This window comes from Bufo bufo, chromosome 3 (genome assembly GCF_905171765.1).
Source record: "Bufo bufo chromosome 3, aBufBuf1.1, whole genome shotgun sequence".
Taxonomy (NCBI): Eukaryota; Metazoa; Chordata; class Amphibia; order Anura; family Bufonidae; genus Bufo; species Bufo bufo.
The window spans coordinates 6,998,701-7,052,278 of record NC_053391.1 but is presented as its reverse complement, the minus strand read 5'-3'; the positions used below and the strand labels follow the sequence as shown (position 1 = coordinate 7,052,278).

Genomic DNA, 53,578 nt, shown 5'->3' with positions numbered 1-53,578 from the left:
GAGTAGACAAGACGTTCAAGGAGTTTAGAGATGAAGGGGAGGTTAGAAACAGGTCGGTAGTTAGCAGCACCGGTCGTGTCAAGAGATATTTGTTTTAGTAGTGTGGTTATAACAGTGTTTGAAAGAGGAGGGAAAGATACCAGAAGAGAGAGAGAGGTTAAAAATTGTAGTTAGGTGAGTGATGACAGCCGGGGAGAGGGACTGGAGGAGGTGTGAGGGAATAGGATCACTGCTACAGGTCGTGGTTCGAGAAGAGAGAAGCCTGGAGACTTCTTCATCTGTTATAGGGTCAAAAGAGGAGAGAGAGCATGTGGAGGTATAGGAGGGAGGAGGATTGAAATTATTTGTGGACTGGCATCCCTGTACAAATTTTACTTGGCCACGTTCTGTAAAAGTATGGCCCTGGAAGTTATTGGGATAGGCCGGCAATCATGGAAAACAAATGATGGGGCAGACAGACTTTAGTGTGTATACGCCACGACCCTCCTTGTATGGCACCTTCCTCCATCCACACCTTTTCCTTGTGAGGGGGATGTCTAGTTCAGGAGGGTCCATAGCAGTTGTAATGGGGCAGCCGCCATCAGGGGGAGTAATGCTGCCTTTCTGGCTCCCTGATCTGACACTATTCAGCAGAGCTTCGGGGGTCTGCTTCTTGGTGTGTGCTGCCACCTTCACCACAGCCGCCGTTTTATGTAATATCGGTCTGCAAGGTAATACAAAAGTCTTGGAGTCAGTGATGCCCAGTGCAAGGTGCAGTAATCGATGCACAATTCCTGTTCTAAAAGGTAACTATTGCCTCTGCAATTATGTTGGTCCAACTTGAGACATGCAAACAATGGGCCCTTGTACTAGAAGCACAAGATCCAGAGGCAACAATACTTATATTTTTTTCACCTCAAGAAAAGAACTGCAGTATCCCGAAGCCCCCCCTTCCCCAGGGAACAGGGAGGGTGAGGTTGGGTGCTCCCCCGCCTCTGTCATTCAAGTCCATCCCTTTTTGGTTGGGCTTTGGGACCTTCCTCTATTAGTCAGTTTTCTATTTGGCAAGAAAGGGATGCAGATGAGCTTATGAGAATCTCCACCTCTGATGCCACCAGATGTAAGGCAGCGATCAATGTTCGACCCTTTAACTAGGCCTTGAGACTCGGATATTAAATAGGCCAGCACCTTATCTGCAAACAGCTGTTTCGGGGGGGATTGCCCCTCACGCCGATTAAAGCGCTCTCCCCATGGAGAGATAGTACCCCTCAAATCTATTTGGTAACACACAAGGTCCACACAGACATAACAAGGAACAGACTCAACATTCAACGTAGAACAGACATGGAACATGCTCCGGGGACAGACACAAAGAACCCTCTCCAATACATTAACACACATCACATGTTCCTCGGACTCATAACAAACAAAAGGTTTTCCTGGAGCTCCATACTCATGATATAAAAACACATAAAACATACCTGATTATAGACTCTCTCCACATAGAGACTTGCTACCAACCATTCACATTCTGCTTTGGCTACAAACTTCACTCAGTCAGTCAATGAAAGATTTATGACGGCAACCCTTCAGCTACACATTCCATTATCCCATGTTGTCATATATCTTCTATATAAAAAGAATCTTGATATAAAAGAGAGGATAAAAAAAAAAACATAAAAATTATATTATCCTTCAGACAGACATAATCGCCTCTAAGTTCTTTTATCGAGTATCTTAATTTAATTTGTGCAAGCAGTGAAACAAAGGGACAATTGTATATGCAAAAATATATAATCGTTTATTATAAAAACAAAGGATATAAAATCAATACAATTGCAAAACAGATGATGGTTACAAAATAATACCCCAAATGTACCACACGGTGGTGCTAACACCCCTATCTGATCAGCACAGTGTGACTTATACCAAGAGAAACTTAGGATCTTCTGTTTATCAAACCGGCTATAACAATAAAACACGGATATACAGGAAAATAACGGTTATCCCTGTTTTATTGCTATAGCCTGTTTGATAAACAGAAGATCCTACGTTTCTCTTGGTATAAGTCACACTGTGCTGATCAGATAGGGGTGTGTTAGCGCCACCGTGTGGTACATTTGGGGTATTATTTTGTAACTTCATCATCTGTTTTGCAATTGTATTGATTTTATATCCTTTGTTTTTATAATAAACGATTATATATTTTTGCATACAATTGTCCCTTTGTTTCACTGCTTGCACAAATCAAATTAAGATACCCGTTAAAAGAACTTAGAGGCGATCATGTCCGCCTGAAGGATAATATAATTTTTTATTTTTTTTATCCTCTCTTTTATATGAAGATTCTTTCATATAGAAGATATGTGACATAAATGGAGGTCCGCACCGAGATCGAGTAATTCTTTAATTGATGGTGCAAATAGTGGAAGGTTCCACATTTCTTCTTGGCCAGTGTGGTGTTACATCTGTGTATTGATTATTGATCAGAAAGATGGGTGCTACAGGCAGCGACCCGGGTAGGGGCTATGCTACAGCAGGTAGTCCACCCAGCCCAACGCAGCTCATCTATAATGTTGTTGAATATATACACTCACAGAACAAAATTGATAAAGATATAAATGAATGGATTAATGAGCTACAGGAAAAAGCCAAGGAAGAACGTGGGGAGATCGGGCAGGTAGGTGGCATGGTTGAAAGATACCTGACATATATTGATGTGTTGCAAGATCAAAACAAAAAGGACCGACACCTTTTTTGCACATTGCCACCTGTATTATATGCATTACTGGCGGTCAGTACTCATTCACAGAAGAGACGTGAGTCTGTGCAGGGAATGGAGATCTATGTAGCCCAGCTAGAAGCAGATCTCAGAGTCGCACAGGACGAGATTAAGGACTTAAAATACAACCTTGATCTCAGCCATGATGGATATCAAAGGGCAAAAAGTGACTTAGAGGAGTTACATCTCCGGCATTCCAAAATTCAGCAGACAGGCAAATCAAGCCATACTATAATTGATATTGATCAACATCCGTCTGATACTGAGAGATTTCCAGACCCCCGAAATCTTACGCCCCAACATCTAGACATGTCGTCACATGCTCTTAAAGCAGACTCCATTCCAGACCACAAACCACCCAGAAGTGATGGCATGATGACACAGGAGGCATTGACCCAATTAAGTCGGGAATTCCAAACTTGTAACCACCTTACTAGGTGCCAGCAACACAGAAGCCCCTAGAAGTGTCTCTCCACACATTCCCCTGGAGAGAGATGCAAGGGTTAAATTCCCTGCGCCATATGTGTCTTATGGAAGTGATCAAAGTGCATGTGATACGGGAAAACGTGTGTCTTTTTCCCTACCACGCAGGCATGAGTTTGCCCATAAGAAAGATCAGGGTCCCAGGCGACCAACATATGCTGAAGTGGTCTCTAGGAGGAAAATCCTCAGTATTCAGAAAAGGATCAGAGTTCCTCAAGCATCATTACGTTTCTGAATGCCACTGTGCCCAAATTCTCTAAGAAAGGTTCTCCTCAAATAGCAAACCACTTAGAACTGTATGAGTCCACTATGGATTCTTTACAGTTGTACTCTGATGTTGACAGGATCAGATTCCTACCATGGGCATTTGATGATGGATACCGTCCCTATTTTATTTCTTTTAGGGATAGAGGAATTCAAAATTGGCAAGATGTTTTGCATGAAATTAAACTGGAATTCGTACCATACCGAACCCTTACTGCTGCAAAACGTGACATACAGTCAGGTCCATAAATATTGGGACATGGACACAATTGTAACATTTTTGGCTCTGTACACCACCACAATGGATTTGAAATGAAACGGACAAGATGTGCTTTACCTGCAGACTGTCAGCTTTAATTTGAGGGTATTTACACCCAAATCAGGTGAACGGTGCAGGAATTACAGCAGTTTCCATATGTGCCTCCCACTTGTTAAGGGACCAAAAGTAATGGGACAGAATAATAATCATAAATCAAACTTTCACTTTTTAATACTTGGTTGCAAATCCTTGGCAGTCAATTACAGCCTGAAGTCTGGAACGCATAGACATCACCAGACGCTGGGTCTCATCCCTGGTGATGCTCTGCCAGGCCTCTACTGCAACTGTCTTCAGTTCCTGCTTGTTCTTGGGGCATTTTCCCTTCAGTTTTGTCTTCAGCAAGTGAAATGCTCAATCGGATTCAGGTCCGGTGATTGACTTGGCCATTGCAGAACATTCCACTTCTTTCCCTTAAAAAACTCTTTGGTTGCTTTTGCAGTATGCTTTGGGTCATTGTCCATCTGCACTGTGAAGCGCCGTCCAATGGGTTCTGAAGCATTTGGCTGAATAGGAGCAGATAATATTGCCCGAAACACTTCAGAATCCATCCTGCTGCTTTTGTCAGCAGTCACATCATCAATAAATACAAGAGAAGCAGTTCCATTGGCAGCCATACATGCCCACGCCATGACACTACCACCACCATGCTTCACTGATGAGGTGGTATGCTTAGGATCATGAGCAGTTCCTTTCCTTCTCCATACTCTTCTCTTCCCATCGCTCTGGTGCAAGTTGATCTTGGTCTCACCTGTCCATAGGATGTTGTTCCAGAACTGTGAAGGCTTTTTTAGATGTCGTTGGGCAAACTCTAATCTGGCCTTCCTGTTTTTGAGGCTCACCAATGGTTTACATCTTGTGGTGAACCCTCTGTATTCACTCTGGTGAAGTCTTCTCCTGATTGTTGACTTTGACACACATACACCTACCTCCTGGAGAGTGTTCTTGATCTGGCCAACTGCTGTGAAGGGCGTTTTCTTCACCAGGGAAAGAATTCTTCGGTCATCCACCATAGTTGTTTTCCGTGGTCTTCCGGGTCTTTTGGTGTTGCTGAGCTCACCGGTGAGTTCCTTCTTTGTAAGAATGTTCCAAACAGTTGTTTTGGCCAGGCCTAATGTTTTTGCTATCTCTCTGATGGGTTTGTTGTGTTTTTTCAGCCTAATGATGGCTTGCTTCACTGATGGTGACAGCTCTTTGGATCTCATCTTGAGAGTTGACAGCAACAGATTCCAAATGCAAATAGCAGACTGGAAATGACCTCTGGACCTTTTATCTGCTCATTGTAATTGGGATAATGAGGGAATAACACACACCCGGCCATGGAACAGCTGAGAAGACAATTGTCCCATTACTTCTGGTCCCTTAACAAGTGGGAGGCACATATGCAAACTGCTGCAATTCCTGCACCGTTCACCTGATGTGGATGTAAATACCTCAAATTACAGCTGACAGTCTGCAGGTAAAGCACATCTTTCATCATTTCAAATCCATTGTGGTGGTGTATAGAGCCAAAAATGTTAGAATTGTGTCCATGTCCCAATATTTATGGACTTGACTGTATATAAACTTACATGTAGGCCCAATCAGAGCCCCCGTGAATTCCTCTCTGTCCTTAAAAATGCCTATGGGTTAGCATATAGATCCCCAAATTGGGAATCTGAAGAGTTTAAGCAGCTGTTCTATGATGCAATGCCAACCCAGAGCAAACTTAGCCAAGCTAGAGATCTGGATATTGAAGCTCCCCTGGACAGGTTGGTGACGGCTGCCACCACACTGTATAATATCAGTGAGTGCCATGCTACAGGTGAGAGGAGGTTCAAAAAGTCCCCAGAGCAAAATGTAGCTGAAACTAAGGTAAACCCTGGCTTGGGATTTGAAACGCAGCCACGTAAATACACTCAATCTACATATCCTGTCCAACAAGCCCAGCGACAACAGGTAGGACCCAAACAGATAAAACCTCAATGGGTCAGAGGGAGATAATTCTGGTGCTGAAAGGTCTAACTACCGTCCCTATTACAATAGGGGTCCCCAGGGATATAGGCCCTTTAACAATAGGGGTTCCCAGGGATACAGGAACTGGAATAACAGACCCAGACAACAAAGGGAAGATAGGCAGGAACCCCCAAATTCACCTAGGAGTAGGTCACCCACCAATAACCAGGCCGCCCCACAAAATCAAAATGTGCGCAAACCAAACAGGTTTGATGAACTGGCTGAACAAATGGTCCAGCTGTATGACATTGTATGTAAGTTGTCCCAGGGGTCCCAAGGAAAACAGCCTGAACCTTTTTAGGGGCAACTCCAGGCCCCAGCTCAGCCCCATAAAGCAAATAGGGCAGGGTCAGAGCCCAGGCCAACGCAAGGTTATCAAGGTGGTTGAGGAAGAATCTAAATTGATTTCTAATTATATTTTGCCTTGCAGCGCTCCTGACCCTAAAGTTGGGGCCAGGGAGGAGGTGTCTAATATGTTATCTATTTTGCAGACTAATCTTGTGTCTTCTCCAACAAGTGATCCTATCGTATCAGCGTCAGGCTGTGAACCGTCTATAAACTGTGACAGAGCCCGGCTTTCCCCTAAGGTGGGGGCTTCCACTCCTGTTCCCTGCAGCAGGAATGTGAAGGATTCATCAGAGGTTGCGATGCTGCAGAGAGGTCACGCTCTCAGAAAACAGGAAAAGAACACTCACCCTAACTTCCTATGTTATTTGTTTCAGGTCGAAGGCCGATATTTCGTGGATTCTTATCTTTAAGATGAGCATATCATGCTGATCAGGGGTTTAATTGATACAGGATCACAGGCAACTATCTTATCACATAGTTATTTCCAACAGGTTCTGGATTTAACAGCAAAGAGACTGAGATTGAAATCGTTCGATGGCTCTCTGATAAGTGTAGGTGCAGGTAAAAGGTACATCATGGTTGACATTCAAAATTGGCAAGAAGACAATTAAACACCCCACACTGATTGTGGACCTTCCATATGATCGGCTGATCATAGGAATTGACCTTCTGAAAAGGTTGAGTTCCATAATAGACTTCATTAATGAAGCAGTTTGGACTCAGGTAAAGGCACGCATTGCCATTGATTATTCTTGCAATGCACAAACCCAACGTAGTTGTCATGTGATTGAAGAAAGGCCTAACTCTGTTGAAGTTCATTTTAGGAACAGTCAAACGCCGGATGTCACGATCCTGAAAAATGGTAAGCTCGAGGAAGCTGTTAACGGTGCCGCTCATATCATTACCATCCAGAAGGACAGAATCGAGAAGATGACCTTGGATGAGGATGTATTGACTATTTCCCTTGAAGGGGGAAGTTACGAAGTCGCGGACCTGGCCAAATACACCCTGTACAGAATTATTAGGCAAATTAGTATTTTGACCACATCATCCTCTTTATGCATGTTGTCTTACTCCAAGCTGTATAGGATCGAAAGCCTACTACCAATTAAGCATATTAGGTGATGTGCATCTCTGTAATGAGAAGGGGTGTGGTCTAATGACATCAACACCCTATATCAGGTGTGCATAATTATTAGGCAACTTCCTTTCCTTTGGCAAAATGGGTCAAAAGAAGGACTTGACAGGCTCAGAAAAGTCAAAAATAGTGAGATATCTTGCAGAGGGATGCAGCACTCTTAAAATTGTAAAGCTTCTGAAGCGTGATCATCGAACAATCAAGCGTTTCATTCAAAATAGTCAACAGGGTCGCAAGAAGCGTGTGGAAAAACCAAGGCGCAAAATAACTGCCCATGAACTGAGAAAAGTCAAGCGTGCAGCTGCCAAGATACCACTTGCCACCAGTTTGGCCATATTTCAGAGCTGCAACATCACTGGAGTGCCCAAAAGCACAAGGTGTGCAATACTCAGAGACATGGCCAAGGTAAGAAAGGCTGAAAGACGACCACCACTGAACAAGACACACAAGCTGAAACGTCAAGACTGGGCCAAGAAATATCTCAAGACTGATTTTTCTAAGGTTTTATGGACTGATGAAATGAGAGTGAGTCTTGATGGGCCAGATGGATGGGCCCGTGGCTGGATTGGTAAAGGGCAGAGAGCTCCAGTCCGGCTCAGACGCCAGCAAGGTGGAGGTGGAGTACTGGTTTGGGCTGGTATCATCAAAGATGAGCTTGTGGGGCCTTTTCGGGTTGAGGATGGAGTCAAGCTCAACTCCCAGTCCTACTGCCAGTTTCTGGAAGACACCTTCTTCAAGCAGTGGTACAGGAAGAAGTCTGCATCCTTCAAGAAAAACATGATTTTCATGCAGGACAATGCTCCATCACACGCGTCCAAGTACTCCACAGCGTGGCTGGCAAAAAAAGGGTATAAAAGAAGAAAATCTAATGACATGGCCTCCTTGTTCACCTAATCTGAACCCCATTGAGAACCTGTGGTCCATCATCAAATGTGAGATTTACAAGGAGGGAAAACAGTACACCTCTCTGAACAGTGTCTGGGAGGCTGTGGTTGCTGCTGCACGCAATGTTGATGGTGAACAGATCAAAACACTGACAGAATCCATGGATGGCAGTGGCTATATTGGTCACTGATTTGTTTTTGTTTTGTTTTTGCATGTCAGAAATGTATATTTGTGAATGTTGAGATGTTATATTGGTTTCACTGGTAAAAATAAATAATTGAAATGGGTATATATTTGTTTTTTGTTAAGTTGCCTAATAATTATGCACAGTAATAGTCACCTGCACACACAGATATCCCCCTAAAATAGCTAAAACTAAAAACAAACTAAAAACTACTTCCAAAAATATTCAGCTTTGATATTAATGAGTTTTTTGGGTTCATTGAGAACATGGTTGTTGTTCAATAATAAAATTAATCCTCAAAAATACAACTTGCCTAATAATTCTGCACTCCCTGTATACTCAATCCATGGTACAGATTGAAAAGGTCAATGACAATTTATTGATTCCCATACAGGTGAACAATATAGCCCGGGTGAAATATGCCAAGTTGGATCTGAAATCCGAAGCCAGCTACATAAGCCTAGGACTATTAAAACAGGTCACCAATCCTAAAATGATAAAAAATTCCTCTCCACAGGAACAATGGGTTCATGATCTGGATGGAGATTCCCAGAGTCATAATGTGGTTGCAAAATGTCTTTTGTCTATCTCCATAGGAAGTAAGATTACAGAACACGTTTTCATCATGCTGAATGAACCACGGCATCAGATGTATATGGGTAATGACCTTCTACACCGAGTTGCCGTGCAGATTGATCTGGTAAATAATACCCTCTGGTCCAGATTACCGGGAGACCCAGAGGGATTCCAGGATGTGAAGCAAGCCTTGAGATGGGGACAACAGATGCCCTATGCCGTGAGTATCATGGTTGCTGAGGAGGTTAAAATCCCTGAAGGATGTAAACCATTTCTTCTTCCCATTCAAGTGAAGAAGGGACAAACTCTGAAGAACGCAGACGCCTCGATCTGTTTGTCCAACCGGATGCAGCAACTCGGCCTACAGGTAAAACCCACTCCTATAATTAACATCAATCAGGATCCATTGCACATGATAATCCATAACATGGCTCCCCATAGCATATCCCTGCAGAAGAACACTGTAATTGGTCTAGCTATGGATTCCGAATACTATACTTTTGGATTCCAGAATGATGTAATTGGACTTATTCCTGATGAATACCTAACAGAAGAGCAAGTAGTGGAACAATGTTTTTCCTCAACACCTGAGGGGTTATTCAATATCCATTCTGTTTATCCTTTCAGTCCTGAAGAAGGTACATACCACATCGAAGAGTCATCATTGGTTTTCAACCAGGAGATCGATGAAAAGGAATACGAGTCATGCCAAAAAGGAAAGGATAAGGTACGCTACACCCAAAATGATTTAACTAGTGAGCTTGAAGAAACTTACGAGTTAAGTCAGCCTAAGATCTTTCCAGAATTTCAGGAACGGGTGGAAGAGCAAATCTCTATAGCTAACGCGTGCTCCAATGAGTCAGAGCGTCAACAGCTAAAGGAGCTCTTCACAGAATTCCAGGACATGTTTGCCAAGGATTCTTATAATTATGGGGAAACAGACCTGCATGTCGTAAGAATCCAGACAGATCCTGATCCCCTGTCTTTGTCAAACAATACCGACTTCCGCTGGCGGCTTACGAGTCCCTATCGGAAATCGTCAAAAATCTGGAGAGAAGGGGCATCATCCGTCCGATACATAGCTCGTTCAACCATCCTATACTTGGAGTCCTCAAACCCAACGGTCAATTTCGTCTCTGCTCGGACCTAAGACAATTAAACAAACGTGTTTATATGTCCGGATGGGCAGTGCCATACATTGACCAGTGTTTGGCGCAAATTCAAGGATCCAAAATTTTCACCTCTCTTGACTGTGCACAAGGATATTGGACGATTAAAGTGGACGGAAGGGATCAGTACAAACTGACCTTTACATTTGGAAAGACACAATATGCATGGACCCGACTGCCCTTCGGGTACATAAATGCGGGCCATGAATTTGCTGTGTTCATGCATAAGGCAATGCCTGATGCCACTGAACGAGGTACCTTATCCTATGTGGATGACATTCTAATCAAAAGCACAACTTTTGAGGAACACATTGTAGAACTGAGGTATGTACTAACCCAACTGAGAAAAGCTGGTGTGAAACTTTCTTTGCAGAAGGCTCAATGGTGCCGTACCAAGGTTAATTTCTTAGGTCACGAAATCACTGCTGATGGAATCAACCCACAGAAGAAGAAGGTGGAAGCAGTGATCAACACCAAGTCACCTACAAATCTCAAGGAGTTGAGATCTTTCTTGGGCATGATGAACTATTCCCGTAAGTTTATAGATAATTATGCCAAAATTACAAAACCTCTTTTGCAGTTGCTGAAGAAAGGAGTGAAATGGGAATGGAGTGAGCGTCAGGAGCAAGCTGTGTATGAACTCAAGGCCAAGCTTGTCCAGGCCCCATGCCTTGCCTATCCAGGGGGTGGAAAACCTTTCTTCGTGGAAACAGGTTTCACCGACAAAAGCATGAGTGCAGTCCTTTTCCAGAAAAAGAAAAACCTGAACAAGATCATCGCCTATGCAAGCAAATCCTTATCACCGGTTGAGGTAAAATTCAACAGTTGGGAGAAAGCATTACGTTCAACAGTGTGGGCTTTTCAATATTTCAGGAGCTTTATTCAAGGTGAAAAGATCATTGTGGAAACTGCACATCAACCACTGCAATATTTGCAAAGTGACAGGATCAAGGATGGAAATCTGTCAAACAGCAGGATAACTGCCTGGACGATGTCCTTAATGGGATGGCCATTAGAGATCAGGTATAAACAAAATAATAAGAACCCAGTTGCTCAAGGATTAGCTGAACTGCATGATTGTTCCAATGCGGAACAGGAAGGTAAGTCACCAGAAAGTGATTTCTTGGAGGAACAATCATCATTCGCATATAAATCTTATGAAGAGGAGTACTGCAAATCATTACCATATGTATATGTGGACGGCTGTTCTTTCCATACGGATGTAGGAAATGAGCGTACACTGGTTGCAGGTGTCGGAATTGTATGGAATAATATATTCCCGGACATATCCGTCCGATACAAAATTGGCCCCAAAAGTAGCCAAGTCGCAGAACTCACTGCTGTGTACAAAGCTGTACAAATGGCTATCGAATATGATATTAAGGAGTTTTCCATAATCACAGATTCTGATTATATTCGTAATAGCTTTGTGGAGTATTTCCCTGGATGGAAAAGATCCAACATGATGAGAAGCAATAACAAGCCAGTCAAGCATGGCAAGATGTTTTGTAAAATCGATGAAATGGTTATTACCCACAGTCTTACGATTTACTGGAAGAAGGTAAAAGGTCATTCAAAGTATCCAGGTATGGACAAGGAAGGAAATGATCTAGCAGACTCCCTCGCTAAACAAGCAGCCATTGACGTAGAAGTTTTGGATGTGGATGATCTCATGGGAACTGTCCAAGTGGATGCAACAACAAGAAGTCAGGCCCAAAAGGGGACTGAAGCCAATGTGTTGCAATGGAGCCAAGATTCCCCTAGTGAGGATCTCATCGCGAGCCAAAAAGGAGATCCAATTATTGGTACTTGTTGTAAACACATTGAAGATCCACAGAATTGTCCCATAAATACAGAAGATTGCGATGGCAATGAGGAGTTACTGATTTTGATGAAGGGTAAGTCCCAAATTTCGTTACAGGATGGATTGTTGATTAGGACCTCGAAGAATGGTATCACGCAATGGCTAGTACCCCCAACATACCGAGGTTTGATGCTACAACACGCCCATGATGCCCCGACAGCTGGTCACCGAGGTGAGAAGTTGACGTACGAGTTGTTACGGGACTACGCTTATTGGCCACATATGTTGCAAGATGTTCGCACATATTGTCAAGGATGTCTGATCTGCCCTCAATTCCAGCCACAGACACCCACTCATCGAGCGCCGCTGATGAAAAGGGGGATGTCCATGCCATGGTCAGACATCCAAATTGACTTCATCGGACCAGTGACAACCTCATCAAAAGGCCACAGATACATGTTAACCGTGACTTGCTTGTTCACAAAATGGGTGGAATGTTTGCCTTGTAAAACATGCAGTTCAAGCGTATGTGCATCTCTTCTCATTAACCACATATTTTCCAGGTTTGGTCTTTCCCAACGCATTGAGTCTGATCGTGGAAGTCAATTAACTAGTGAGGGGATGACAAAGATGTGGGAAATACTGGGGGTAAAAAGGAAGCTACATATAGCTTATCGGCCGGCCACTAGTGGTGGAGTGGAACGCTACAACCAATCCATCATGAACATTCTAAAAAAGTTTGTCAATGAATCCGGTAAGGACTGGGATGTCAAATTGCCTTTGGTTCTCATGGCCATCAGAGCCACCCCAAGCGCAGCAACCAAATTTTCTCCCTTCGAAATGATCACAGACAGGAGGATGGTGTTACCCCAGCATTTACTCTACCGGATGACAGACCACAATTTAATAAATGCCACAACATCTCATCAATATGTGGAAAATCTACGCAAGCACCTTCAACATGCTTTTGCATTCGCCCAGAAGAATATAGAGAAAGCCGCAATAAGTGCTAAGACATACTACGATCTGAAGACTACACAGAAGGAGTATCAAATTTCCGATCAGGTTTATCTCTATAACTTTGCTCGGGATCAAGTGAAGGAGAGAAAGTTCTTACCTTCCTGGAAAGGACCTTATGTCATCACTGACAAGTTGTCACCTGTGGTCTACAGGATAAAAATCCCTAAGGGGGATGGGTGCACATTAACCAGTTACATATTTGTCATCCTAGCTCACGACTTTGCGAGATAGAAGGAGTTGGATGAAGAGAGGTGGAAAGATTTTACGGTTCCAGCTAAAGACGGAAACCAGGATTGGTATTGTATGAACTAACATGTGTACTAACCATCCTCATGTGTGTTTCCTTCGTAACTAAACATCTCTAAACATACCTCTAAAACTGAGAACTTGCTCTGTTCAAGAAAAGAACCTATGCCAATCAAAGATACATGATAGCATTAACTCTTTTCTTGCAGGATAAAAAGTGAAAGATGTATGTATTGATATGTGTCATACAATTTTATAGGTACAAGATGCCGACTAAGATGATTACCATCGTTTATGTCATCCTAATCTTGGGAAAGGATTTCCACGCCGAGCCGATTGCTGTGCCAGATCCTTCATCCAGAATCATGCTGCAGGACACCGCGGGATTCATACTAACGAACAAGAGGATTCTATCCCAAAAGATCTACATCAGCCTGGATCCACGCGTCTTCGTTGATAGACAATTCAACGTGTCCGAGATCATGTCGCCGGAAATCCAAGCCAATATGGATATCAGTGACACTTATACTGGCTTTCTCAATTTACACAGATAGATATTTATGTATTAATTGTATTTTAGTGAATGTATTTTATGCTATTCAGGTACCGTATATTATTTTATTGTAACTAATAAATAGTTCAAACGCATTTGCTGCAGTTCCATTTGATCATCATATGAGGTGTTCCCCTCTCTACCATATAGTTTATTTACCTACCTAGAAGATTGGGGATATCTCTCTTTTAGGGGGAGCACCCATTCCGTATAAATTGGAGGGTGAGCCAATCCAATCCTACTTCTATTAATTTATATATTCATAATTATATTATATATATCTCTGTATGGTATATTTAGTTTACAACATATTTTAACCAATAATTCATATAATGTGTTGTCTATGTGTAACAATGTAACGATTTATATATACAGTACAGACCAAAAGTTTGGACACTCCTTCTCATTCAAAGAGTTTTCTTTATTTTTATGACTATGAAGGCATCAAAACTATGAATTAACACATGTGGAAATATATACATAACAAACAAGTGTGAAACAACTGATAATATGTCATATTCTAGGTTCTTCAAAGTAGCCACCTTTTGCTTTGATTACTGCTTTGCTCACTCTTGGCATTCTCTTGATGAGCTTCAAGAGGTAGTCCCCTGAAATGGTCTTCCAACAGTCTTGAAGGAGTTCCCAGAGATGCTTAGCACTTGTTGGCCCTTTTGCCTTCACTCTGCGGTCCAGCTCACCCCAAACCATCTCGATTGGGTTCAGGTCCGGTGACTGCGGAGGCCAGGTCATCTGGCGCAGCACCCCATCACTCTTCTTCATGGTCAAATAGCCCTTACTTTCAAAGTTTTCCCAATTTTTCGGCTGACTGACTGACCTTCATTTATTAAAGTAATGATGGCCACTCATTTTTCTTTACTTAGCTGCTTTTTTCTTGCCATAATACAAATTCTAACAGTCTATTCAGTAGGACTATCAGCTGTGCATCCACCTGACTTCTCCTCAACGCCACTGATGGTCCCAACCCCATTTCTAAGGCAAGAAATCCCACTTATTAAACCTGACAGGGCACACCTGTGAAGTGAAAACCATTTCAGGGGACTACCTCTTGAAGCTCATCAAGAGAATGCCAAGAGTGTGCAAAGCAGTAATAAAAGCAAAAGGTGGCTACTTTGAAGAACCTAGAATATGACATTTTTTCAGTTGTTTCACACTTGTTTGTTATGTATATAATTCCACATGTGTTAATTCATAGTTTTGATGCCTTCAGTGTGAATCTACAATTTTCATAGTCATGAAAATAAAGAAAACTCTTTGAATGAGGTGTGTCCAAACTTTTGGTCTGTACTGTATATATATATATATTATACCATATATGTATCAATTAGGATGTATCCTGTAGAAGGTACAGAAACATTGAAGTAAGTTTCTATTAATTGGATTTCTGAGAAGAGTTAAAAGTTATTTCAAAACAATAGTTATTCATGGATGTAGATAAGTAAAATATACAAGTTCCAATGCTGAGTATCAAGGCCGTCATATAAAATTTTATCAAGTCAACATATATTTCAAAAAGATAGGAGAAGACAGTGACTCCAACAAGTCCAGGATATAGGTAATTAAAAGTGTCAGGAAAAGACCTTCCTCAATGATGTATATTAAAAAGGTTAAGAAGGTCATGTGAAGGTATTATTAGATATTTCGTTTTAAATGTTTAAGGTTGTAATGTTCATCTGCAGTACCACAGTGCCATCTGGAGGCAGATGGACAATATTATATTACTTTATCATTTGTTTTATGCCATATTAGGAGTTAATATGACATCATTGTTTTATTAGGATGCGAATACACCCACCTTGCCCGATTGGAAATCCCTAATCTAAAGGGGATGATTCTTAGATAAGGGGGGGAATAATTACTTGTGTGCGGAGCAGCAAGGGAGATCCATAGATCCATCCATTCATTCAATCAAGACTAAAAGAAAATTTTTTAAAAACTTTACCAGAAGAAACTTGGATTATTTTTTGGATTACTAGGAAAGTTCTTGAGAACTGGTCCCATCTGAACTCTGTCTACCTTTGACCCGGTAACGTATATTTGTGTTTACTGCTCGTGATATTAATAAGATATTTCTCTAGGTATATAGCCAAGAGTTCCCATATTGTGGGAATATATAGTGTTAGGCGCCTCCATAATGCTGATTATTCTCTTAGCAAAGATGCATATTGTTAATGGAAGATCTGACATTATTTGAAAAGAGGACTAAAACCCTTGGGAAGTTATTTTCCATAGTCTGATTGCCGAGCTGAATATTTTATCATATTAATATCATATATTTTTGATTGGTCATAGGAAAACAGAGTCAAGGGATAACAGTTATTTTCCTGTATATCCGTGTTTTATTGCTATAGCCTGTTTGGTAAACAGAAGATCTCACTAAGTCACACTGTGCTGGTGAGATAGGGGTGTGTTAGCACCACCGTGTGGTACATTTTGAGTATTATTTTGTGACTTCATCATTTGTTTTGCAATTGTATTGATTTTATATTCTTTGTTTCTATAATAAACGATATATATATTTTTGCATATACAATTGTCCCTTTGTTTCACTGCTTGCACAAATCAAATTAAGATACTCGATAAAAGAACTTAGAGGCAATTATGTCCGCCTGAAGGATAATATAATTTTTATGTTTTTATTTTTTATTTTATCCTCTCTTTTATATAAAGATTCTTTTTATATAAAAGATATATGACAATGTCCGGGTCATGAGGTCGCTCCACTCACAGCTACAACCCCCACTGTCTCCCTTCATATAAGTACCCAGCTTTCCTGTAACTCAACAATCCATTCAAACCATATATTTAGGAAGAAAGAGACATATTAGGGCTCATGCACACTGCCGTTGTGCGGCCGTTCCGTGCATTGGGGACCGCAATTTGCGCTCCCCAATGCACAGGCAACGTCCTTTGCGGCGGCCGGGACGGATCGAGACCCATTCAACTTGAATGGGTCCGTGATCCGTCCGCACCGCAAAGGTGCCAGAAACACGGCCAGAAACACCACTGAAGCACTTCCAATCCGTGCTTCCGTTCCGCATCTCTGGGTTTGCGGACCCATTCAGCAAACTTTGTGCGAAGTGGTCAATGAAAGGACTAACCTTGAACAGATGGTCAAATGTTGGTTCGTTTTGGGGTGGGCACTGTGCATTGTCATTGTAATGTAGGAATTTCCTAATTGACTCAAATCGCTTCCGGGTCATGGTCTTAATAATGTCCGAACTCCAATATTGCCTAAAGTTAGTTTTTTTTTTTACAACGCCCATATGCAGAACGAGTCCCCAAAACTTCATCATCTCTGCTGCACTTACTGGGGTCCAACCTAGGGGTCTAGTGTATGGCAGTGTAGGGTTCTGAGCAATGAATTGTTGGGCGTATAAATTGGTTTGGGCCACCATTAAATTTACAAAATCTTCAGAGAAGAAGATTAAAAAAATATATAGTTCAGTGAAGCCCGCACAGTCTATCTGAATTCCGGAGCTACCCTCAAAATCCGAAATTTAGGGCTGATAATAATTAGGGGGTGGGGTCACTCTGGGATCTGCCTCATCTGCTACCCTGGGGCACCTTCTAGAGGGTCCCTCATCAGTGGATGATGATGAGGGGGTAGAGGAGTAGAGGAAAGTGGCGTCCTCTTCTCCCTCACTGGCAGACTCAGTATCAGAGGCAAGGATGGCGTATGCCTCTTCAGCTGAGTATACTCGTTGGGACGGACGAGACATTTTTATTTTATTAGGGTGTGACGTGTGAAATGTGTAAAACTTTACTTAGTGTGAGGGGTGTGTATGTTGTTGTCACGGCCTATGGTGTACGCTGTGACACTGTTGCCACACTTGCGGTTGCCCGCGGCAACGTGTTGCTGTGAGAGCATGCGGTGGCAGTGTCTCGGCCTTCTGGGTGATTGCCGTGACATGGTTGCCACGCATGCTGTTGCTGGTGGTTAAGTGTTTGGTATGCTTGTGTGTGCACTTCCCCTTTAAGTTGTAGCCTCCCTCTGTCTGGTGCTGTAAGGGTTAACTCCCTGACTGGGTGTGGTCACTTGGCTTTTATCGTCTGTGGTTTCCTGGCTGGAGTCAGTTGTACTTCAGCTTTGGTTGGTGCTGGAGCTCTGCTCCAGTCCAGGGTGTTCCATCTTCCAGTGAGGGCCACCCTTGTGGTCATCAATGTTATCCCGGTGTCTCCTTCCCTTCCTGTCCCTTTTTGTTTGGAGTGGGTTATGTTCAGGGTGTTTGTATGTCTTGTGTGGTGTTACATGTCTGGTGGTGTTTGGTGTCATGTTTACTAGGCTTTCCCCTGTCTCATGTTTATTGCAGCTATGGTTGTCCTGGGTTCCTGTGTGGTTTGTGGTGTGTGCTGTGTCCTTTAATGTTGGTGTGGACGGCAGCACTAGTGCACGGGTTCCAGTCAATGTGTCTGTGGCAGGTAAGTGAGTTATGAGTGTCACTTACCTGCCATCACTATAGCTGTATGTGTTCCCCTCTCCTTGCAGCCTGGCCTCAGATAGAGACTCCTGTTCCTCCATTACTGGGATGAACAGGTCGTCTCTTCCCTGCTCCTTGGTGAAGGATTACCAGGGCGACTTAGGGTCTCTAGGAATCCAGAGTATGAGCCGTCCTACCATCGGGGTCCGCTCATACGGTGAGGAGTCAGGGAGAGGATTAGGGACGCTGTAGGAGGTGACCTGCTCCCTTATTACTCCTTTTGGCCAGGCTGATCCCCTTTTTACCCTTTGACACCGCACAGTGGGGGGTTTCCCCCACCCCCCACCGTGACAGTTGTTTTCACACGTGAAGGGACTTGTAATAAATGTAAATTTAGAAGAAAAAAGGAGAGAAAAAATTGTACAAAAAAAGTATTTTCAGCAAAAAAAATATTCTTTTCTGCACAAAACAAAACATTACAGTGCAAAGTGAGCAGAAGCAATAAGTAATGGACACTACTGATCGGTGCTCGGTGGTTGCAAAATGCACGTACGCAGATGGTGCGTTCGTGCAAAATTCTAAACTGACTGCAGCAATTCCAGATGTTTATTTTCTTCTTTCGTCAAGAAAAGTTTAAATCGCAGTGGTGGTGCACCACAAGTCTCAGCAAGCCAACAACAGCACAGAACCTCTCTGCATGCAGTCACCAGCTAGAATGGCTGCATGCTGGGAGGTTCTGCCCTTTCCAGTGCTGACTGGTTCAGCATCGGTCACCTCCTCCTGCCCCCCGACCCTCCCGGCAGCTTTTTTCAGGTTCCTGTGTTGCGATGTGTGATGGTCTTCATTGACCGGCCAATCGCAGCGCTAGGAGCTGCAGGGGGACCTTGTGCTGTACATGTACGTCACTGGTCCTTAAAGAGGACCTTTCACCGATTCTTACCCTATGAACTAAGTATACAGACATGTGGAGCGGCGCCCGGGGATCTCACTGCACTTACTATTATCCCCGGGCGCCGCTCCGTTCTCCTGCTATGCCCTCCGGTATCGACGTTCCCTAAGTTATGGTAGGCGGAGTCTGCCCTAGCGCTGGCCAATCGCATTGCAGAGCTCACAGCCTGGGAGAAAATAACCTCCCAGGCTGTGAGCTCTGCGCTGCGATTGGCCAGCGCTAGGGCAGACTCCGCCTACCATAACTTAGGGACTGGTATCTCCGCCTACTATAACTTAGTGGGTCATCCCATCCAATACAGTCCCATCCCGTGAATAGGAGATAAATACTTTTCATGGCACGACTGCTGTAATGGAATACAGAGACTACATTTTGGATGGCATACTCCTCAGGGGTGGAGTTTGTGTTCTACTGCACATGAACAATGAGTAGGAGGGCGTGGCTGAGCTCATATTTCTTTGTTTTAAGTTTTATTTGTTATATAAGCCAAATTATGTTCAAAGGAGATTATTAATGCAGGAAAGGCAGAGACTCCATCAGTCCTGTATTCATTACATTGACAGAATTAAATCATTTTTCAATAAAAACAGGGATCTCACTACATACAGGGAACTACTAGAAGCTCACGACATACAACATATACAGCCACCACTAGAGGGAGCTCACTACATACAGATTATACAGCCACCACTAGAGGGAGCTCACTACATACAGATTATACAGCCACCACTAGAGGGAGCTCACTACATACAGACTATACAGCCACCACTAGAGGGAGCTCACTACATACAGATTATACAGCCACCACTAGAGGGAGCTCACTACATACAGGTATATACAACCACCACTAGAGGGAGCTCACTACATACAGATTATACAGCCACCACTAGAGGGAGCTCACTACATACAGATTATACAGTCACCACTAGAGGGAGCTCACTACATACAGACTATACAGCCACCACTAGAGGGAGCTCACTACATACAGATTATACAGCCACCACTAGAGGGAGCTCAGTACATACAGATTATACAGCCACCACTAGAGGGAGCTCACTACATACAGATTATACAGCCACCACTAGAGGGACCTCACTACATACAGATTATACAGTCACCAATAGAGGGAGCTCACTACATACAGATTATACAGCCACCACTAGAGGGAGCTCACTACATACAGATTATACAGCCACCACTAGAGGCAGCTCACTACATACAGATTATACAGCCACCACTAGAGGGAGCTCACTACATGCAGATTATACAACCACCACTAGAGGGAGCTTACTATATACAGATTATACAGCCACTACTAGAGGGAGCTCACTACATACAGATTATACAGACACCACTAGAGGGAGCGCACTACATACAGATATATACAGCCACCACTAGAGGGAGCTCACTACATACAGATTATACAGCCACCACTAGGGGGAGCTCACTACATACAGATTATACAGCCACCACTAGAGGGAGCTCACTACATACAGATTATACAGTCACCACTAGAGGGAGCTCACTACATACAGATTATACAGCCACCACTAGAGGGAGCTCACTACATACAGATTATACAGCCACCACTAGAGGCAGCTCACTACATACAGATTATACAGCCACCACTAGAGGGAGCTCACTACATACAGATTTTATTACAAGACTCGGAGGCTCCTATTGCTATTCTCCTTCTTTACTCTGACCAATAGCAGCAAAGAAAAAATGAACATGTGACCAAACCCCTCCCCATAGTCCTAGTATAATAGGTAACTCCTCCTGTAAAACCTCCTCTTTCTTTGCTGCTGACCGCAGAGATAAGTACATTCAAAGCATTACTGTGACTATACTGTGTGACTATACTGTGTTGGGTTATATATATATACATATATAGTTATAGGCTTTTGTGGTTTCTTAACCTTTGTTTGGGGGAGCCTGCTGGCTCTATTTGTGGTGTGGATTTTTCCCCTACAGGTTGCCTATATCTTTATGGGTCTTATTTTAGCCCTTCTTAGGCATTATATATATCGCTGGCACCCCTGTACCCCTATACGGGTACTTACTGCTTCCTCCCCTTCATATTGGCTCTTCCCCCGCCTGTTTCTGTCTTCAGAGCGGGGGATTTCCAGTGCTGCGCTTGACGCGGCGTTTACTTTGATCTCTCTCCTGTCGGGGGATTTTCCCGCCTCCGGCCCTCTGCTTCAGAGCGCGCTTCCGGTTACTTGCGCTCAGGACATCATTGCCAGCGTTTCCTGCATGCAGACAGGTTGTACCTTTTCCCTCTCCCTCCAGCGCTGTCCTTTTTTCTCCGTTGGCTTGGGGCAAATCCCCCTGCCATTCACCAACTACAATCCATAGGGGCATCCCATCTTATATTACATCCTAAGATCAGGAAGTTGGGGCAATACAAGGGCCAGAAGATGCCTAGGTCCCACATTAGTGATCAGGGCTCAGCAGAGGAGGAACTTCCTTTGGCTGATTTAACCCCTTCTGTGCACACTGATCAGGGCAGAATGCAGGCAAATCAATCTCAGGCTTTTCAGATGTCTGTTTCAAAGGCCATTGCAGCAGCTATGGGATCCATGACATCTGTCATATCCCAGTCCATTGCACAGGCCCTAGCTGCCCATCCAGCTACCTCTAGTATGCCGCAGCCCGCTACGGTTTCCAAACCAGCCGGGCCTGGGCCGCATGCCTCCAGAACAACCTTGACTGGTGATGATGTTGCCACCAATGTTGGCGCGCTTGGTTCGCGCAAGAGAGCCTGTCCGCGTCAGGCAGAACGCACGCGAGAATGGAAATGTGCTAGAGCACAACAGGATTGGGCTACCGACTCTGAGGTCGGTTCTGAGGAGGAGGCTATTGATGACGCCTTTGAGGAGGCAGAGCAGGATCCCTCCGGGGTCATGGAATCTAACCCGCTACCCGGGTGTAGTACTCAAAGATCGTTTGCAGACGCACTTCCTGCAGATTTGGTGGACCCCTCTGGGGACCCGTTATTTAACCCTGACTCGCTCCATCACCCGCGTTCCGCGGAATGGCTACCTTTGGACCATGTGTCCAAATATTTGGAGGCGCGGGTGCGGTGCCCTCTATCCAGAGAGGCCCGCAATAAGCTCAGGGCGGAATGCCCCAGACCGATCATCCCCAACAAGGTCTGCGATACCCCGTCTGTGGATCCGAAAATGATCCAATTCCTTTCTAAAGCGGGTTGGAACCTGCGTAAGGGCCTGGAGTCAGCCCTGCGCTCCTGCCAGGACAAGCTCCTGGACGTGTTCGGCCCTCTAGCCAAGATTTTTGATCTGGCGGAGTCAGCTAAGGCTGAGGGCGGTCAGGTAGACCCAGTAGAGTTGCGCGAATGGGTGCAGCGCGCCATTTGCATTACGGGCAACGTGAATACGTCCCTATCCATGGAACGGCGCAAGGCCATCTTGTTCAAAATTGAACCAAAACTCGCAAACCTGGCACTGACAGAGACGGGAAAGGAGGCTCAAGGCCTACTATTTGGAGAGTCCTTCATCAAGGACCTAGGCCGCTATGTAGGCGCTTTCACCGCCCTAGATAAGGCCCAAAGTTCCATGAAAAGAGTTTTCCATGGTAGGGTCTCTACCAGGGCCGGCAGTTTCAGGGGCCGTCTGTCCGGCCGCGCCCAGTACCAGTCCCGTGGCTCGGGTCGAGGCTCCTCACAAAGACCGGCTTTCCAGGAGCACAGGCGGGATCCTGCGCCTTTCTTCCCATCCAGAGGAAATCCTTGGAGATCCAGGGGATATAGAGGACAACCCGGTTCCAGACGCCCCTACGGTAAGACCGTTGCCCCATTTCAATTCTTTAAATGCTTGTGTAGGGGGCAGACTACGTCTCTTTTCTCAGGCCTGGTCCCGCATCACCTCAGACCAATGGGTCCTATCCACGGTCAGGGGTTTTCACATAGAACTGACGTCTTTCCCTCTGTCCATTTCTCTCCCACACCCGGTGGTGGTGTCAGAACAGAACCGCGTTCTGGTGGACTCAGAGTTGTCGGACCTGGTCCGCAAGGGGGCAGTAGAACTAGCCCCGGGACCCCCTTACGGGGTAATCAGCAACATCTTTCTGGTTGCAAAGAAGGGGGGTCAGATGAGACCCGTCATCAATTTACGCGCTCTCAACGCGTTTGTCGTTTACCGCCATTTCAAAATGGAGGGGATCCACTTACTGCGAGATTTACTGCAGATGGGCGATTGGATGGTCAAATTGGACCTAAAAGACGCTTATCTTACGGTACCGGTAGAGGACGCGTCCAGAAATCTCCTCTGTTTCTCTTGGCAGGGCAGCGTTTGGCGGTTTACGTGCCTCCCATTCGGCCTCTCGTCGGCTCCATGGTGTTTCACCAAACTGATGCGCCCAGCCATGGCCTGGCTCCGCAGTCGGGGAGTTCGCCTCATCATTTATCTGGACGATATCCTGATCATGGCTCAGGACCGTTCGGTGTTACTAGACCACCTTCGCTGGACCATGGACCTGCTCTCAGAGCTGGGGTTCCTGCTCAATCGGGAGAAGTCCTGTCTCTCTCCATCCCGAGAGATGGAGTTCCTCGGGTTCATGGTGGATTCCACAGCGGGGACCCTCAGCTTACCATCGGCCAAGATTCGGTCGATTCGCAAAGAACTGCTCAGAGCCAGGTCGTCCCCCCGTATCCCGTTACGTCAGCTGGCGAGGATAATAGGCCTTCTTGCATCATCCATCCAGGCGGTCTTCCCAGCCCCGCTCCATTACCGGGCTCTCCAGCGCCTGAAAATCGCTCATCTACGGAATGGAGCTTCCTACGCAGACTGGATTCCCTTGGACGAGGAAACCAGGGAGGAGCTGTCCTGGTGGATCCACAACTTGCATGCCTGGAACGGCAAGGCGATTTTTGGTCAGCGCCCGGATTTCGTGGTGGACTCGGACGCCAGCCTATCGGGCTGGGGGGCTCACTGCGAGGGAATCACGACTGGCGGAGGCTGGTCAGAAATAGAGACGGGGTTCCACATCAATGCGTTGGAACTGTTGGCGGGCTCTTTTGCAATCAAGAGCTTCACGAGGGACACGGCCAGATCCTGCATTCAATTGCGTATGGACAACGTGTCAGCTGTACGTTACATCAACGGCATGGGAGGAACCCGGTCCACCATTTTATCACGGTTGGCGAAGGACTTCTGGGACTATTGCCTATCCAAGGAATTGGTGGTCTTGGCAGAATACCTTCCGGGCGTTCACAACATCCACGCGGACTGGAGCTCTCGTCATCTTTCGGATTCCAGCGACTGGCAGTTAGATCCAACGGTGTTCCGCTCCTTGATGTCGATTTGGGGACCTTGCTGTATCGACCTGTTTGCCTCGCGCCTGAACACGCAACTGGCACGATTTTACAGCTGGCGCCCGGATCCGGAAGCCGAGGCCGTTGATGCATTCCTCCAAGATTGGTCCAGAGGGATCCTCTATGCGTTCCCGCCGTTCCAACTGATTCCGTGGACCCTCATTCAAGTGCGCCGGTGTGTTGCGGAACTGACATTGCTGGTCCCGTTTTGGAGCTCCCAATCATGGTTCCCCCACCTTCTGGAGATGATGGTAGAGATCCCTCGCCTTCTCCCGACGTCGCCGACTCTCCTCCGCGACCCTCGCCGCCAGCCACATCCTCTTCTCCTGGACGGGACTCTGCGCCTGCTGGCGTGTCGGATTTCAGGGGACCCTGGGAGGTCCCGGGAGTTTCGGGTACAGCTAAAGTCCTTCTGGAGAACGCATGGGCCCCAGGAACCAGGAGATCTTATAGATCAGCCTGGGGGTTTTGGGCTGACTGGTGCTTGGCTAGGGACTTGGATCCCATTTCAGCACCTGTGACGGAGATTTTACATTTCCTGTCTTCCCTCTTCGACCAGGGCAAGGCGTATCGCACCATCAGCCTGTTCAGATCTGCCATCTCAGCGTCTCACCAAGGCTTTGACGGGATGCCTGCGGGTCAACACCCTTTGGTCTGCCGGCTGATGCGCGGCTCGCGTATGTCTCGACCTCCGAGACCAAGGTTCACCACCACTTGGGACGTGTCTCGTGTTCTCTCCTTTTTGTCTGCTTGGCCCCAGAATTCTGAACTCTCCCTTAGGCAGTTGTCTGCGAAACTGGTCACTCTTCTCTGTTTGATTTCTTGCAAACGGGTGTCCGATGTCAGGGCTCTGGATCATGATGCCCGCTCCTACACCCCGGAAGGGGTCACGTTTGACATTTCTAGGAGGACTAAGACCCACATACGCTCGGTCTCCTATCCGGCTTTTCCTGCTTCGCCTTTGCTTTGTCCTGTGGCGTGCCTTAAGGAATATGAAGTTCGCACTTCTCCTTATAGATCTCGAGAGCTTCCGCAGCTCTTCCTTTCCACGATTCGGCCTTTTGCTCCGGTGACTACTCCCACGTTGGCGAGGTGGATGAAGTGGATCATGGATTTGTCGGGCATGGACGTCTCTCTTTTTTCGGCACATTCCGCTAGGGGGGCATCTGCTACCTCGTTGGCGGTTTCTGGGGCCAGACTTGAAGACATTTTGAAGTTGGCGGATTGGTCCAGTGTCTCCACGTTCAGGGAGTTTTATTTTAGACCAAGTCCTCATGTGTTTTCTTCCATCATTGATAACGTGTCTTAGACTTTGAACTTGCAATAGGAGCCTCCGAGTCTTGTAATAAAATCAGATGATTTTCCTATTTCATGACGTAAAGTCATGATTTTATTAAAGACACGGAGGCGAGTATTGCCCTCCCTTATTTTTCCCTCCCTATGTAAGTATTTATGATTACATGTCTGATGGATTGCTTTGTCTTGAGCATTATGTTTTAACTCTGTGAGTTTTTCCTGAGTAGGTTTTGCGCAACCATGTAGATGGGATATCCTGTATCAATTCGTCTCCTATCACTCTCTATTTTTTCATCCTTTAGGTTGAGACTGAAATGTTGAGCAGTATTCGTTGTTCTGCATGAGGTTTTGGAGGGTCGGCAGTTTCGGTTCCAGCCGATCGTTGAAGTGGACGGGACGAGGACTATTCTGTCAAGACTTCGTTCCGGTTTGTTCCTGGTTTGCGCCCAGATGACTGGCGGTTCCTTCCCGTGATGTCCGGAATGTTTCGGTTTCCAGTTTCGTTGGGACTTTTGGGACTCTTGTTACAAAGAAAGAGGAGGTTTTACAGGAGGAGTTACCTATTATACTAGGACTATGGGGAGGGGTTTGGTCACATGTTCATTTTTTCTTTGCTGCTATTGGTCAGAGTAAAGAAGGAGAATAGCAATACTCGCCTCCGTGTCTTTAATAAAATCATGACTTTACGTCATGAAATAGGAAAATCATCTGATTATACAGCCACCACTAGAGGGAGCTCACTACATACAGATTATACAGCCACCACTAGAGGGAGCTCACTACATACAGATTATACAGCCACCACTAGAGGGAGCTCACTACATACAGATTATACAGCCACCACTAGAGGGAGCTCACTACATACAGATTATACAGCCACCACTAGGAGCTCACTGCATACAGATCATACAGCCACCACTAGAGGGAGCTCACTACATACAGATTATACAACCACCACTAGAGGGAGCTCACTACATACAGATTATACAGCCACCACTAGGGGGAGCTCACTACATACAGATTATACAGCCACCACTAGGGGGAGCTCACTACATACAGATTATACAGCCACCACTAGAGGGAGCTCACTACATATAGATTATACAGCCACCACTAGAGGGATCTAACTATATACAGATTATACAGTCACCACTAGAGGGAGCTCACTACATACATATTATACAGCCACCACTAGAGGGATCTCACTATATACAGCCATCACTAGAGGGAGCTCACTACATACAGATTATACAGCCACCACTAGAGGGATCTCACTACATACAGATTATACAGCCACCACTAGAGGGAGCTCACTACATACAGATTATACAGCTGCCACTAGGGGGAATTTACTACATACAGATTATACAGCCACCACTAGAGGGAGCTCACTACATACAGATTATACAGCCACCACTAGAGGGAGCTCACTACATACAGAGTATACAGCCCCCACTAGAGGGAGCTCACTACATACAGATTATACAGCCACCACTAGAGGGAGCTCACTATATACAGATTATACAGCCACCACTAGAGGGAGCTCACTACATACAGATTATACAGCCACCACTAGAGGGAGCTCACTACATACAGATTATACAGTCACCACTAGAGGAAGCTCACTACATATAGATTATACAGCCTCCACTAGAGGGAGCTCACTACATACAGATTATACAGCCACCACTAGAGGGAGCTCACTACATACAGAGTATACAGCCCCCACTAGAGGGAGCTCACTACATACAGATTATACAGCCACCACTAGAGGGAGCTCACTATATACAGATTATACAGCCACCACTAGAGGGAGATCACTACATACAGATTATACAGCCACCACTAGAGGGAGCTCACTACATACAGATTATACAGCCACCACTAGGGGGAGCTCACTACATACAGATTATACAGCCACCACTAGGGGGCATTTACTGTATACTGAATATATTATAAATACATATGTGGCAGTTTATATGATAGATGCAGTTACATACAGTCTTTATCTATAAAGATGTTAATAGCCCCTGTCCATTTGCCCTGAAGCTCCTTTATTTCCCCGCTTATGAAAAATACCCCAGTTTCAGCCCCTACAACTACCCCTGTGATGTCTGCTGGGGTTGCAGATCAGCTCGCTGCTGGGTCAAATTTATAGTAGGGAGAGGCATATGTTGATGATTGCTGGGACTTGTAGTTCCTCGACTTTGGTTATGTTTGCATTGTAGAGAGCAGCTGTCAGTGTGGCGCCCCCTGTTCACGCCCCTTGGGTGCAGTGCACTATACTCAGGTGCTGAGGTTAGCGACAGCAGGCGGTGACTCATGAGGCCGCCTGTCACCGCAGGTCCATGTCCTGTCAGTGTAAATCAGAGCGAGGAGGAGAACGGCCCCCGCCCTGATGTCTCCCCGAGCACTGCACACAGGTAATAAATGGGTTAATATCCAGTGGATTATGAAGGGTCCTGTACATGGCAGATATAGGGGTATGGCTAGGGCGGTTCAGGAGATGAGGGGTCAGTATCAGACGTGGCGGTGGAGGATCTATTATATTATATCTTCCCCCAATTTCTCCAGGACACACGGGACTTTCTTACAATTATTTCCATAACCTGTGTACAAATAATTTAGGGAAAATAGTCAAACTTTAAAAAAAATGCATTTTTTTCCAATTTTCCATGTTCAGTTCTTTCTATAAATAATGACCCCTCTGACGTCCCCTTGTACAGCGATGTCGTGTGCGCACGTGGTGTACGGTATGATGTCACTATACCGCAGAGTACTGGGGCTCTCTTTGTCTTTGCCCCTGGAAGTAGGTGGGGGGGGGGGGATTATTCAGGGGTAGAAACTGGTGGAACGGACAGGAAATGGTGGTCGGGGGCAGTTATCATACGTCCGGGGTAACTTTCATTCTACGCACTTGTGTCATGCAGGGTTTTCGTGATTGTCAGAGGGGTAGCTGCTCATCTATTACCCTGACAATGTACATGAGGCGGGTGGGAAGGGGTTAAGAACAGAAGCCTTGACACCAGTAGGGTCAATGACCTGTTAAGGGGCTTATGTGAATGAAGTGAACTTACCGAATATAAAGGTTTCTAATAGATTTTGTGTTTCAGTTCTTTACCATTGTCTATATCTCTGCTTGCTGTCAGTGAATGTGAACACACAGGGTTCTGCTCCCAGGTGAGGGGTTGTTACAGTTGTATCCATCCCAGACAATGCCCTGTGAGCTCAACCCATCAGCAGCCGCTGCACAGATCCCTCAGCTGTTTGTTACAATGTATCAGTCTGGAGTCCAGGATGTTTATATCACAGACTGATACAATTGTATCCACCCCTGTGATGAGAGCAGGACTGGCTGTGTGCGAGGTTACTGTCTCTATGGAAACAAGAGGGTTCTCATTCACTGACAGTAAACAGAGATCTTAAAAGTGGTTGTAACCTATAAATTATAAAGCAAAGTTATGGAACCCTGGTAGATCCAGACATTACGATGCTTAATGTCTGATACTGTAGCATTTGTGGATTTGGGGGGGTACGTGGGGTACACAGCGGCTCTGACATGTAGACTGAGGCAGGATGTGGAGGCTGTAGACGGCACCACATCCTGTCCACTGCGGAGCAGCGCTCAGAGGATCAGGAACTGTTATAAGGAGACCCAAGAGATGAAAAATGCACAGAAGTCATCCAGAAATAAATCACAATCTGGGAAATCCAGAAGTAGAGGCAGAGAGGGTCCAGGCCAGGCTTCAGCACCCGCTTCCACCACAGGGACCCCTGCCGTGTCCCAATCAGGGATGGTCGTGGGGCCCTGTATAATTTTGTATAACTGTATAATTTCTAGTATCTGTATTAAAGGGGTATTCCCATCTCAGACAATGGGGGCACATCACTAGGATATGCGCGGCCCTTGTTCCCATTCATTTCTATGGGGCAGCGCTCGGCTATTTTTGGCAGCCCCATAGAAATGAATGTAGGGCGGCTGCGCGTGCGCAGTGCGCCCTCCGTTCATTTCCCGGCTCCGTTCTCATTGTAGGTGCGGTTCCCAGCGGTGGGACCCGCACCTATCAGACATCGGGAGCATATCCTAGCTATATGACACCATTGTCTGAGATGGGAAAACCCCTTTAAGGTATTTCTTTGTGAACTGTAATTCCTTATAAAAGGCTGTTTTATTTGTGCATGTCATTACAACCATTCGCCCCTAGGTGGTGCTGGCACCACACACACACATATATATATATATATTTTAGGGTGTGTCAAGGCAGAGGGAGAAGGAAGGAAGTTAGCTGAGGAGTAAGGAGAGAGGTAGTGAGGAGCAGGAGAAGCAAAGTTCAGTATGTAGCTGCCATTTTAGCCCCTTGGCCCTGGCCAGGCTGAGGGAGTGTGGAGAACATCCTTACAGCTACCTAGCAAAGACCAGAGTAAACTGTGGAGATAGGCACCTTAAATCCAGATCACCAAGGGCACCTCAACCACCATCTGGCGGGAGTCCCTGGACAACAGAGTGCGCCCCAAAGGAACTGGTGCTAACCTTCCCTACACTGCACGCCGGCCCAGGGAGCGCTACAGAACTGTGAGTAAAACTACTACTACCCCCATCGGCCCACCGTAGCTCACATATAGCCCCTGCCACCCGGTTACTGCACCCTTTTTTTGTCATCACTGTCACTGTGAATAGATTTAATCGGTTTGGCTAAGGACATTATTATTATTTTTTGCCTGGAAACAGGTAAGATGGTGGAGATACTTGAGTGTCTTGAATTGGGTGTTTGCCCGGAGGACCTTCTAGGAACTCTGAAGAGATGCAATCTGACAAGTGAGAGGAGATGCACCTTAAAAGCACGTGTTGACATGTCTGTGAACATGGTACCAGAAGAACTGAAACGCGTTCCACCTTATGGACTTAAACACAACCGTCCTAGATCTGATCTGCTTATAAGACCGGAAGGGATCTCTGTGGAAGCGGATAATCTGTTAGGAAGCATTGATGTAAAGACTCTTTAGTCTTCAATTCCATATTAATGGGCAATAAAAATGGGAGAGGGTGCCCTGTACCATGCCCACTGCAGGTCTGTATTACCATTGCTTCGACACATTCCATCCTGGCATTATTTTACTTTTTGACGGCAGGATCTACCTCCAGCTCAGGGGCACCGCCATGGGTACTCTGCACATGCCTACCTGTGCTAATTGTCTCCTGAGCCGTTAGGAGGATACAATGGTCTTTACTGAAGATAGAGGCCGGTGGCTGATATGATCTCTCTGTAGGCACGGTACGTAGATGACAGTTTGGTCATCTGGAGAGTCACTGGGACAGAATTTGTGGAGTCATCGAATGATACCTGGATAGGGCTTAGATTTACATCTCGTATTGCTTTTCTAAATATCTCAGGCATTAAGACAGGCTCTGGGAATTTAGAGACCCCCATTTATAAGAATGCCCATCGCAAACAATACACTGTTTGGTTGGCAGAGGAATCGTCAGGATACCCAGGGGCCAGTGTCTGAGATGGTGGGGGAACTGCTCCAACACTATGAGTTTGTGGCAGGGGTCCAGGAGCTTTTCATGTAGGTCGGTCTGATCTGTTGGTTCCTGAACAGACACTGGAGCAGCAGAGCGCAACCATTGGTAATAAGCACCTATAAAGGGGTATTCTAAGGATGGATAAGGATGTAGTGTCTGAGCAGCCCCAAATACCATACAGAGGAGCGAGGGGTCTGAGGGATCGGTGTGACCACGACCATTTCTCCTCTTCTTAGGTATGGTGGAGGAGGGGCGAGCTGTCAGGATTGTGGTTTTGCTGAGAAGGAAAATTTTTTTACTCTCATGCGGTGGAGGAAGGCGATGATATATAATTTCCTGTTAACTATTAAAATACAAGACCAAGGGAAGTTACCTTCACATCCCCTCCAAATCAGTCATGAAAAGGAAGTGCAGAAAGGCCCCCAAATAATACTGCATACAATGCTGAGATAATAGCTTCATACATCACCATAAAGTATAGTATCACCAAATAAAAGCGCAGGTAATCCCCAAATGATACCCCTTAAAAATTCTTCATTAATAGCGCCTTGTACTGTCATGTAGCACGGCCATCCGGTCCCATAGTCATCATACATTACACCGCCATAAAATGCTCATATAGTAGTGCAGCTAGTGCAGTTATATCATATGGACTGAGAAGGGGACTGTTCTGCTCTTGTGTACACAGGTGTCCTCACCATCCTGACAGTACTATCACTCTCATCAGGAAAAGTCTATGTGCGGAGAGGTTCAGACATCAGTGACTGTGACATGAAATGTCATCAGAAAGATGGTGTCCTGAAGCTGTACAGAGAATGTGAAGACGAAAAACGGATTCTGGTCTCTCTGTATTGTCATCGCCTTATTCTCGAGAATCAGTTTGAGTCCCGACTCCACCTGGACACAAACAGTGGGTGCTGGACCCTGAAGGACGCCGGGAAGGAGGACTCCTGTGTGTATGATGTCATATTGAAAAGGATTCAAGAAAAAGTCCTGCGCTCTACAGAAGTCACAGTCCTAGGTAAGAACTCGTTACACGGGCAGCAGAGCTAGCACTCTACACCCAGCACCTAGATACATGACTGATGGTGACTGATTCTCCTGATCCCTCCAGATCCCGTTCTCATCACCAGCATAACCAGTAACTCCAGCCAGCTGGGTCAGGACATTGCTGTGAGCGTCCACTTCTCTGGAGAGGAGACGGCTGTGACCTGGGAGGTGGACGGGGGGCGTCTCCTCGACGGATACCATCTGATAGACGACAACAGGACGCTGATCATCCCGAGAGCCCAGAAAGAAGATGCCGGGCGGAGACTCGGGGTCCAGATCACAAACCCTGTCAGTAATGAAACCCGGGAGTACGAGCTGCATATTACAGGTAAGAGGAGTATTACTGGGGTATTATACACTCCTCACACCTTCTATACCCCGTGTACTGGAGATAAAAGGTAAGAAGGGCATTACTGGGGTATTATACACTCATCACACCTTCCATACCAATTGTACCAGAGATTGCAGGTAAGAGCTGTATTACTGGGGTATTTTATCTCCACTCTGTTTCTCTTGAATTGCCTTGCATCTAACACAGCTTCAGCTGCGGTCTCACTCCTTCACTTCCCACTTCTCCTCTCAACTGACTTAACTCCCTAACTAGGCCTGAACTGCACTATTTATACTGTGGTGCTACCCCCATCTAGTGGTGGATGTATGTAGTGCACCTGACAGCCTGGTAAATAGGAATATCACAAGATAACACAATACAGCATGATATTACAGATGATAACAAAAAGCTTTTGCAGTTCCCACATAAGCTAGTGGGACGCTGCATACCCCCTTTGTTTAATATGTGTCGACCTCGACACATTCTGGATGAAGTCTCCTGAAAGATACAAAAGAGGCAAGCATGCAAACAAGCATACAGGTATAAATAACAAGTAGCATGAAAATTCACATTACAAAAATACACTTAAGTATAATCTTGGTGACAAGGGGCCGTCGTTCTCTTCCAAGACTGGTGAACTGAGGTGCTGACCTGGCACAGCGAACAATGAAAACCAGGATAGTCCATAATAAAATCCAACAATAAATCCTTACAGGAGGCTCACAGGGCATGAGTCCGTTTCCTGAGCAAAATGTCAATAGGGGAAAATCACGGAGGCTCAGGTACGTTAAAGTCTATCTCCGGGCACAAGGCTTAAACGTTGCAACAAACAAGTAGAAGCAGGTTTGTAGAGAGTCCTTTGGGTAAGGCAAAACAATCAAAGTAATAAGTCTCTCACCCGGCTCTGTAGCTGCAAATTGTAGGTAAGGGAATTACTGTTGAACAGGCAGGGCTGGAAGTCTTCTTCTCGGCCGCGGTTGCAGAAAGTCTCTGTAACGAGCAGGTGGTTGCCCCTTAGTAGTCCGGTCAGATATCTGAAGTGGTAGAGACTCCATAAACGTTGGTTCAAGAGAACTGGGTACATCAGGGTTTTCTGAGGATCCTCTGTGAGGTAGTTCATCTGGCTGAAGTGGAACTGTATTTACCTTTGCGGGTACAGGAATGTTAAGCCACGGCATAAGGAACCACTGTAGAGGATCTTATTCCAGTAATAATTTCTCCATGGTCTGCATTGGTCCTTCTGGTTCAGCTGGTTTTTCAGGCACTTGCACTGTGGATGGAATTTCCTCTTGAACAGCTCTTTTTAGACACAACTTAAGACAGTTGCGATGCACTATTTGTGGTGCTCTGTTTTCCTTAGTGATTTCATAGACATCATTCTCACCATTAGGAATAGCCGTGATGAGGTAGGGTTCTCTTTCCCATTTGCTATCCAGCTTGCTAGTGCGATGGTTGTTTCCCAGCCACACATGAGTACCAATTTCTAAAGGTTCTGCTTTAGCAGACTGGTTATAGTCATTCTGTTGTTTGTTGCGTGCATTTGCCATACGGACTTGGACAATCTCTTGGGCATCGGCTAGGCATTTCTGATGTTCACTCACCCAATCAGTTTGGGGTAGAGGATTAATTGAATCTGGAACTTGCACATCCAAGGTGTGATCTGCAGGCAACTCTCCTTGGCGGCCAAACATAAGATAATATGGGGTATATCCAGTAGAACAATGGATGGTATTGTTGTAAGTATATATCAATTGAGGTAGTAAAGTTGGCCACTCATTCCTCGTAGTAGGTGGTACAGCCCTCAACATTTCAATTAAGGTTTGATACATTTTTTTTACAAAGTCCGTTACCTTGAGGATGGTAAGCTGTTGTTCTGATCTTCTGAGAACTGTGAAGTGAACACAGTTCATGGAACAATTGGGACTCGAAGGCAGATCCTTGATCTGTAAGAATCTTTTCATGGCATCCATAGGGCAACAGGAAGTTTTTCCAGAAAACATTTGCGGTGGTTTTGGCTGTCAAGTCTTTAACAGGTACAGCTACTACAAATTTGGTGTAGTGATCAATTATTATCATGGCGTAGGTATACTCTGAGCGACTTGGTTCTAACTTTACATGGTCAATGGCCACTATCTCTAGAGGAGTTTTGCTCACGATGGGATGCAATGGTGCTCTTCGGTCATGTCTTTCACTTCTTCCAGTGGCACAAGTAGAACATTCTCGACACCAACTCTCTATCTCCCCTCATTCCAATCCAATAAAATCTGTGGCGGATAGTAGCCTCAGTTTTTTGTACCACAAAGTGTCCTGACTTATCATGGTACATCTCGAGAACGATTCTGGCATCTCAACAGGGTATTAGGATTTGGTACAGCCGATCAATGGTAATTGGATCTAGAGTTCTTCTTAACATCAAGCCCTTTTGCATGAAGAGCTGTTTTCGGTGTCTCCATAGCTTGAATAACTCTGGATATGTATTTCTCCGGCGGATTCGTTACAGGGTTCTTCCACTGGTGAAGAAGTCTTGAAGTTCACCTAAGACTCTGCTTTCTGATTGCAACTTGATCCAACCTTCTTTTTCAACTTAGGAATTTGGATCTGTCTGTTGTTGGAATTGGAAAACTTCTTTACCTTTGGTGGTGATGACATCTTCTTCCCATACATCTCCACTTCTTGGCATGTCCACTTCTTCCCATACATCTATCTGTTCAGTAGGATCTTCTTTGGTAGGCAGGTGAGATAAGGCATCCGCATTTTCATTTGACTTGCCTGTTCTGTACTTGACAGTGAAGTCATAATTGGCAAGACGTGAGGCCCATCTTTGTTCTAAGGCTCCCAACTTAGCTGTGTTGAGATGCGCCAGTGGGTTATCAGTATAGACCACAAATGGGGTTGCTGCGAGATAGTCTTTACATTTTTCAGTGACGGCCCAGACAAGTGCTAGGAACTCTAACTTGAAGGAGCTGTAATTCTGGTCATTTGTCTCAGCACCTCTAAGAGATATGCTAGCATAAGCAATTACTCTTTCTTTACCTTCTTGCACTTGAGACAGGACAGCTCCCAGGCCCCTCTGACTAGCACAGTGCTTCTCAATTATTTTCTGTCATGCCCCCCCTAGGAAGAAGAAAACATTTTGCGCCCCCCGCACGACTGTAAATAGTATCATTTGTCTATACAATTGTTAGAAGTACACCTCTGCATAACACTGTATCCTTATTAACGTATAAGAGAATAAAAAAAGAAAGAAATGTGGATCGGACACACACTTATGGGGGGATCTGTGCATGACGGACACTGTTATGGGGGGATCTGTGGATGACGGACACTTATGGGGGATCTGTGGATGACGGACACTTATGGGGGAATCTGTGGATGACGGACACTTATGGGTGGATCTGTGGATGACGGACACTTATGGGGGGGATCTGTGGATGACGGACACTTATGGGGGGATCTGTGGATGACGGACACTTATGGGGGATCTGTGGATGACGGACACTTATGGGGGAATCTGTGGATGACGGACACTTATGGGGGGGATCTGTGGATGACGGACACTTATGGGGGAATCTGTGGATGACGGACACTTATGGGGGGATCTGTGGATGACGGACACTTATGGGGGGATCTGTGGATGACGGACACTTATGGGGGGATCTGTGGATGACGGACACTTATGGGGGATCTGTGGATGACAGACACTTATGGGGGAATCTGTGGATGACGGACACTTATGGGGGGGATCTGTGGATGACGGACACTTATGGGGGAATCTGTGGATGACGGACACTTATGGGGGGATCTGTGGATGACGGACACTTATGGGGGGATCTGTGGATGACGGACACTTATGGGGGGATCTGTGGATGACGGACACTTATGGGGGGATCTGTGGATGACGGACACTTATGGGGTGATCTGTGGATGACGGACACTTATGGGGGGATCTGTGGCTGGCACTGTTAAAGGGGGATCTGTGGCTGGCACTGTTATATATGTTCCATCCACAGACCCCCCACCCCATAACAGTGCCACCCACAGTGCCCCCCCAGCCCATAACAGTGCCATCCACAGACCCCCACCCCTTAACTGTGCCATCCACAGATTCCGTGTGCCCGCCGCCGCCGTTTAAAGTTATTAAACATGCCCCCCTCACTCCTAATAGTACCGTATATCCAAATTTCTTCTGTATAATGCCGGCAGGCGGGCCGGGCGGCCGGCGCGTCCCTCAGTGACGTCACTTGTCTGCGCCGCCTGCTTCATTCATAAAGCAGGCGGCGCAGGCACGTGACATCACTGAGGGACACGCCGGCCGCCCGGCCTGCCTGCCCGCATTATACAGAAGAAATTCGCACACCCCAAAGGCCGGCCCTGAACGAGTCCCCCTTTACGGAGCCTGGCGCCCCCACTGGGGGGCGCACCCCACTATTTGAGAAGCACTGGACTAGCATCAGTGTAGAGATGGAATGGTTGTTGATAATCCGGATATCCCAAGATAGGTGGTTCTGTCAACTTCTTCTTCAGGAGTTGAAAAGCGATTTCCCTTTCTTTATTCCATTCAACCGATATTTGGGTTTTCTGGTACTTCTTAGGATGTCCTCTCAGGAGCTCTTGTATCGGTTCAACAATTTGAGCGAAGTGAGGGATGAAACGTCTGAAGTATCCTGCAAAACTAAGAAAACTTCTCACCTCTTTTACTGTGGTAGGAGTAGGCCAATTCCGGACTGCCGCTATCTTTTCTGGATCTGGCTTGACACCTTCCGCACCGACTACATGTCCCAGGTATTTGACTTCTGACTTTAATAGATAGCACTTAGATGGCTTGATCTTGAGTCCATGCTTGATGAGGACTTGGAAGACTTCTGCAAGATGTTTTAAGTAATCTTAATAGGATTTTGAATAGATGATTACATCATCCAGGTATAGCAGGACAGTTTCAAAGTTTTTGTGGCCTAAGCATCGTTCAATTAGTCTTTGGAAAGTTCCAGGGGCATTTCAAGGTCCAAAAGGCATGTAATTAAATTCAAATAGGCCCATAGGAGTAGTGAATGCTATTTTTTCACAGTCTTCTGGGGCTATAGGTACCTGCCAGTACCCACTGGTTAAGTCCAGGGTAGAGAAGTAAGCTGAGGAGCCTAATGCTGTCAGAGACTCCTCGATTCTTGGTAAAGGATAGGCATCCTTGTGGGTGATTTGATTAATTTTCCTATAGTCCATGCAGAATCGAATGTTACCATCTTTCTTTCGGACAAGGACTAGAGGTTCCAGCCCATGGACTATGGGTGTCTTGGATGATGTTTGAATCTTTCATTTCTTGGATCATCTGTTTCACAGATTGGTACATTGTCGGTGGTATAGGCCAGTACCTTTCCTTGATTGGAGGATGTGAACCGGTAGAGATGGTGTGCTTGATTACACTGACTTCACCATAATCCGTAGGGTGTTTACTGAAGGCCTAATGATGTTCTTGCACAACTTTTAAGACTCCTTCAATTTGGTCCTCAGATGTAGAGGTATCGCCCACATTGAGTTCTTTCCACCATAATGTATCTGAAATATGGTTTTGTGGATTTAGCTTCTGAGCAGACTGTTCAGTGGTAGCTGCAGGTACACTGATAACATCTTGGAAAGTGACTTGCAGTAGTTGAGCCACAGGGCAGGGGTTGGTCAAAGTTGTACTGTTATCACTTAAATTCAGAAGACGAATAGGCACTTTACTTTGAGATACAGTCACTAGGCTCCTTGCAGCTCGGACTAAAGGATGGTCTTCTAGGGTGATGGGTTCTACCAGGGCCTGGAAGTCTTGGCCTTGGATTCCAAGAGCAGCTCGGCACCACAGGAGTGTTTCGGTATTTGGTTTAAGGATTACTGGTTGGTTACCTCGGATACGGGCACAGCAAATCTCTCCTTTCTCATTGGCAAATTTCTGTTGCGCACTTAACACACGGACAGTCTGTTGTATCACCTTTTTGGAGGCAGGTGCGGCGGTAGGCATAGATTTGTGCAAAGCTTCAAGCATTTCAGTATAACAGTTCCTAAGGACGTTCATCCCTAGGACTACCGGAGGGTTGTTGTCTCCCCTGACCTGCACAACAATGATACCTTGCCGGGGTAGTGTAGTTCCTCCCACTAGGAAAGTTGGCTCCCAGTAACCATGCACTGGCATGGGTTTGCCGTTACTGGCTATAAGACTCAGCCAGGATTCTGGTGGTTGTGTTAACTGTTCCTGATCCCAGTATTTTTCAAATGCCGTCTGTTGAATGGTTGTGACTTGGGACACGGTATCTAATAAAGCAACAAAGGGAACACCATTTATTTGAGGAACCACTTCTGGACGAGATCGTACATATCTGGGCATCCAGCGGGGATCCTACTGGTTCATCTCTCGAGGGACGGTCCTTGACCTCGAGGGTTGCCCTTTTTAACTGCCAGCACATCATCTCTGTATGGCCTGGCTTGTGACAGTATGTGCAAGTGAGTCGTCTCCGAGCATTGAAGCGGTTAGACGGGCGTCCACTAGAGTTTCTGGGAGATGTCTCTCTATAATCAGGAGGGAAAAGTTCTCTTCGTATGGGTGTCTCATCCTCCAATACTAAGGGTTTCTCCCACTGTTCTAGTTTCTTACATACTTTCTCCAGACTTTTGGTCAGGAAGTTGACTTGCTCTGTCAAGGCGGCAACTGCATCAGGAGCCGGGGCTGGAGTTGCTTGACTGACTATAGAGTAACATTTTGGAGATGCAACTGGCGTATCCATAGATATTTCGGCAGGCCTAGTAGGCTTCGATGGTGTATTTGTCCCCACAATACCGATGGCTAACTCTTTGAAGTCTAGGAAAGTGGAACTTGGATGCTAAGCCGCTAACATCCTTAACTGACTCTTTAAGGCTTCGATACTAACACCTTCAATGAATTGCTCCTTAAGCGTCTTGTGCTCATTTTCTGCTTCATGGGGGTCTACCTGTACCACAGCTCTGAGGGCTTCCTGTAATGACAATGCAAAGTCTCTGACTGACTCACCAGATTGCTGTTTCTTGCTGAAGAACCTCATCTTGACCTCTGACACATTCTTGGGTTCAAAGGTGGTGCAGAGCCGTTCAAATATCTGCTCCAGTGTTTTCCTCTCTGAGCTCGGCCAGGACTTCACCTCTCTGAGGGCAGCTCCTTGCAACCGCGCAAGAAGAATTTCCATTTGCTGCTCTACTGTTACAGGATACAACCTGAATATAGCAAGGGCGGTGCGAAATTTTGCATACAGGGCCGGCCTTCCCGGATCACTACTATGAAGGTATGGTGGGCCGTCCAAGTTATTTTGCATATAGGGGTGGCACTCTATTTTCCAGCCGTACAGGGTGTTTTGCAGAGCGATAGCGCCAAAAATCAGACAAGAAGGCCTTCGGCGGCCATTTTCAGGTTGAGTTCAAGGTCAAAGTCAATTCAAGCGCAGCAAGCAGTTCTAGTGACACAATAATCTACGATTTTCTCAATTTCAACAGTGCGATTTTAAAGCAGTCAATTTGCCCAGTATATCCTTGCAAGTTTAAGCAGTTTAAACAGTTCTTTAGCCCAATAAAAACAGTCAAACAATTGGGGCTCATTCACATAAGGCCCAGAGGATATTGATCCTGTTCGTGACGCCAATTTTTATGCAACGTGCCAGTCCGCAGGGGTAGAACACGTGAGGTTCACGGTGGGCCGTAATGTACAAACAGTTTATCGGTTACTCACGGTTTAGCAGTCGCCCTCCCCACAGCAGTGCAGTGAAGGGGAGAACAGCACTGGATTCTTCGGGGCACACTCTATTACAGGGGACACTGGCCAGGTGGTGATCGAGGTGCCCTTGATGGTGGATGGTTGCTGAGTGCTTGTGCAGCTGGGCCCCTGGTTTAAATAATGTCGTGACACCAGCACCTTGATGGTGCGAAATGTTGAGAGTGATAGCATTATGGAGTTAGAAGAATGAGGCAGGTTTGAATCGAACGGTAAACTTTACTATAACCAGGTTCTTGATAACAGTTTACATCCAGCAATAAAGCAGTCTCTGATACAGATGCAGGTAGGTTGAGATGAATCCCAGTAACAGGCTGTGCTGATGATACTGATGATACTGTGTCAGGCTAGGGCGGTAAGTTATGTACTCACTGATATTCAGTTTCTTATTCTGGTTCTGTTTCTCCAGCTCTTTAATGGTGAGGCTGCCCCAAGCTAGTAAGTCATTCACCTTGAATCCAAAAGTCCTTGAAGCCTGAATAAATGGCTTTTGTCCTTTGTATTTATCTCCACTCCGTTTCTCTTGAATTAGCTTGCATCTAACACAGCTTCAGCTGCGCTCTCACTCCTTCACTTCCCACTTCTCTTCTCAACTGACTTAACTCCCTAACTAGGCCTGAACTGCACTATTTATACTGTGGTGCTACCCCCATCTAGTGGTGGATCTATGTAGTGCGCCTGACAGCCTGGTAAATAGGAATATCACAGGATAACACAATACAGCATGATATTACAGATGATAACAAAAATCTTTTGCAGTTCCCACATAAGCTAGTGGGACGCTGCAATTATGCACACCTATGCCCTGTGTACTGGAGATTAAAGGTAAGAGGTGTATTACTGGGGTATTATATACTCCTCACACTTTCTATACCCCGGGTACTTCAGGGTTTAGCGGGTTTGGTATCTTTCTACTCGAGCGTGCCCCGGCCGGTGGCGTTGGTCCGTACTAGTGAATTGAAAGCAAACAATTCTATTTCAGCACCTAAACCCATCGGTAACCACAACGAAGTAACAACAAATAAAAGAGGAGAGTGAGGAGGGGGCTTTGGGGCAGAAAATGTATAATCAAAGTCAACATATATTAACAAAGGGGAAAAAATTTGATCCTCAAAAAGGGTTTAAAGTTTACCCCAACCACCTTTTTTAATAAATTCGAGGCATTTATAGGAGTGAGAAAATTTACGAGAAGGTTGGCTTTGAAAAATATGAAAAAAGATATAAAAGGATCAAGTAGAGGAATGGAAAAGGAAGATAATATTGAACCTGGGAACAGTTATAAACATACTGACCTAAGACCCAAGTCTAAATATCACCCATTACAGGGATATTCTACAACCTTCAATACCTTTATGAACCAAGTAACTAACGGTATAAGGAAAATAAAAAATAATCCCAAATATTTGAGTAATATCACTAAGATGGAAAAAGAAGCCATTATTTCTATGCAAGAAAATAATAAAATCATTATCCGCCCAGCTGATAAGGTCAGAGGTATAGTCATAATGAATGGGGAAGATTATGACAAAGAGGAGCAAAATATATTAGGAGATGAGAAAACATATAAACAGCTAAAGAGGAATCCCACAGAAGGTTTAAAAAAAGAATTAAAAGAGCTAGTTCTAAAAGGTGGAGGCAAGGGATCTTACATAAAAACAAGGCAGCATTTATTGAGATTAAACATCCCAAAATACACAAAAACATCCAGTATTCCCCAGGAAGACCTATAGTGTCTGGAACAGACTGCCTAACTAGTTCCCTCTCAGAATATGTTGATCGGTATCTACAACCTTCTGCCCAATCCCTTCCTACATACTTAAAAGATACCAAACATACGCTGCAATTTTTGAGCAATATAAAATGGAATTCGGAGTGCGTAATGGGTACACTAGATGTAAAGTCATTATATATGTTATTGAAAATAAAAAGGGATGCGAGGCGGCCCAATTCTGATACCAAAAGCCCAGATTACACAGAGCACATAGAGGAATGTATGCTGTTTATTTTACAGAGGGATTATTTTATTTATAAAGAAGATTTTTATCTCCAGACGTGGGGTACCGCGATGGGGGCGAGTTTTACACCAGGGTTTGCCAATCTATCTGTAGGGTGGTGTGAGCATAGTTTTATACACCCCAATGGCAGGGCTCCGGGCGGGCCCCATCCTATGGCGGCGTTTAACTGATGAGGTGCTTTTTATATGGGAGGGGGTGAAGAGACACTGTTGGAGTTTTTTAAAGTGATAAATAAAAATTATTTTTATTTAGAATTAACACCGAATTATAGTATGAAAGAAATTAATTTTTGACTATTTATACTGAAGGGGACAAAATTTGCACTAAAACATTTAATAAACCAACGGATGCTAATAGCTTTATCTCCAAAGAGAGCTGCCATTTACCACGATGGCTTGAAAATATACCAAGAAGCCAGATTTTACACATTAAGAGGAACTGCACTGAATATAAAAAAGAAGCGGAATGCATGCAGAATTTTTTTTAATCTAAGGGGTACATCAAAGAAAAATTAATAGAGCAAAAAATTAAAATAGGGCAATTAAATAGACAAACCCTGTTGGAAGATACCGTAAATAAGAAAGTATATGAACCACAAAAAATAAGAGAAGTAATAATTCCACCCATGATTATACCGTACAATGGCCAAACTAAACAGTTCAGAAAGGTAGTGAGTAGATATTGGGGTATTTTAAAAGAGGATAAGGTGATTGGAGATTGTATTGGAGATATCCCAAGGTTTGTCTATCGAAAAGCAAGAAATGTCGGGAATATGGCGGCATCCACAAGAGAATGTGCGGCAATAGGCAATAGAATGGTGGAAAATAAAGACTTACCAAAAGGCTTTGACCCATGTAAAAGATGTTTGGGGTGTAAAAAATCCCCCAAAAATATGAAACAAGTTCAGATAGAGAATAGAGATGGTTTATATAAATATGACATTAGGGAACATATAACATATAATAGTCGGGGGGTAATATACGCAATTACATGTCCCTGTGATAAGATCTATATTGGCCGTAGGAAGAGGCACCTAAAGAAGAGAACGGGAGAACATGTATACAACATTCAAAGAAGATTTGAGGGGCCTCCATTATCGAGGCACTGAAGGGTCAAATTTTAATGGGTGGGAAATAGTTAAGATAGATGAACGGAAGGGGGAGGGGGGTGATTATATTAAAAGCATGTCAAGAACAGAAACAAGGTGGATTCTTTATATGAACACACTGGTACCGATGGGTTTAAATGCTGAAATAGAATTGTTTGATTTTGAATAATGGGGGGAAATTAGAAAGTAGAATGAAAAGAATAGCGTTGCTGTAAGCAAGATGCGGTACATTAAGGGTTAAAACATGAAAATCGAGCAGGTATATAAGAGTGGTATCTACAAGCGCCAGATTGATTCCCTGACATTGTCCGAAACGCGTTGTGAGTTTGGCACTCGTAACGATCCGTAGCTCGTATAGTCACGTCACTAGGTCGCTCCACGTGAGCGCGAGCCTTCAATTCACTAGTACGGAGCAACGCCACCGGCCGGGGCGCGCTCGAGTAGAAAGATACCAAACCCGCTAAACCCTGAAGTCAAGCCTGCAACAGAGGAAAAGCAGAGACCACGGAGGAAGGTTCAATAGCAAGGTAATCGTGGTCTATATATTGGCCCGCACCTGTGGTCCTTCTCAAGCAGGGGAACCAGGGAGGATAGCGGGAAGGTAGTGCGCGGTATCCTGAATAGAGTTGTTTTACAGGGAGGCACTTTTAGCAGCAGGTGTTGCGGTACTGCAGCACAAAGTAATAGGGAGTATCAGCGCCAGTGGACTATTGAAATTACAACTGATATTATACACTCTTCACACTTTTTATACCCCGTGTACTGAAGATTATAGGTAGGAGGGGTATTAATGGGGTATTATACTCTCCTCACACCTTCCATACCCCGTGTACTGGAGATTACAGGTAAGAGGGGTATTACTGGGGTATTATACCCACCTCACACCTTCTATACTCCGTGTACCATAGATTACAGGTAAGAGGAGTATTAATGGGGTATTATACTCTCCTCACACCTTCTATACCCCATGTATTGGAGATTACAGGTAAGAGGGGTATTACTGGGGTATTATACCCACCTCACACCTTTCATACTCCGGATATTACAGGTAGTTGGGGTATTACTGGGGTATATTTTATATAACATGGACGTGTTTGTCTCCTTACAGTCTCCCGATCCTCTGATGAGATTTTACTTGCTTCGGTGCTTCCTGTGTTCGGGGTTAAGCTCGTTTTGGTCCTGTCTCTGGTCAGTGATTTTCTTCCTTTTTGACTTGTTTTCAAAGTGGCTCCTTTCTCCACAGATCTGCTCCTTGCTGTTGGTTTCCTCAGTCCGAGGTCTTCTTCTTCTGATTGTCCACTGTCTGATGTATCTACCCTGTGCCAGTCACTACTCTGATATCTGCACCATGTGCCAGTCACTACTCCGATGTCTGCACCCCGTGCCAGTCACTACTCCGATATCTGCACCATGTGCCAGTCACTACTCCGATTTCTGCACCATGTGCTAGTCACTACTCCGATGTCTGCACCCTGTGCCAGTCACTACTCCGATATCTGCACCATGTGCCAGTCACTACTCCGATGTCTGCACCCCGTGCCAGTCACTACTCCGATATCTGCACCATGTGCCAGTCACTACTCCGATATCTGCACCATGTGCCAGTCACTACTCCGATGTCTGCACCCCGTGCCAGTCACTACTCCGATATCTGCACCATGTGCCAGTCACTACTCTGATGTCTGCACCCTGTGCCAGTCACTACTCCGATGTCTGCACCCTGTGCCAGTTACTAATCCGATGTCTGCACCCTGTGCCAGTCACTACTCCGATGTCTGCACCCCGTGCCAGTCACTACTCCGATGTCTGCACCCTGTGCCAGTCACTACTCCGATATCTGCACCCTGTGCCAGTCACTACTCCGATGTCTGCACCATGTGCCAGTCACTACTCCGATATCTGCACCCTGTGCCAGTCACTACTCCGATGTCTGCACCATGTGCCAGTCACTACTCTGATATCTGCACCATGTGCCAGTCACTACTCCGATGTCTGCACCCTGTGCCAGTCACTACTCTGATATCTGCACCATGTGCCAGTCACTACTCTGATATCTGCACCCTGTGCCAGTCACTACTCTGATATCTGCACCATGTGCCAGTCACTACTCCAATGTCTGCACCCTGTGCCAGTCACTACTCCGATATCTGCACCATGTGCCAGTCACTACTCCAATGTCTGCACCCTGTGCCAGTCACTACTCCGATATCTGCACCATGTGCCAGTCACTACTCCGATGTCTGCACCCCGTGCCAGTCACTACTCCGATATCTGCACCATGTGCCAGTCACTACTCTGATGTCTGCACCCTGTGCCAGTCACTACTCCGATGTCTGCACCCTGTGCCAGTTACTAATCCGATGTCTGCACCCTGTGCCAGTCACTACTCCGATGTCTGCACCCCGTGCCAGTCACTACTCCGATGTCTGCACCCTGTGCCAGTCACTACTCCGATATCTGCAACCTGTGCCAGTCACTACTCCGATGTCTGCACCATGTGCCAGTCACTACTCCGATATCTGCACCCTGTGCCAGTCACTACTCCGATGTCTGCACCATGTGCCAGTCACTACTCTGATATCTGCACCATGTGCCAGTCACTACTCCGATGTCTGCACCCTGTGCCAGTCACTACTCTGATATCTGCACCATGTGCCAGTCACTACTCTGATATCTGCACCCTGTGCCAGTCACTACTCTGATATCTGCACCATGTGCCAGTCACTACTCCAATGTCTGCACCCTGTGCCAGTCACTACTCCGATATCTGCACCATGTGCCAGTCACTACTCCAATGTCTGCACCCTGTGCCAGTCACTACTCCGATGTCTGCACCATGTGCCAGTCACTACTCTGATATCTGCACCATGTGCCAGTCACTACTCCGATGTCTGCACCCTGTGCCAGTCACTACTCTGATATCTGCACCATGTGCCAGTCACTACTCCAATGTCTGCACCCTGTGCCAGTCACTACTCCGATGTCTGCACCATGTGCCAGTTACTAATCCGATGTCTGCACCCTGTGCCAGTCACTACTCCGATGTCTGCACCCTGTGCCAGTCCCTACTCCGATGTCTGCACCCTGTGCCAGTCACTACTCCGATGTCTGCACCCTGTGCCAGTCACTACTCCGATGTCTGCACCCTGTGCCAGTCACTACTCCGATATCTGCACCCTGTGCCAGTCACTACCCTGGTGTCTGCACCCTGTGCCAGTTACTACTCCGATATCTGCACCCTGTGCCAGTCACTACTCCGATGTCTGCACCCTGTGCCAGTTACTACTCCGATATCTGCACCCTGTGCCAGTCACTACTCCGATATCTGCACCATGTGCAAGTCACTACTCCGATGTCTGCACCATGTGCCAGTTACTACTCCGATGTCTGCACCCTGTGCCAGTCACTACTCCGATATCTGCACCATGTGCCAGTCACTACTCCGATATCTGCACCCTGTGCCAGTCACTACTCCGGTGTCTGCACCCTGTGCCATTCACTACTGCGATGTCTTCACCCTGTGCCTGTCACTACTCCGATGTCCACAGTGCCCCCATAACAGTGACATCCACAGTGACCCCATAACAGTGACATTCACAGTGCCCAATAACAGTGACATCCACAGTGCCCCCATAGCAATGACATCCATAGTGCCCCATAACAGTGACATCCACAGTGCCCCCATAAAAGTGACATACACTGTGCCCCCATAATAGTAACATCTACAGTGCCCCCATGACAGTGACATCCACAGCTCCCCCATAACAGTGACATCCACAGCTCCCCCATAACAGTGTCATCCATAGTGCCCCCATAACAGTGACATCCACAGTGCCCCCATTACAGTGACATCCACAGTGCCCCATAGCAGTGACATCCACAGTGCCCCCATAGCAGTGACATCCACAGTGCCCCCATAACAGTGACATCCACAGTGTCCCCATAACAGTGACATATACAGTGTCCCCATAACAGTGACATCCACAGTGCCCCATAACAGTTACATCCACAGTGCCCCCATAACAGTGACATCCACAGTGTCCCCATAACATTGACATCCACAGTGCCCCATTACAGTGACATCCACAGTGCCCCCATAACAGTGACATCCACACTGCCCCCATAACAGTGACATCCACAGCGCCCCCATAACAGTGACATCCACAGTGCCCAATAACAGTGACATCCACAGTGCCCCCATAACAGTGACATCCACAGTGCCCCCATAACAGTGACATCCTCAGTGCCCCCATAACAGTGACATCCACAGTGCCCCACAACAGTGACATCCACAGTGCCCCATAACAGTGACATCCACAGTGCCCCATAACAGTGACATCCACAGTGCCCAATAACAGTGACATCCACAGTGCCCCCATAACAGTGACATCCACAGTGCCCCCATAACAGTGACATCCACAGTGCCCCCATAACAGTGACATCCACAGTGCCCCCATAACAGTGACATCCACAGCGCCCCCATAACAGTGACATCCACAGCGCCCCCATAACAGTGACATCCACAGTGCCCCCATAGCAATGACATCCATAGTGCCCCATAACAGTGTCATCCACAGTGCCCAATAACAATGACATCCACAGTGCCCCCATAACAGTGACATCCACAGTGCCCTCATAAAAGTGACATCCACAGTGCCCAATAACAGTGACATCCACAGTGCCCCCATAACAGTGACATCCACAGTGCCCCCATAAAAGTGACATCCACAGTGCCCCCATAACAGTGACATTCACTGTGCCCCCATAATAGTAACATCTACAGTGCCCCCATGACAGTGACATCCACAGTGCCCCTATAACAGTGACATCCACAGCTCCCCCATAACAGTGACATCCACAGCTTCCCCATAACAGTGACATCCACAGTGCCCCCATTACAGTGACATCCACAGTGCCCCCATAGCAGTGACATCCACAGTGCCCCCATAGCAGTGACATCCACAGTGCCCCCTTAACAGTGACATCCACAGTGCCCCCATAACAGTGACATCTACAGTGCCCCCATAACAGTGACATCCACAGTGTCCCCATAACAGTGACATCCACTGTATCCCCATAACAGTGACATCCACTGTGTCCCCATAACAGTGACATCCACAGTGCCCCATAACAGTGACATCCACAGTGCCCCCATAACAGTGACATCCACACTGCCCCCATAACAGTGACATCCACAGCGCCCCCATAACAATGACATCCACAGTGCCCAATAACAGTGACATCCACAGTGCCCTCATATCAGTGACCTCCACAGTGCCCCATAACAGTGACATCCACAGTGCCCCCATAACAGTGACATCCACAGTGCCCCCATAACAGTGACATCCACAGTGCCCCCATAACAGTGACATCCACAGTGCCCCCACAACAGTGACATCCACAGTGCCCCATAACAGTGACATCCACAGTGCCCAATAACAGTGACATCCACAGTGCCCCCATAACAGTGACATCCACAGTGCCCCCATAACAGTGACATCCACAGTGCCCCCATAACAGTGACATCCACAGTGCCCCCATAACAGTGACATCCACAGTGCCCCCATAACAGTGACATCCACAGTGCCCCCATAACAGTGACATCCACAGTGCCCCCATAACAGTGACATCCACAGTGCCCCCATAACAGTGACATCCACACTGCCCCCATAACAGTGACATCCACAGCGCCCCCATAACAATGACATCCACAGTGCCCAATAACAGTGACATCCACAGTGCCCCCATAACAGTGATATCCACAGTGCCCCCATAACAGTGACATTCACAGTGCCCCCATAACAGTGACATCCACAGTGCCCCCATAACAGTGATATCCACAGTGCCCCCATAACAGTGATATCCACAGTGCCCCCATAACAGTGACATTCACAGCGCCCCCATAACAGTGACATCCACAGCGCCCCCACAACAGTGACATCCACAGTGCCCCATAACAGTGACATCCACAGTGCCCAATAACAGTGACATCCACAGTGCCCCCATAACAGTGACATCCACAGTGCCCCCATAACAGTGACATCCACAGTGCCCCCATAACAGTGACATCCACAGTGCCCCCATAACAGTGACATCCACAGTGCCCCCATAACAGTGACATCCACAGTGCCCCCATAACAGTGACATCCACAGTGCCCCCATAACAGTGACATCCACAGTGCTCCCATAACTGTGACATCCACAGTGCCCCCATAACAGTGACATCTGCAGTGCCCCCATAACAGTGACATCCACAGCGCCCCCATAACAGTGATAGAGACAGGCAGAGACAGGTGTGTAATAAAGGGGCCACCTGTATCTGGATGGTGACAATGAAACTGTGGGAGATGCTTGTTCTTGTCGGTGGAGCAAACAATCCTCTCTGCTGGTGTCTGTCTGATCTGGCCAGAGCCTGTGTCCACCATATGTGTCCTCATGTAACCACTGCTCCTAAGATCTCCTAAATGCAAGTTAGAACAGTCTAGATCGCGGCAATTCATTTAAAACAACCATCCTGCTCCTCTCAGTCCAGTGATGTGCCCCCTCTCAAAGTCTGTCAGCTAGACAAAATGTCTAGCAGTCAACGATTTCTCACCAAGACGTGCACTACCCAAAAGTGGCCTCTGAGATCCTTTTTATAGAGCAGCAGGGGAAGCACTTTTATGCCCTCTTGTAGCAGGACCCAGTGTCTAAGCAGCAATCCGACATTTCTATCTGGGTGTGGTATTTGTTTTTGTCAATGAGTGTGTTTTATAAGCTTTGCACCTTTTAGCCTAAAACGTTGATATGTTTAGTCCTTGTCTGCACTAAGAATCCATAGCCTTTTATACAGTGTTTTACCTGTTTGATGCCTGAGAGCAGTGTGTGCCTTTGTGTACTTGTGTGTTAGCAGAGTGGCATCTTGTTGGCCGTAATGACAGGTGGTTGCAGCTGTAGCGTGGGGTGTGTGGACTGTGTTTTCAGTACGATTTATACTCCATTTGCAGTCTTCTCCTTGGTCTAGATCTTCCTCCAACTTTCTGTGGGTTCCTCAACAACGTTTCTCCTTTACCTCTTCTATGCAGTGATTTCATGTTTCTTCTGTTTCAGTTTCTCGTTTGTTGTTATGTCAAGAATTTGAGCTGATGGCCATAAATGATGTGACAAATGGAGAAGGCACGGAGGAGATCATGTCTCCTGGACGTCCAGCTGCCGGGTCACCGCTTCAAATATGATTGTGAAGTCATTTCTAAGGCTTGATCTGCTAAAATATGCCTTTATTAAAAGCTTCCGCAACTTGCACCCACAAAAAATGTGATTTATGAGATTATTATTACTACGATAGTTCTTCTCTCATACATCTTCTTTATATCTGAATGTTCTCCTGAACCATCTAGAAGGCCCACACATATAGGAGAACCCACCCAGATTCAGCAACAGAAAATACAAAGGACGCATTCACAGGAGATCATGCAAAAGAAGCGATAACCTGATCTCTGAGTTCTGTACACCATATACATGAACCCGGCTCCTCGAAGCCTCACGTTCCTGTATGAAAAGTCGATGATGCACATTTTAACCCATGGAAAGAGAGGACAGGGACTCTCATCCTCCTGTTGGGGTGTTTAGAGCCGCTGCAACACATTGATACCCGGAATGGACAGTTGAATCTAAGGCTCCTCAGGGCTGTCTTTCGCGCTTGCCTCTTTGATGGCCAACATTGCGGGAGCGCCCACAGGTACATGCTCAGTACTTTCCGTCCCTTCTGATATGCTGGGTAATAATGTGTTGAACATGTTGTAACACAGGAGCCTTGGATCTGTTCAACACAAGAAAAGATATAGCAGGGACTAAAGTAGGTCTCGTTGAATTTCTCTGGACCTGTAATACATATGCAGTGGCTGGGTTTGGGGTGGCTTCAACGCTACGCTGGGTCCCCAAAATATCGTTGAGGTGTCATCACATGTTGTTGCTCTCCAGAAGTGATGATAAGGTGTGGTAAACCCAAGTCTCAGTAGCAGTAACCAGTGAGCTTCTTTACTGGAGGAATTTAGGTGCAAAACAATACAGGCGAGGCATAGGGCTGTCTTCTCCGGTCTCCTCCCTAGGACCAGGCATAGGGCTGTCTTCTCCAGTCTCCTCCCTGGCAGAGGAAGGTTTGGTGCTGAGGAAAGACCTGAGCTAGCTGATCCTCTCTCTCTCTTCAGAAGGCTGGTACCCTGGTCCAAGGCTGGTGGTCTGTGGCAGAGTATCCCCCTCTCAGCGTCTTCTTCTGGTCACTCATGCAGTCTGGCAGAGTCTCTTTTTCTAAGAACCGATCCCTAACTGCAGAACACTAGGGGCTCTGACTGCTCTCCTTAGACACAGGGGTGGGGTGGAGAAGCTCAGCCCAAACAGAAACAATGTTACAATTTCTGTCCATCATAGACTTGTACAGAGCTTTAATGCAAATCTATTGGAATGATTAAGCAGTTTTTCTAGACATAAACAACAAAGCTAAACCAGACAGAAGGTCAGTTTGTCTGGTTTTTTTTCTCTCTCCAAATCTTTGCATAGATAGAAAGTTATAAAGCGTCTCATTATTACCTGGCTGTGTATTAACCCTTTGCACAGTGCAGTGCAGATATAGTGCAAATGAAAAGATATATTACAATAAACATATAAATGCAGTTCAACAAATTGAAAGAGTATTAGTGCACACAACAGCATAAATCACAGTGCAAGTTAACCCTTCAAAGTGCAATACAGTAGGAAGTTGATGGCTCTGCATAGTAGAAATTAGGGCAAAAGTCCATATTTCAAGGTTCCCTGGCTCCTGAGTACTACAGTTCTTACTTTCTCATGTTTTCAAATAAAAGAAAATCACATAATAGAAATTTCTGTGAAGGGTAGGATGAGATCTGCACACCCTCGGAAGGTGGGTGCTCATAGAAGACAATAGTCTATCCGATATGTAGGTAGATCTACGACACACCAAAATATTTTTTCAATGCTGTTTTAATCAATATTCATATTAACATCATTTTGTACATTTTTTGTCCAGATTATACAGTATAGTAATCTTAACAGGCCGTACAGGGTCCCAACGTTTCGGTCAATGGACGACCTTTTTCAAGTGATCTGTAAGGAATAGTAAATATGTGGGGTTGAGATTTACAAAATGATCAATTCATACACTTGTAAAAAAAATCCAGCATGTATAGTCCAATTCTACGTAATGCGTTCAATGGAGAATGTTACCTGATATCACCAAATCTATTCTGCTGCTCCAAGTCCATGAAGTATTGTAGTTCATACTTTATACTGCTATATAAGACAGTATGCGTGACAGCCAGTCTTACATGGGGAAGAGATCACCAAAAGGAAGTAACAGAAGTAAGAAAAGACACAAGTAAAATCAAACGAAGTCGGAATCAAATTAAAAATTACACTGACGATGATATAAAAAAACTTATCCAACATCAGCAATATTTCCGCATCTGGAATCATTTGTAGATCATAAATAGAGGAACAGTAAAACACCTGCGGCCCAGGTTTGTGTAGTGACATCTGGAGGCGGACGCCATGCTGGCTGTACTGCCTATATATAGAGAGGGCTAGAATGTATGTGCTAACGGGAGGTGACGTGAAAAAGAGGGTCGGAGGGTCGGGGAATATCACCCATGTTGTTTGGCAGACTAAGGAGAGTAGTCCAGACTAACGTATCTGTAATAAAGGAAATAACCGTTCAGATTCATGTAAAACAATCATTACACAGGAGTATTAAATATTTTTTTTTAAAAATCACATTCTCTGTTCAGTCCCTTAGGGGTCAATGTATCCAAACGATGTATCCAGAAAGATTCCATTCCTTGAAATGTGCAGGTATCGGTAGTAGCCACTGGTTGGTCCAAATCGTGGATTTATGCTTCCAAATCCTGTCTATGTGCTGGGTGGTCTCGCCAATGTAAATGAGGCCACACGGGCACTTGATAAGATATACAGTACCACATAGGTTGAGTCACATGTAAAGTATCCATTAATTGGCGTTGCTAGGGCTGGT

The 53,578-nt window shown here is 45.8% G+C and overlaps 1 protein-coding gene and 2 long non-coding RNA genes across 3 annotated transcripts; 2 read left to right on the top strand and 1 right to left on the bottom strand.

The window, feature by feature from the left end:
• Window positions 1-538: 538 nt before the first annotated feature.
• Window positions 539-50,854, top strand: LOC120994353. Its single transcript, XR_005777399.1, has 6 exons — window positions 539-549; window positions 3,569-3,570; window positions 32,277-32,306; window positions 32,400-32,663; window positions 44,666-44,745; window positions 50,647-50,854. It is a non-coding gene; the product is annotated as an uncharacterized LOC120994353 (long non-coding RNA).
• Window positions 21,689-26,376, top strand: LOC120994350. Its single transcript, XM_040422842.1, has 2 exons — window positions 21,689-22,931; window positions 26,064-26,376. Exons 1-2 carry the CDS (start codon window positions 21,704-21,706, stop codon window positions 26,066-26,068), a joined length of 1,233 nt encoding a protein of 410 aa, XP_040278776.1. The 5' UTR covers window positions 21,689-21,703; the 3' UTR covers window positions 26,069-26,376.
• On the bottom strand, window positions 28,100-32,100 carry LOC120994354. The gene is made up of 3 exons (XR_005777400.1): window positions 31,970-32,100; window positions 29,817-29,822; window positions 28,100-28,174 (listed from the first exon to the last, which is right to left on the bottom strand). It is a non-coding gene; the product is annotated as an uncharacterized LOC120994354 (long non-coding RNA).
• Window positions 50,855-53,578: the final 2,724 nt, after the last annotated feature.

What these genes read in the sequence shown, in the direction of transcription:
- LOC120994350 (XM_040422842.1), top strand. Translation starts at nt 21,704, where the DNA reads ATGGGATCCATGACATCTGTCATATCCCAGTCCATTGCACAGGCCCTA.